This window comes from Columba livia, chromosome Z, assembly GCF_036013475.1.
Source record: "Columba livia isolate bColLiv1 breed racing homer chromosome Z, bColLiv1.pat.W.v2, whole genome shotgun sequence".
In the NCBI taxonomy this organism is placed as follows: Eukaryota; Metazoa; Chordata; class Aves; order Columbiformes; family Columbidae; genus Columba; species Columba livia.
The window spans coordinates 45,919,441-45,991,529 of NC_088642.1; the positions used below are offsets into that span (position 1 = coordinate 45,919,441).

Consider the following 72,089-nt stretch of genomic DNA (forward strand, 5'->3'; position numbering starts at 1 on the left):
GTGGGGCGGTGGGGGGAGGGGTCATGGGGATTGGTGGGAAGAAGTGGATTATTTGGCTTAATTTGAATACTGTGTGATGCTGAATGAAATAGTTCTGGTTTTGTTATTTCATACTGTTTCAAATCAGCATATTTAATTTAAAAGTGCCCCGAGTTGAAAAAAATGTTTAAATCAAAGTTCTGAAACTTCGTTTAAAAATGTCCAAGTGTCACAATTTGTTTTTCCCAGAATAACACATTTTATTCTGGAAAGTCCTGGTGACTGAGGAAGGGACAAATTAATTCCACAAGAAGAAAATGTTTCAGGCTTAGAAAGCACTCACTAAATGCAAACTGAATTTGTAAATGGTTTCAGTGTCACCAAAATAATATCGCCTGGCAACTTTGCTGCAAGTTTGCTGCATCAAGGATTTACTGTGAAATATGTCAGTGGTTCAGGCAAACAGTTGTAAACCATTTGCCTCATTCCCAACTTGCCTCTGCCCCCAGCACTGCTATGCTAATGTAATCTGAACTCATAGCATACAGATGCAGAACACACAGCTGTAGGACTCTAAAGATGTCTTCATTTCTTCTATCAGTTCACAGAGCCTCTCTTACAAAACAAAACACAAAAAAGAACAAAACAAAACAAAACAAACCAGAGTTTCTAGGTTTTAAGCCTACCAACTGATTTTAGGGGGGAGGGGGAAGAGAGAGACCTAAATTTGATTGTTGAGCATGCAAGCTTTGCAATGAATTAAAGATTGCATCACAGAGGTGATTTGTTCTTTAATCAAAAGCAGTATTACCACAAAGCAGCATAACCCATAGACCCATACTTTGGAAAATCAGGCAGGCTCCTAAACATGAGTGGGTAGCCCATGTTTCATTGTCTTTATTTCTCTTTCAGTTCGTGATTGCTGGGTTCATCTGGAAGCAGACTGAGCTACTTCCAGCCTGGTCTTGCAGATAGTGCAAGAGACAGAGCTGGAAACTGCCTTTTTATGCAGAGGTTAAGACTTCATCTCTCGGCTACTGAGCAGGTCCCACTGAATTTTCCTCCCACACATTCACTCTCTGATTTGGGACATGTGAACCGATTTTGGTGTGCTGTCTGTGAAAGCTCACTGTCCTCTGTGGTTAGGTTGCTGCTTACTACCAGGATTGCTCCCCAGAGAGTCACTAAAAAGAGTTTTGTTCCCCTGGGTGACAGACTAACTCCCCAACAGGTTTTTCGGCAGTAAGTCCCATTGATCTTAGTTGGAGCAGTTTCAGAGGTTGAAAACTACCCATACTCCCTTATATGACTTGATTTTTGTAGTTTACATCTTAGTTTCTAACTTGTGGCCACAGACATCTAAACAAACGTGCTCTTAGCCAGCTCTCTTTGTGGGGAATTATTACAAGCTTGTAGCAGGTCCTGTTCATCATAAGGCAGACACATTTCTTCCACAATTTCTCTGGCTCTCGATAAGCTTGAGATGAAACTCAGATGAAGCCACTCCTTTCTCCTGCACATTGCTGTTCATGCTGTGTCAAACCTGATTATTATCATTATCTCAGTTCTGTCACACTCTATAAATACATGTCTAAATAAACCAACCGGCATTGCAATTTTCATCAAGGGGGAAGTGCAAGCAAGGATTTTGTTAGGGCTATGCAGAGAATATTATGCAGAAATAGGGAGCAAAATAAGATGTAAGAGTTCAGGTCCTACTACAGATTAAAAGACATCTTCTGGGAGTAGTACCTCTTAGTAGCAACAGTTTTTAGTCTGGCTTGCAGCAAGAGGAGAGAGGTCTTACCACCCCAGAATAAGTAGGATTTCCAACTCTGTCAGGTTGAGATGGGATTCAGTGAAAGCTCTGAGATAAAAATTGGGCAAGTGGTACCTAACAGTGACTCTTAAATGCTAGAAGGCCGGACTTTCAGAGCCTTGCTCTCTCTTTGGGTTAATAACCCAATAGAAGCTGCCTACAAAAGAGCCTTGATGAAAAAACACAGAGAGGGAATGAGTGTGTATATGTAAAAGGAAACATGAGAGGGATATTTTAACTTATACATTCCAGCTCCTCACTCTGAACTGGATCCAATGCCTATAAAAGTCAGTGGAAAAACTCCTACTGACTTCATGAGAACTGGATCAGGTTCCATATGAGTTGCACCTACTTCGGCTCCCTGCCATTGGTGGAGGTAGCCCTAAAAGAGAGGTTCAGTGAAGGGAGTTCAATTTACATGACCTTCCAGTTCACTCTCCATTTACAGCTGCTCTTTTAGTCAAGAAAAAACATCCCAGCTTTGCAAAAGAGGAAGGTATGGTGTAGTCTGGACAGGTATGTTTTTATGTTATTTGTAAGGTAAGTCATTTGCGAACTTAAAGACTTTGACATTTTGAAAATTGTACCTAAAACATTTTCAGACACTTTTCACGAAGGTATCTGTGATTCTGAGGGCTTCTGTCCTCTTACTTTTGCTGTCCGTGCACCAGCTGCTCCAACTGGCTTCAAGGGGAAAGAGAGATCCAGATTTTCTGAAAGTCAGGAGCAAAGGATTTCTGCTCTGGCAGCCAAAACAACACAGGCAGCCAAAAAAAGAGATTGCATGAAGGAGATGGTCTAAACATGCCAGCTGCAAAGTATGGAGACTCTAACGCATTATGCCTGCTTTCAATTAGATAATGAATGACCTAATACAGAGGCGGGAATTAAAAACAAAAACCAAAATAAAACAAAAAAAAAAAAACCAAACAACCCTCACTATTAAAAACCCGTTGGTTGCCCCTGGCATGTTTTAATTTTGCTTCTGCTCCCTTGGTTATTCACTGAGAGACTTACTAATACTTCATGGAAAACTTTACCAGTTTTTCTGTGTTGAGGCATTTAGAGGAAATGTGTTGTATCATGTTGTTCTGGGATCTGTTTCCTCTTTCCCCACCTTCTCCCACTGCAGAGATTTACATGAAAGGCAGAAATTGGATTTCTGTCAGCTGTAAAGAGTCCTAGCACCATAGTGATTTTATTACCTGAATTCAGTGAGGATGAGACCTCATACCTGTCCTGAACTGTTACTTTTCCTTGCATGTCAGTGTTTGCAAAACATCCTTGACTAATATGCTTGCAACTGATGACCTTGTTTCCAGGTTGATGAGGCCTATTTCTTCACTGAGACCTTCTTCCATGATACTTTGAAAGAAATGTCTGGCATACGCTGTAATGTACTTTATCTCCAAGGAACCTTCATGTCTGTATTCACCTGATCCTCTGTCTCCCCAGAGGGCTGTAACCTGTCTTACATGATTTCAGAATGCTTGAACAGACAGGAGAGAAATCATACAATATGTGTCGAGTGGCAGCAAAAGTGGTTGGGGTCCAAGGTAGACCAAGTCTTGTGTGGTATTAGTGTAGTCCAGTTTGCTGTAGAGGGAGGTGTCCCTAAGGCATGCAGATGTGAATTCACTTATGGTACTTATCCAGTCTTTTATTTAGAGGCATTACTGTACCCCTTGTATCTACAGATTTGACTAGATTTAGGCTTCTCAAAGAGGGGTAAAAGGCCGAGTGCAGTGCTTTGTTGACTTGTGTCCATTTAGGTTCTGACTAGTGAATTTAGAGAGCCTAATCACACTTAACTGTTATGAATGCCTGTTTACACAGAAGTACTGTAGAGTACAAAATAAATAATGGGCCAGAGTCACTGCCATTTCCCATCTCAAATCCCAGTGTGAGAACAAGCTTTTCTTTTAAGGAAAAGCTATCCAATGTGCACTGTGATAACACAATACAAGCTATACACCATTGATTGTTAAGAGCTGCTGTTTTTTTCTTGCAATTGAGTCTGGAATTCAGTCTTTCTGTGAGTGTTCTATTCTCTCTGGTGACAAATACCCTTCTGTGCATGGTGTGAGCTCTGTGGAAGATGTTTGCTGGGGGAAGGATGGCCCTGTAGGAAAATTTTGAGAGTATTAACTTAGACAATGGCTCTCCTTCAGCTCTTTCATAGAACCATAGACAAATAATTTGATTTTCCTCTTTTGCTCAGATTCCTCACTCTCTGCTCACACAATGAAAGCCTGGCAGTACTGTCTCTGTTGCATGTAAGTGAAGCAGGTTCTTAACTGCTAGGTGTGCGGGACTTGTTCTTGTGTCTACATGATTTTCTTCAGATGTGATGTGGGGCAGTTATGTAGGAAGCTGTGTATGTCTATGTCCTTAGAAGTAGTACAATACATATCAAAAATCAAAACCATAGCTATTCTTAGTTTCAGATAGTTGCCACACGGCTCTGTCAAGAAGTGGTTATCCCCCTGTTTTAAAATGACTATGGAAAAGACAGTGGTGTAAATACTGGGAAAGTTCTATTCATACAAACGGAAGAACAAGAAATCATTTTCTGTTCTTATAACAAAGTCACAAGGAGGAGAAGTTACTTGTCTATGGCTTGTGTTTCTGCTTACAGGCTTGCAGTGTCCACCCTAACACCCCTTGGTGACTGGCTGGGACAATATATCTCCTGAGCTGATGTTGCCTCCAGGCCAGTGATAAGCACTACTAGAAGTGCTAGCTCCCAAAAAGCAGTCACCATGACAGCACCTGCCAGGTTGGCTTGGCCTTCCCCAGTGCAAGAGGAACTTGTTAAGTACTGCACACTGGAAGGGTTTATTACTCCTAATGTGCAAATCATAGACTTGTTGGACATTTTTCCTGGGGAGACTACCATCTTGATGGGGGTGACAGGTGAAAATGCATCAAATGTATCTCTAAACTTGAAATGCACACTGAGCCCTTGCTCATTTACATGCCTGTGGCATAGAGCTGCTTAGTTTATTTTTGGAGCAAAAGCCACAGCTCAGCCACAGAAATGTTTTCTCATTGCTGCCTACTTGGTTTTTTAAGCATTATACAAGTCAGGGTTTTCAGGCGTTGGAACAGGCTGCCCAGGTAAGTGGTGGATTTGCCATCCCTGGCGGTGTTTAAAAGGCATTTATATGAGGTTCTTAGGAACGGGGTTTAGTGCTAGAGTTAGGTTAGGTTATGGTTGGATTAGATTACCCTAAGGGTCTCTTCCAACTGAAATGATTCTATGATTCTATAAACAAACAGGAGGCTGAGAAATATAACATTGAAATATGCCTCCATGTCCTCAAGTCTGTGAGGAAGGCTTTTGTGCCTGTCTGAAACAGGTATGATGGAAGTCCTGGAGTAGTTCTGAGTGTCCTTACAGTTTTTCGTGTGTAAGAAGCAAAGGTTAGTCACTGGGAGGGGCTTAGTCTGGAGAAATGGGCTCTCTTCATCAAAATTTAGCAGTGAAATCACCAGAATGAATGTCTGAAGAGTGGTAAAGATGAGGACAGGGACACCTAGACCATTTCAGACTTCCTAGTCTAACATCTGGAAACATCAGGGCCCATGAGGGTGCAGAGTGTAGGGACTCACAAATAACACCAAACAATTTTGGCCTTTGCTGCTTCAATATCCAGCCTTTTCAGTCTGTGTGGCATTGAGCATTGTGGTCTTTTCAGCTCAATTATACCCATCCTCAGACAAATTGAGTTCTCTGCCTATTCTCTGATGGACTGTGTGGAGACACCCTTCAAATATAGCACATCCACTTCCAAGTCAAAATTTTAATGAAGCCAGTGGGTCTCCACAACCAAAGCTCAAGTTGTTAATGGTGGTTAGGATCTTTTCCACTTTGTGTTTTGAGGTCTGTGTTGTTTGGACAACTTTCATTGTCAGAAATGTGGAAGCTTTTGTCATATTTCAATTATAGTTAGGGTCTTATTCAATTTAATATACAATAAAGAGAAAAAATGAAAAGGTATGTGACTACATAGTGTCTCACACTCCCTGTTTACCCCATCTTTAGGCTTCAGGAGGGCATTTTATACATAATTGTGAATTCATAAACAAGATAAATAGGTGTCTATTGGGCAGGACATTGTTGGATGCTTAGTTGTAAAGATAAAATAATACAAGTAACATGAAGTTAGCACCTTGTTTCCTTTTGCCTTTTCTGAGCCCAGGCACTTCTGAAGCAAAGGCCCCAAAAGAAACACACAGCTCAAAACCAGAGCTGGATCAAGCACAGGCAGCTGCAAGACTGAGCCCCACCAGCTGTCGTAGCTCAAAGTCAGAAATGGCTTGGTACGTTATCTGCAACTAGGTAAAGCTTGTAATTTGTGTGTTGCTGTAGTCAGTGCAGTGGCATTTGGGGACAAACAGCTGCTCTATGCTACATATAGCTTGGTATTTTGTGGCTTTTACATAACTTGCTATTTGGTGGTGGAAAGGGAGCTGTAAAAGAGAGGGAAGGACTGGTACCCTGAACTTGGTGTCCATGGGCAAGCTCCTCTGCAGGATAAACCAGTATTTGATCTGCTGTCCTCTTATGCTGGATTTGTAAGGAGTTGTAAGGAGTTATGTGACTCTTCTGCTAGAGCAGAAGTAAGAACTCGCACCACTTTTCTGAGTTGGTAATGAGTATGCAGCTTCCTTTTTTTCCCAGTGGCTTTCTCCAGCAACAGCTGAATCTGACATAAATGGGAGAGATGTGAAACAAAGGAGAACTTTACAGTTAGAATAATGAAAAGTGTAAATGCTTGTCCTCTTCCTCTTGTCACTTTGCAGCAGTTTGCAACATATTTGAGAATGGATGAAGGTATTTTTAAAGACTGGCTACAAAAAAATGAAGAGAACCAAGTAAAAGTATACTCTGAACATGTAGCCTGGAGTAGGGAGGATTACTGGAGAACGAGGTAAATAGCTTGCAGAATCTATGAGCAATGTTTCTCTGTTAAAATATTCTGGCTTTCTGATGTTTATAGTTTCAAAGCTTCAGCTTCCAAAACTGTACGTTTCTAAAAGGGCAAATATTCTAACCAACCCTTGTGTTAAAGAATACACTTGATTTTCTACCCCTGCTGTGAGGGACAAGGGGAGAGTTTGTCAGCTTCAAATTCTAAATTGCTCTCTTTCCCTATTTTAGCCATATGCTTCTAGAAAAAAATCCATTGAGAATGGAGGCTTTGCCTGCGTGGATGGAAATGCCAGGGGGAAGTGATAAAATCACATTCTTCTGCAATGTCTCTAACTGCTTGATAAAATAAACTCTGCAACACTCTCCAGAAATACCACATGCAGCTTTGCCCTATTTTGGGTCCTGCAGATGGGTCTCTGCAAAAATTTTACTAGACTACAGTTTAATCTCTGGAAGAATAACTGGATACTTACAGATATTTGAAGTTTAAAGAAAAAAAAAAAAATTACAGGAAACTAGCATCTGTGTTGGACTTCTTATAATTCCCTAGTATTTCATTAACTTATCCCAAAGCTGAGTGCAGTAATTAGCATCAGAGTAAGCCGTATACTCAGAAAAGCGATCAGTCTTGATATATGTGCAGAGATGACAACAGGAGATAGCTGAACCATTGCTGTTGTGATGGGATCTCATGCCCTGGTGCCTTGCATTCTCACTCAAAGGTCACATCTTCTTCCCACAACATAAGCACTAAAGGAGGGGAAATGGAAGCTTATTTCGGTGGTTCAGGATCAAATCCTTGTTGTAGAAGGGTGGCAAGCCTGCCCTAGGTAGGTATGATTACACTATGAAGAGAGTGTTTATCCTGTTGTTTCTATGTAAATCTGTAGTGCAATGTTTCTCTCAGCCTGTTCAAGGCTTTCATTTTTGTCCTACTGCTAGGAAAAATGTAGGTTGAAGGTTATAGGTGGCATTTCATATCAATATAGTCCATGACTATCAGGCAGCGGTACCCATCTTTCAAATCCTAGTGTGTATGTGTTGGGGGAAGGGGTCATAACTCATTGCACAAGTGTCTCTCAGACAGTGTATGCTTCAGGTTTGTATGCATGTTGTTTATTTGTAAATAAGAGCAATTCTGCTAAATAATGATGAAGATTGGACTTGAGTGACCAAAAAAATGGACCACTAAGAAAGCAAGGGGTTTCAAAAGGCCTGGACAGGAAGTGAGGTCTCATGTTTTGGTGCAAATCATCAGGAAGTGGACACCTCATATCTTCTGATAGTTCCAACAAAAATGGTGAATTTATCAGTAAGGAGGTAGTGCCTTCCATGTCAATAAAGATTTTCTAAGCTTGTCAAAGGGAAAGTTTGAAAACAACTTATTCTATGGTCAGTTACACTGTCTAGAGTGAAAAGAAGGATTTTGTCTTCCTGAGCTTACAACTCGTCAGCCACAAAGGCTGTAGATGAACAAGGGACCCCTATCAGGCAGATATAAAATCCAGATTCTTCCTCCAGTTTTTTTACCTTTGCAGATCTAATACACTTTGATAGATAAAGAGTGGGAACATGACAATACTTCATATCCAATCTATCATGCTGATGGCTCTGCTGTATACATTGTGCTACTTTTATAACCCATCAAGCAGCAGATATGGAATAATGTTTACAAGATAGGACCAGCTTCCCAAGCACTTGGGTTCAGGTTTAAGTAGGGAGAAGGGGGAGGGAATGGTGATACTTTTACACACAAACTATCACTGCCCATCGTATAGCACATAAAGAATCCTTGCAAATGTACTAATCCTCCTTGAGAGACATGAACATAAAACCTAAAATGTGTTCCATATGTTCAAGTGTCCTGTTGTTGCTGTAGTTCCAGCTGAAAGCGTAAAACTTAGCAACCTTTATATTGATGCTAAACACATTGAGTCACTCCTAACACATATGTTTAACACTAATACAATTAAACTTGCTTCAACATAATCCCGGTAGGAAAAACACGGTTGCTGTCATGATAAACATCACAGCTATGTGTTTCTCAACAGTAAAACGGAAGAAAGACTTGTTATCTAAATAAATATGAAGACACTCTCCCTCTGCCATGCTCTGAGAATTTCCTTTCTATTATTTTTGCTAATGAGTGGGGTGCAGATTGAATGTTGTTGCTCTGTATGTTTAAGCTGTCACAGCTAATAGTGTACGTCTTCTACACTGAGTGACAGTAACAAACTAAAAACCCTGCTCAGACTCCTCAGATAAAAAAAGAAACATTCTGTGGTTGAACTATTCATTCAGATAACACTTGCATCCTGTCAGTTACCTCTGCACATATAGACTGATTCCCTGTGAGAGAAAGACCTTTTCTCCCCAAGGCTGCTAGAGTTCAGTCTTTTTTGTAATGGACTAAAACTGTGATATCTGAGGGATTAAGTGAAATTTGTTATGACAACTGGAAATTACTATCTTCTTCCAAGCACGTCACACCGTTTTTGCTAGGGAGTTAGTACCCTTAGCAAAGAAACAGTCAGACTTAAGACTTCCCAATTCACAAGTGAGGTTGAGGAAAGTGTTCTTGCACATTTTGGGCAAACCAAACCAGCACCACAGAGGAAGAGCTGAGAGTGTGCAGGTAGGGAAAGGCTGGCTGAGTGGCAGAAGTACCTTAACAACCTGCTTACTTCAGTGGTACCTTCTGGTTCATGTTTAATGCTCTTTCGAGGGTCTGGTGGATACATTTTTACAGGGGCTTGATCAGAGCATTTCAACCCATGTAAAAGCAAGATCTAACCACCTTCACAAAAAGCCTGAGACAAACCTACTTTTCAGGTATGTTCAACCTTTGTGTTGAGATAGAAAGTGATGAGCAAAGTGATACACAACTTTGGCTCCAGATGTTTCCAACAGACTAACAAAGTTCTTAAAGGCAGGGCAGGAGAGCAGGAGTGCAGGAGAAAGCAATCTGGAAGCCAGACATAATGTCTAATAGGAGGCAATATGGTTATTTTTTCACTAAATTCCATCGACTACTTCATGATATTCAGGTCATTCAGCAACATGAAGAAACAAGATGATAGTGTCCAAACAGACCAAAAGAACAGTGAGAAATGCACTGTTTCTCATTGAAATGTGAAAAATGCCCTGTGTGAACGACTTGGGTACTTGGGTAACCCTTGTCTAAGACCCTGCAAAGTCACAAAAATACGGTGTCCCACACAGATTGCTTTTGTGAGCCTGGTTGCATGCTGCCAGCCACTGCAGTTCCCCATCTATGATGTGGGGTACCATTACCCTTTAGATCAGGAAGTCTTGCCGCTGAGTATAAGTCAAGGAAAAGTAGGTCAAGGAAAAAAAAGTCAAGGAAAAGTAAGATTCCATTTGACATCCAAACCTATCAATCTGAAGTGGAGAAGATTTTATATTTTTGGTTATTATTTGGTGCATCATGCCTACAGCATGAATGGGTCCCCATACTTTACATCTCAACAACTCATTGTCAGGCATTGTTCACTGCCACTGTATTCAACCATAATTACTAAGAGTGTCACCTTGGGAAGCTTTGCACATGCGAAGCAAGGAAAAAAATAAAGAATCACTTAACATAATTTGTCACTGATGAGTCTTTCAGTCTGGCTTTCCACCTTCAGATCTTTTACTTTCTCTTTTTTTCAGAAGGCTTCACCTGGAGCATTTCAGGAATTTAAAATCCAAAGCAAAAATTTCTCTTTTAAAAGGATGGTTGTCTATAAACAAATTCACAATGATCTCTTCCTCTGACTGGGAGAATAAAAGAACAGGTTTTCAGTGTTTGCATTAGTAGGTGTGGGACTTTACTGAGAGGTCGAAAGGGTGCATCTCCTCTCTCTCTCCTTTCTGTTCCCCATTGATATATCTCTCAGATCTCATGCCTAATGTGCAAGGCTCTCCTGCTGGCCTCAGGTCTCAGAATTTTCAACCCTGTCAATTCATAAGTCTCACCACTGCCCCACTCCCGACACTGTCACCAAGTCTTTACAGTCATGGTTGTCTACCACAGTTTTGATCTGCTGAAGAGGTTTCCTGTGAGGCTGAGGAAGGAAGGAGTATACAACCACATCCTGAGGGTGTGTACCTCTTCCCAGGTACAAACACTGCCACAGACTCCTTACTGCCATGTGTCCCATAGGGAGAGGGGATTACACTTGTGTTAGAATCGTAGAATCATTTTCATTGGAAGAGACCCTCAAGATTATCAGGTCCAACCCTTAACCTAAGACTGACACTAAACCATGTCCTGAAGGACCTAATCTGTGCATCTTTTAAACACCATCTGGGATGATGACTCAACCACTTTCCTGGGCAGTCTGCTCCAATGTCTGACAACCCTTTTGGTGAATAAATTCTTCCTAGTGTCCAATCTAAACCTCCCCTGGTGCAACTCAAGGCCATTTCCTCTTGTCCTATGACTTGTTATGTGGGAGAAGAGACCAACACCCTCCATGCTGCAACCTCCTTTCAGGTAGTTGTAGACAGTGATAAGGTCTCCCCTCAGCCTCCACTTCTCCAAACTAAACAGCCCCAGTTCCCTCAGCCACTCCTCGTAAGACTTGTGCTCCAGACCCTTCACTAGCTTTGCTGTCCTTTTCTGAACTCACTCATGTTACCCCAACCTGGATGTCATGATCATGACCACAGCTTTGGAAGACTTGTAGTCAGAGTAATTAGACACCAAGTTAATTTCACTGGAGTTTTATGGGCTGCCTTGGAAGGCCAGGCCTTAGGCAGAGGTCTTCTTACAAGAGCACATTACATGAGCTGGCAAAATTTAAAACAAAACAAAACAAACAAACAAAACCAAAACAACAACACCACCACCAAAAATATCAATTCATATGCTTATTACATATGTTGTGTGGGATCTTTTTTTTTTTTTTTTCTGAGATACTATTGTCTCTTGGACTTTCTTATGATTGTGTCTTATTTCTCATGTAAGCCGATTCCTAGGTATTCACACTTCTGGAAATGCAGTTTAGGGATTTCTTTAATATGCACTTTGAAAATCTGGACATATATCCAAATGATGATGTAGCATCTCTCTGTGACAAAGGTCTTCTCAAGAATAGTGTTGTTACTTTTATACAGATCATTGTAAGTCTGCAGAAAACATAAATGATTGCTTAGGTCACAACAAAGACTTCAAGTCTTACTGATGATAACTTGCTAGCATCCACCTGGGGGTCAGCCACTTCTTCGGGACCTTGCACCCTGAGGAGCCTTGCTAGGAAGGGAGTTCCCCAGCAGCAAGTGCTAGGCCTCCCCTGTGACTGTCTGGTCCCTCCCTCTCCCCATTCACAAGCAGAGGAACCTCATACACTGGCATTGAAGAAAACTGGGATGTTGTTTGTGTTTCCAGGCCATCTCCTATAGCAACCTCATCTGCACCACAAGAAAATACACTAGAACTAGAGGCTGCATTTTGCACCTGTAACAACAGGTATGTCGCTAACATTTAGTGGGGTTTTTTGAAGTACCAGGACTCCATTCCTAGGGACAACAGAGATGGCAGAAGGAGCATAGGACACCTACACCACATTCACATTTCCTGAACAAAAATGTGCTTCACAAACACAAGGCAGGCATGTCAGCTTTCAGGGAAGATTCAGTTTTGGAGGGTTAGGTAGGATGTGAGAAATCTTGTCAAGGAAGATCACTTCCTTCTTTACACCTACACTAGCGTAGAAGACTGAGAGAAAGGCAGTGTGTATTTAAAACATCTTTGGATGCACATAGATTAGCTCCAGAGGTTCCATAAAATGTTCCGAATTAGTACTGAGATGACAGGAGACAGGAGAGTATCCCCTTGCTAGCTCCAGAACAAGCTACTTGTCTTTTCTTCACAGGGTCTGACTGTTTCCATCTGCATTATTGATCTTCTTTCTTATGTGATCAGAGACACATAAACTAAAAGAACCAAGAGGCAAGTAGTCTTACTACAGTTCCTTACACAAATCATAGAATTACAGAATGGCAATAAACTCATTGTCACCACTGATGTGGTTTTAGAGCCATGGGCTATAGAAAATGCAACATGACAACTCAGATATGTTTTGGTTCCTGTTCTGCAGCTCCTCTGTCAAAAAGGAAAACATCTGCAGCCAGTATGTAACCATCTGATCTGTTGACTGCTGAGGTGGTAACAGTCTTGGCCACACTGCATGAAATTGCATTGCATAAGTCTCATTGTGCCATTGCCTGAAATTTTCCTTCAGTGCCCCTCTCACCAAAAGATTACCCAAACAGAACTAATAGTGCAAGGTCTGTGTTATGGGAAACCCATGTGGGTTTGCTTTCTACCAAGTGGGATCCTGGAGAAGAGACATCTGTAGAGAGAGCTTTTAACCCAACTGAACAGTTCCAGCACTAGGTGATGCTGCTGGAGGAAGGAGCCTTATTTTCAGAACTGGGCCACAGCGTTAACAAGCTGCAAATACATCTTATCAGCTCTTCCCTGACTAAATTGTAGAGTAGACTGGGAACAGGTCCAGACACAGACAGATAAAAAGGTGTGTTACAGCTTTGTCTCCTTGCATCTATTTTCCAAATGTAGTAATTAGTTCCTTAATTTTGTCTTGGAGCGGGCTAAAACTCATTTTATTTTTCACCCGAATCTCACCTGCTGTGCAGACCAATTTCAGGGTGATAGGCAACTTGGCAGGAGCTCTGCTCTCCAGGCAGTAACCAGTGGTGCACTTCAGGGCTGCTGACACCCAAGCCATGGGTGGAAGTCTCCCAGGAGCATGTGTGAGACATAGCAGACTCAGAGGTTGGTATGGAGCAGGACACTGAGAGACAGCCTGGGGTATGGGGCTTGGATGTCCCTAGTTTCTCTCTGTTTACTGCAAAAAAGTTCTTGATGAACTGTGTCCTTAACTTGCCATTCAGATATGTGCCTTTACAAAAGGTTTGGTGGTAAAAATCAACGTACTTATTCTTTATAACTTTCTACAGCTCCACATAGTAATCCAGGAGCATGCTTCTTTCCGTGGTCTGTACGAAGAACCTTGGGCAGTTTGCTTAGACATAGGTGGATTGGCAGAACTACATGCATCCTGCCAGGTTATCACCTGACCAGCCTGTACTCTGTTCACCACAGTGTTTTTTGTGTTCCAGGTCATAGAATCACAGAATATCTCAAGTTGTAAGGCACCCATAAGGATCATCGGGTCCAACTGCTGCTAAAAGAACTATGTAAAAGTAAACCATATGTCTATGAGCATCATCCACATGCTTCTTGAACTCTGACAGGCTTGGTGCCATGACCACTTCCCTGGGGAGCTTGTTCCAGTGACTGACCACCTTCTTGGTGAAGAAAGGTAAAACAACTACAAAGGATGATTCAGTCTCCTGTGACCCTTGCAGGACACCGAGGTTCCATCAGACTTGAACTGAGGCTCTAAGTATGGATAGTGTAGTGTTTGCTCTGGGGCTCTGAGACCAACAGGTGCACAGTGAAGGTGTAATCAAGGTTTACAGACCTGTACATGGTTAAAAAAATAAACCACTATTTTGGTAACAGACTAGCCAGAGGAACAAAGTCAAGTCCTGTTCAGGAGAAAAAACGAGGGTGGTTTGTTATCTATGCACCGGAAACCACTGGTGCATCAATATTACATGAGAAAATTCCTTTAATACAGCTATTATCTGACACCTGTAATGTGACAGCCCTTTAGAGAGGGACAAGGATGGAAATACACAGGGCATAAACACAGAGACAATATTACATAATAACATTGCCATAGGAGTGGTGGTCTAACTCTGGAAGGGTGGCAAGGTCATGTTGTTAGTTAGCTGTTTAGTCAAATGGCTGATGATGCTGCCATGTGGATTGGTCAGGGGACTGCAGGTGCCTGTTCCTGTGACACAGACATCACTGCTCAGTGTGACTTCTCTGATCTTCCTGTCTCCATGTACTTGATCTCTGTATCAAATCTTGATACTTTCCATTTTGCTGTAAAGATGGTGGGATTACTGTGATGTTCAATCCCACAAATGCCCCTTGGTTTCTGTTTGGAGCAATGACATCTTTTAATAGACCAGTGGGTATGTGTTGATTGAATAATCTGTAGTTATTAATTCACAACCACAGAATGGCTGGGGTGATGGGTCTCAGTGTTTATCACTACCCCAGTGAATGTAGTGATAATCAACAGTTGCTTCTTCCAGTCTGATAAATGCAGTGGCCATTGACACATTCAGGTGTGGATTATTTTGGCTTGCTGGACATCTGCACTGCCTCAGGTAGAAAACAGAAATGTCCAGGTAGAAAACAGAACTGGAGCATTCCTTCCTTGACATCCAAGCTCCAAATGACAGTAGAATGGATCTTTCTCTTGTGGCACCTCAGAGCAATTTTCTTTCTTTCTTTTTTTTTTTTTAACTTTCTTTCCATTTCTGTTCCAAGATAGAAAGTGAAGAGGCATGTCAAAATAAATCGAGTACAGAAAGGCTGAGCAACCCCTCTACGCCTCCACCACAACCATGATGTGTGTGGTGTTGTCCAGATCAAGCCAGATGTGCCCCTGACTGGCTTTTCCTGGACAGCTCAACTTTGCTGGCTGGAAGAGAAGGCTCTTGATTGCTTTCTAAGCAGCATAAGAGAGTCACCTTCTGTACTATTAAACCAAACAGGGCAGCATACCACAGCAATGTGAACTGCTGACAGGGAGGGTGAGAATCTAGGTTACTCTGCTCAGTTTCTGGGCTATTGCAAGAGATGCTCTTGTCAGCAGTAAATCAAGTGTTTATTTGGATTTTTTCAGCTTCTTCCAAGCATATGTTGTTGTAAACGTGTCTGTGTTGTCTTGCAGAAAGCACATGCAATCTCTATGTATACCTATACATGTATAGCCACTTGTTCAACCTCTTGGCAAACCAAAGCTTTCTTAAATTCATCAAGCAGTACAACCACAAAAGTAAGACTGATGGACAGAATTCACTGTTTTTACCATGATATGTAGTTGAGGTGTGGAGCTTCCCACCACAGGATACCAGTAATGTCAGTAATGAAGAAGGACTTCAAAAGGCAGGCAGAAAAAGGTCATGGAGGACAGACACACTGATGTGCATCTAACATGATGTCACGTATGCAGAGAGAATCCACAAACCACAATGCAAGTTGAGGACATGGATTACAAAATATTTGCCTTGTTTCTTGTATGAATTTCCTGAATATGTGCAGCTGACCACTGCTGGAGATAAAATGTTGTAGATGGACCTCTGCTTTGATCAAATGTGGGAGTGTCTTACAACCTTAACCAATTTTGTGCGTACACAGCCTACCCCCTGCATCACCCACATTCCTTTGGTCAATATTAACCAGAACTCACTATGAACCCAGGCTGTCAGGACTCCTGCTACCTTTGTGTCCAGATGAAAAGAAATGCCAGTTTTTAGAGCCAAGCGAAGAGTTACATGCATTTTCTATTGAGTTCTTAACTAAGCAGTCAGCTCGTCAGTGAGTTTATAGTTTACAAGACAATTTATTTGCTTTTTCTTTCAGAACTTCTGTTTCTTCCATTACACCATTTGAAGGTGCTCCCAGAAGCATCTCAAACACAAACTAACAGAAACTGAGATGTCTGTCCCCAAGGACAGACTCAGAAAAAAGCTAATATGACTTGCAAAATGTACTGTGTACTGCATGTCAGGAGGTCTAATCTCTGATCCTGTTTCTGTACGTCAGACAAGTACTTTACACTCTCTTGTCTTTTCATAATTTTGACTGCAATCTCTATGTAAATGTTGTTTGTTTGTTTGTTTGTTTATGCTGATATTTGTCTGTATAGACAGTCAGTCTTCAATGGTTTCTGTTACTTGAAAATGCTACTGCTGCTTTATGAGTAAGTATAAGTACCAGTGTCCTTCAGGAACCACGCTCTGCAGAAAATGGGAAGTTTTCTCTCAAGCACAGCTCTTTTTCTGTAGTGATTTATTACTGATTACTGTGGCAGCTTCCTCTGCTGAATGAGTGTGAAATCCTTTTATAGTTTTGTTCTCTTAAAAATCATACTCCTGTTGATGTTGAATTGTCTCTGTAGTGATAGGTATTTCATATGTTTAGTTTATAGTGCAGGTGAGATCATGCAAAGCATTTAAATCACCTTTTGGTGATTCAAAGAAGGTAAGTAATTAGAGAATGACCTAGTCTTAAAATCAAATTGGAGGGATCAGACTAGTCCTGTTAATAAATTTGCTTTCATTAGGAAAAGCATCAAAGAACATTTGTTGTTCTTTGTCTTATGAAGATATACAACTCTCCAGCGATAGATCTAGGTTGCTTTGCATAAGAAACTATACAAGGCAAGAACGAAAGCATCAGTCATGTTCCAAACAGTTTAAACAACCTGGGATACCTCTCTGTTGAGGGTTTTCATTGTGGGGTGACAATAAAACCATAGCAGATGTATTGTTAACCTCCTCTCCCCGCCTTTCCCCATTTGTCCCCCCTCTCCTCCCCTTCCCACTAAGGACAGGCGATCGGGAGGAAAAGAAGGACAGAGAGAAGAGAGTTGGAAAAATTATGTTTTACTAATGCTACTAATAAGAATAGATAAAATAATACAAAATATACAAAATCAATCTTGAAAGTCTCAGCAACTGCAGAGCTGGCAACCAAAGTCCTGGATTGGACTCTGCAGCCAACCGGAGCTGGATTCAGTCTGTCACTAGGCCTCAGTTCACAGGGATGACTAGCAAGGTTCTCCTAATGTCGGCCATAAGCAAAAGGGAAAAAAAGGGACCAGATCCTCGTGATCTCCCACTTTTATGTGCAGTATTCACATGAATGGAATGTTATACACAGTTGGTCAGTTTCTTGGTCACCTGTTTCTCGTTGCCCCTCTTGCGAGATGTGAATCTGTTCTTATCAGTGAGTTAGCATTTCATTGCTAGGTTTACCAAAACATGTATCTGGTTCTCCAGGAAAATGCAGCTAATATGAAGGCTTTAGCTGACAGGCAAATTCACTAAAAGAGAAACTCATTTTTTAACAAAACCAGGACACTCTCTTTCATTCACCTTGCATGTGGCCTCCTTCATGAAAAGTTCCTCCTTGCTGTTTAGGAATGTTTTTATTCCTGCTTTGCAGCTCCTTCATTTTTGCCACTGAGATCTGCTATGGTGGAGGAGAAAAACAACCCTGTACCACCTTGCCTAGGTTGTTGCTGAATTATGATGAGGCCAAGAGCTACAGACCTTTCTTCTCATGTGTCATAAATGGAGATGGACACTCAGTTTTCAGCCTCAGGGACTTCTGGCAGATCAGGCAACCTTTTGAGTGACACTGACAGGTTTGCTTTCTCTGGGAAAAGATGAGGGCTTGCAAATGCAAACCGAAGAGAGGGATTAACCTTGCAAGAGAGAGTTACAGCAACAGCAGGGAAAATTAAGAAAGCCATTGAAAACATTACATTTAAGGCTATCCAGCTGAGATATTGCAGCAGAGCAAGACCAGAAGATCTCGACTCTCCTTAAATACGAAGCACGATGCTAATGGAATGGAATGCTCTTATTCATCAGTCTGGATGTCAGTCAAGCTCTGCCCCATCCATGCCTCCTTTCCTTGATGCCTCACTCCTGCGGGCAAAGTGCTCGGAGTGCCCTTGGCACTTGTTAAAAACATTAACTCTCTTGTGGGGGTGTTATCTCTTGTTCCCAAGCTAAGTCCAAATAATAACCTTGCTAGCTATGAAAAAGAAAGCTTTCTAACTGCATGAAGAAAATTAACTCATTTTCAGTCAAACCAGCACATGGTGGCAATGTAAAGCCGTGATGACTTTTAGCATCAGGTTAACGTTATTCTGATTTCTCAGTATAAGAAGAGGAAAAGTTCTTACAGGATCCCAAGTCTGGGTGTTTCCATCTTTTGCTTGTCTTGTCCCTTTAGCCAGACTATGTGTCAATACATTTTTCCAGTTTTCTAATGGTCTCTGGGCACCACAAAACTCATTGCTTATGATGCATCAAAATGATGCAAGCTAATTGAAGAGTACAGCACGTAACAGAAAGTGAGAACATGACAACCCTGAATTACCACTGCCACTGAGCTGTGTAGCAGGGTTGCTTTGTTGTGTCATTCTGGATGGAATTCAAATTTTCAGCAAAAAGTGATAGATATCCTTTCTTTTTTGACAAAATAGCAGCAGTTTCCACAAAAAGCATATAGACTTACAAACACAATAGACTTCTATTTGTTTGTTTGTTTGTTTGTTTAAAACAATTTCTTGTTAAATATGTTGCAGTGTAGTGTTCCACCCTGCACTTTTGCATAAGTAAAATCAAACCCAAGTCACTTAGTTACCTGGTCAGGCTTTTGGAGGGTCTGGAAATCTGTTTCTCCTGATAACATTTCCAAAAGTAATTGATTCTTCAAAGCTTCTGAAAATAAAAATTATTTTATTTAGGTGAAATGAATTTAAGATATCACTTTTTGGCACCCTAATATGTATGGGTTTCTAAATGGTTTTTAGAAAAAAATTTCCAGGATTAATGGAAACTCGCAAAATTGTATTGCTTGAATACAGAAATAAAAGAAAAAACAAACAAACAATAACAAAAAAAAGCAACAACAAACAACAAAACTGAAAAACAAAACAAACAACAACGACAAAAGCCACCAGAAAATAAAAAATCTGTAGCATAACTTTTTATCTCTCAGCTGAAATGTCAGAAGTCCAAATCAGAAGTCTTAAGCAATGAAAGATATTTCAAAGTAGTGACGCATCAGAATTCTCTCTGGAAATAGCCCGACAGCCAAGAATTCCCCTCCTTTGGGAAACACCCTCATTCCAAAGCCTCAGACATCTATTTTGAATACATATAATTTATTGGCCCATCGTCATAAAAACATTATTATTTATTTACTTAAGATTATAACAGTGACTAAGGTCCTAGTTAGGTTCAGAGCTTGATTCTACTTTACAGATATAAAATGGAGGACAATGCTTGTCTTAAGGAGTGTTTGGTGTAAACTAGCAATAGTCTTTGTGCTAGACCCAGCTATGGAAACAGACCAACAGTGAAGGTCTGGGTGGAAGACATTATGATTTTCCTGGAAGATCAAGAGAAACTAATCATTGTGTTTAATTCACCAATTTGTCAGATGCATACGTGCCTTTTTGAGTTTAAAAGTTTGATTAACACTTCAGTGAAGGTGCTGCTTTTTCAAATATCTAAAGTATCAAAGTTCTTAATATCAAGCTGAGATGCAGACACACACTGAGGCCTTTAGGAACTTTTTCTGGAGACTGGATGAATGAAATTTCATAATGTGTAATTCAGAAATAGTTATTTGAGGTTGTTAAGGAAAATTCATTTTGTGAATGGACAAAAATCATAGCTCAGATCTGCAATATTGATACCATATTCATGCAAGGAAAACTTCGTTTCCTCAGGGCCTACATTTATTGCTGGAAATGCCTTGAGTGTCTACACTACTTAGCAGCAAAGATTTCAGCAGTTTGCTTGGATGTTTTGTGGAAGAGGTATCTCCTATTTGTCTTTGCAACAATGCCTACGAATGTCATCTTTCAGCAATGTCTACAGACATCATTTAACCTCTCCAGCTGTTTGGGGAGAAAGCATGAACAGTCAGTTCCTAGATTTCCTTTCAATATCACTCCTGTTTTTCCACACCTGATAGTTGTCCATGAAACGGGCTGAAGAATAAGCTCGCTTACCTCTCTAATAGACACCATGCCAAACCTTTGGACAGGGAATTTGGGACCCTGAGCATTCCTTTTCCTCCCACATTGTCATGGTCGAAGTGGCTTTTTGGCTCCAGTAAAGCTTTCTGCCACTGCATTGTAGCCTTCCCAGTACAGCACATCCTTGTGAATCCAGCAGAGCAGGAGAGGAAGGGAGCACCCAGAGCTCATGCAAGTCACTCAGAAATTGCCTGTGATTTCATCTGCCCAAACTGGATCACATCCTTTTCAGCAGAGACAGAGCCAATGGGGTGGCAGAAGCTGTGACTGCTGTTGCTCCTGCTGGCAGATCTAATGATCCTGGGTCCCCAGGTGACCTAATCTGTAAAACAAGGAGGATTGTGGTTTGCCTGTGGCAAGAGTAGGTTCATTTTAGTCTTTCAGGTGATTAGACTTCTGTTACGCCAGCGCCAGTTACCATAGGCAGGTATATGTGCTTTGCAGCCGTGTCTGTAGCTTTTAGCTTACTGAAGGCACATTCCAGCACTGCTGGCACCGTGGCAGCGTGTAGTTTGGTATAGTCAGCAAAACTCACCTGCCAACCTGCCTGGACATGTCAGGGCCTCATGCGCATTGAGAGCAGTAGCTGCTGGTAATATCCAACCACCTCTATTACCCTTGGTGTGTCACTGTGTGGTGGATATACAGCAGAAGCAGAGAAGCTCACACTACTCTTTCCTGCAAAACCGCGAACTGGATGTCTCAGGCTGCAAAAGACTACCCTTTCCTCAGCCTGTCTCTTCTGTTTCAACAAAGGTATGCCATCAGGTTTCTGAGTACCTGTCTATTTAACTGTCTTGATTCTGCTGAGGGAACTTCTGCCAGGATTGCAACCTAACTGTTTTACTTCTGGCCTCTGGTTCCATTTCCTGGGACGAAAATATGGATCACTAATCACTATGATAGCAACTTCTGTAGATAAAATAGGCCTAAAATTAATTAGTCCTCTCAGAGTTACAAGGATTGAGACTTAACAAGATAAATGGCCCTCCATTTCCTGACACTTTTTCATGTCCTCTCTCAAAAGCCAAATTGCAATGGCTGGATGACATTTCTGTACTTGTTTACATTGCAATTTTTCTCCTCAAGGGCTGGGTTTTAGCTCCTTAGTATAAACAAACTTTGTTTAGAGTATTGAGTCTTAGCTTTTTCTGAAGGCTGTGTTTCATTACATGACAATAACAACTGTTCTTGTTAATACCCTTTCTAGCAACCAAGAATCAACTCTTGGGAGCAGCTCTGAAGTTTGATGCTTGCAAACCTCTCTAGTCTGATAAGCAATTTGTCTTCTCTGCAGAGTGAGGGGTGAGCATACAGTGTCTGCAGGAAGATTCACTTGGACCAAATCCCTCCAGGAGCGTGTTGTGTGTTAGGTGCTGGCAAGCTGTTGCTTCACTGAAGATCTAGGCATAGACCAATTACCTGTGTTGAGGGAGCTCGGTTCAGAGGTGGGACCTCTAAAGTTCTTGGTGTTGCAACGCAAAGACGAGTGGTACCTGCCCACTGAAATTTCCAGGCTCCAAAACCAATCTTTCTGCTACTGCTGTAAAGAGGAATTTCACAGACACAGAACCGAGAAAAAAACCTATTTCTTGCTACTTCTGCAATTCACAGAGAAAATGGTGTGCTTCATCCCAGTCTAAAAAAAAACTATGACAAGCAGCAACAACCCATTTTTATTTTACTGTGTACTAAATTTGCAAAATGAGAGCCCAATGTGCCTGGGGCATGACTTAGAGAACTGCAAGATCATTCGTATTTTTATGTTTCAGGCATTTAATCTTTACAGAAAGTGGAGGCCACAGTGTGTGAGTGGCAGCAGATGATAGGAAGGGGACATGGATCTGCACAGATGTTCACATTTGGCCTTACTTTCACATTTGGTCTTACTGGTCCTTTGATCCTGAGCTCCTAGAACGTTTGTGTAGCAGCTGGGGATCCTAAGAAAGCAGGTGATCCCAAAGGCACAGATAGACACTTCTGTCATTGTGAGAGGTGGAAATGATGACTCAAAAAGTGCTGTAAATTGAGTCTTGTCTTTGTACAGGTATATGAAGCTGTATGCATTTCACCAGGTCTCTGTTTTCCCTGTTGAGGTTTTGCTCAGCTCTGGCCTGCTGCTCCAGACAGGCACTAAGTCATTGTGCCGTTACAGTGGGATCCATCATTATGCTGCAACAAAAAAGTTTTTAATCTCCATTCCATTCATTTTTTGGTAGGATTGCCAAAATAAGTAGAATTGTTATACTCCATTTGATCTTTTTGAAACACGTATAGTTTGGAGCTCTGCTGGTGCTATGACATGACATTTCTGAGTGTTCCAGCTTTCATCTCTGAGCAGGTTTATTCATGTTTCTGCTTTTTGGGGGAATAGCCTTCATCCTCCATTCCAGGAGGGTGTTGTTCCTTAATAAGCTGCTGATAAGAGGCTTCAGACTGCGCTTTCAGATCCTTTTAAGAAGGAATCTTGACTTACCTTGACTTTAGCTTTGCACGTTCCTGTAAGTAGTAGCCACTAAAAGGATTCATAAGTCAAATAAATGTAACTTGCTTGGCTTGCTTACTTCAAAATTCATGACTAGCTAATGGAAAATATAGAAATAAAATGGCATTTTAAGTTGCTGTAAGGAGGAGGAGTTTTTAAATTATGGAATGCTATAAGTATTGAGGATTTTTGTTTAAGACTGAACAGAAATGCTTTCTACAGACCAAATTCCCATAGAATAAGATAAGTTCAGGTAGGGATTTTCAAACTGAGTTCTGTATCTGGGAAGTGGGTGGTGAAGAAGGGAGAACAGAAAGAAAGAAAGAGAAAGAGAAAAAAGAGAAAAAGAGAAAAAGAAGAGAAAAAGAGGAAAAGAAAGGGAGGATAGTTAAATAATTATTTCAGTGAGACCAGTGTGGTAATGAGCTCCAGATGGTTGAGATTCCACAGACAGTCACTGAACTGGAGAAGCAATGGTGGGTGTATGTGTTTGTTTAGTTCTCCCATCCTAAGCCTGACTACTGTGTTCTGTAAAAGCCAATGAAGAACAGGCCTCTTCTAAAATACCCCTTGGACTTTGCCTCTTCACTCCAGATTTTGATCCACGTTACTATAGGCCAATGTAACCCATGGAGGCAGTGGCAGTAATCCAGGTATATTATGGCATAATTGAAAACATAGCTTGGCCTTCACTCTGCAAATAATGTGTTCACAATGACACAACAAATGAGGGCATAAGCCTGTACTCACAGTTCACTGGGGCCAGATTCTGATCTTTGAATCTCAGTTAAATAGGTGCAAATCCAAAGCAGAGTGAGAATGTATGGAAAAATATAGCAGACTTAACCCTGTCTGACTAATGGATTTATTGAAGGTAGACAGACATATGAATAACAAAGAAGTTTGGCTATGTACCTGACTATTTTAGAATTGTCTAGTTTAGAATTAAACAGCTTCTGTAGCATCTCTGTGTCTGATGTGATGATAATCACTATAAGGTATGGTATCTTTGAATCTCTATTTTCAGTTCTGCTACTTCAGGAAGACGAAAAAGCCTGACAGCTGTTCATTGCTTATACTGCACGAGTGAGATGATTCTTAATGTCATATGTCTCTCTTGGAAGATACCATTTTGTCCACAGCAAAATACTTTGCAAAAATATCTCAGTTCTGAGAAGTGTGTTTTTCAGGTGTTGTGAGGAGAAGAAACTGTGGTGTCAGTATGTCCAGATCTTTTTAATTGTTATTACTTTTAATGATTAAATACTTAAATTCTGTTATTGCATTATGACTTGAGCATTAGAACAAATCACTTTGAGTGAGAGAAAAAGTCTCATTTTTGTGAAATTTCTTGTTCATGAGTGTTTTGTTGTTGCTTTGGCCTGCAACAAGTTTCCCTGTACATCACACTGACAGTGGCATTTCCTTTGAAGCACATTCAGTGATTAGTGCTGCCTTGTTTGTAAAACATTTTATATCAGTGGGTTTGTGGACACTGGTAGCTATGCTGCTCTCACGCAGCACCAAAACTCATTAAACATTCTGATCTCCACTTAGTCTCACACAGGGCTGCCTCTAAATCTCTACTACCTGGTTTCCAAGATGATGAATATCATACAAATTACCTGGCACTGGGCATCTATGATGCCAGGCAAAATTCTCATGCTACTCCATTCCTAACCTCAATTCCTATCAGGTATTTCCAGATCCTACCAAAAATCCACACAGTTCACAGAAAGACACGAAAACAAAGTGATGGAGATGACTGTGTGATTTGTCTAGCCACAAGGATAACAATTGATTAAGAATATGAGACCAATATTTTGGACAGTAATTTAGCCACACCATAGCAACAACATCTTCTGTGGGCTTCTACAGCTCTAGGTGTTGTTTGGTCCTGTGTTTTTAGCCTCATCTTCTTTCCACCTCTCTCATGACCTGCAAGAGTGAACGTGGTTCCTCTCTGACCAGCAGAAGGATTCAGCCTCTAGGAAATATCAGGCTGGAGAAGGAGAGGTACACTGATGATGTTTGGTTCTGATGATCGCAGCCTGGAAACCCTTCAAAGTAGTTATGAAGCCAGTTGTCCTTTGTTAGGCTGAATACTAAGGAAAGGTGGCATAAACGCCAATGTTGCCAGCTGAACTGTGCTGCACAATGATTCAACCCATTATTACTTCATGCATGTGATTCAACCAATTAATCCAGCTGAGAGGATGCACTAGGGGAAGCAGTATTGCACCGTCAGGTGGAAAGAATAATTTACTTTTTTCTCGTATTGAAATCATACAGTTCTCTATCACTTTCCCCTTGGCCTCATTCAGGCTTTATGAGAGACAATTTGGCCAGAAGTCTGTGAGTTTATGCTGTTTTCAGCATTGCTATCTACGTCTGCTTGTTGGTGTGTACATTAAGCACAAATTTATTCCATGCTAGAGGAAGCTGTAATGAAAATTATTTTTCCTTTTTCCTGGCCATAAGTTTACAAAAAAATACTTTGGCTGTTAAATTCTTCCCCTTTCACTGGCTTACTGTGAAAATAATTACAAATAAAATGTATTTAGAAGATGCACCCATAGTACTATCTAAAAGGATAAGTCACATCCTCACGGAGTATGTATTGTCATGGTTTCTACCATCATGGAAACATCATCAATCTACATGTAGATATGTTTTTCCTTCTCATTGTGCCACTGTATAAATCACTCCACCTCTCCCTGTTTCTCCTACTTCTGTTGTTATTCACTTACAAAAGAGGGGTTTTGCTGAAAAATGTTTCTTTCTTTGTGTACAGGTTCAGAGGACTTCGGCTTCAGTTAGGGTCTCTGGACAATGACTTCAATTGGATAGATATTTGTAATAGTAAATATGATTTGGGTAAGGAGATTCCTAATAGACAGGTCCCTCAGACACTGTAACTGCGTGGTCTGGTCCTTTCTGTTTCCCTAAACAGACAACTAGACAGATTTCTACTTCCCCACAGAAGTGCTACATGCAGGGGACACTGCAAGAGAAAGTTTCTGAGTTGCTCTTCAGTGCTGAAAGTGTCAATGAGCCCAACAGATGGCAAAAAATGAGGTTTTATCTTCTTGCTTTCCGAATGTTGTGGACATCTCTCTGGAGATGACACTTTCCTCACGCTGAAAAGGCAGAAGCAAATGCAAGCTTAGAAGAATGCTATTTTTCTCATTTTTGGTTAGTCTTTTGCTAAAGGTTTGGTGGAAGAAGACAGATTCATTGACCCCTGCCTATCTCATGATCAGCAGGTAGTTTCACTTCTGAGGTTGTTGAATGTTGAAAGGAAGTAATGGCCTTACTATTATGTACTGCAGATTTCCAAGGCTTATACCACTGCTATAGAGTATTTTACAAGAATGAACTGGAATCCCACAGTGCCACATTCCAGAAATGGGTTTTCTTTACGTAAGTCCTTTTCTCAGCAAGTTTAAGGTGCAGATCTTCAAGGTCCTAAGGACAACAAGATGTACCCCTAACTGACTTTGGCTAGGGCGGTCAGTGTGCTTACTTTGATTATGTCAGGAGGTTAGCTGCTACCACTGTGAAGCAGGGTTCAGAGTTTGGGGGCAGTAAGTGGCTTGAAAGACCAGATGATTCTCCAGAGGTCTGCCAAGGTCTGTTAGACTAGTCTTGAGGCAAGAGACACAAGCAATCCTCTTGGGAGGGCAGGAGACAAAACTCCTCCAAAACCCAAGAAATTGCTCTCATCTCCCTCATGTCTTCTAGCCTTTCCCCTTTCCTTTACCCCTGCAACACTTTCGTCACATCCCCAAACCTTCAGGTCCACTGAATGGTCAATACTAAATGCCAGTTTTCCCACTTAGCCTTCAGAGCCAACACCTGTTTTTATTGTTGCACTGTGCCAGATGTCTCAGTGCCAGGGCTGGATGAGTTGTTTGCTCACAGAGTACCATGCAATGATACAGTTTGGCTCCTGGAAACTAAATAGCCATGTAAGCATGGCACCATGCCCAGGGTAATTAGTGCTATGTCTCAGGGCTATTTGGACTGAGCTATTAATTGGTGAGAGGAAGGTGAACAACTTCTGCTACCCAGTACATCTATCTCCCTTCCCTTGTTCTGCTGCAGGTACCTGCTCCCTGTTGAGGCTGTTGGGAAAGCTCACCTGATGTCAGCATACAAGAAACCAGGTTCAGCCCCAGCTGCCTGTAACTGTATGCAGAGCAAACACTTGTGAAAAGCATAAAAACTAGAAAGTGTGACAGTAAGCAGTTGACATTCCTCCCCCACCTGCATGCAGGCAGCCTTCCTGCATGATGTTAGCACTGCTCCAAGCATTTTACAAACGGGGTTTGAGGGCAAGTTGGGGGGTGTTGCAGCAGAGGTACATTCACAGAAGTTGTGAGAGAATTTGGAGGGAAGTAGATATACTCTGTATGTGAAAAGGGGCAGGGAGAAGGAGAGGAATAGCTCAGAGTGGTCCCTAAGTGCTGGTAAATTCGCAGTATTTTCTTTTCTTGTGTGGAAAGCAGAAGACTTTATTCTGCCTTGGCTGTGTTCCTCAAGGCAAGGCCTGGTCTAGCTCCCCTTGAAGTCAATGGAGAGAATCTCATTGACGTCAGTGGGACTTGGGCTTGCGCCATAATTACTGGAAAGACCCGCAGTCTAAATGGAGAAATATCTGTAGCCATATATAGCTCCATTCCAGGTTAAAAATAAAAATAAAAAGCGTATGTCCAAGTTTGACATGCCCAGAACCATAAATAGATGCCTCTTTTCCCCATCACAGATGCAGCACTGTTCAGATTGACTGTGGGTGTCTTATGCAGCCAAATGTCTTGGGTCTTTCCCCAAGGCATAGAAATAAACATGAGTACTTCATAAAAGCAAAATAGAAGGGAAAAAAAACAAAACAAAACAAAAACAAAATCAAACAACAACAACAAAACCCTTGGTAACAAATACTTTTGCTGCCCAGACAGCAAATTTACTGGAGCATTTCATGAACCCTGGGCTGCAGAAAACCACAAAACCAAATACATCCTCTGTCTGAGAGAGATAAAAGTTTATTCTGCATTGTGTTTTTTTGAGAGCAAACAGTTTAAGGAGTAGCTGCTTGAGGTCTGTACTCCCCCAAATGTATCATCTAAGAAGCAAGTGGCTGCAGGTCTGACTCCTAAATCTTGCTTTGGTTCTTCTGTGGTGCTAAGAACATCCAAAACCAGCACGTGAGGAACAGCAGTGTGTATTAGCACTTCTGCATGTTTGCTGCTGTCTTGACAAGTGCATGCTGCATGCCAACAGCCAGGCCCTCAGAGGGGGCATGTCACAAGCATCCCCATACCCAGCCACTATGCCTCTCCTCCTCACAGCTTCCAGACTTACACAGTCTCTTTCACCTGCTACCCATGGAAACCAAAAGAACACCCCAGATACTCTTGATACTTGAAGTCTGTGGACCCCAAATAAGGGACAAAAACCTTGCAGTATCCCATAGTTTGCACTGAGGCAGGCCACAGTATGACTTGAATTAATGGACATAAGCAGAAACCTGGGTTGTGCACACGGAGACTGCACCGTCCCACAGGGAAAGCCCTGCCCTGCAATCACATCCTGGAAGGATGTTGGCTGATGAAGCCAGCAAGTGGCTTCAAATGAATTTGCTGGGGTTGTCTGGTGTTATTATGAAAAAGCAGGAATTCATGGCAAGACTGTTCCTGCTGCTTGAAGCCAGGGTCTGTTTGTTTTGGTTTGTAGCTCCATTCACTGGGCCAAGTAGCTTGATCTGCTTATGCCTGTGGAGCTGTTTTGAATGTGTTACTAGTGTAACATCCTCTGGTTATTGTGAAACGTTTATGAAAACTGCTCTTATTAAACCATTGCTTTACAGGGAAACCGAAACACTCTTACTAATCATCTCATGTGCTACTGTCAGTCTGTCTGTGGAAGATGTCGCCTGTGATTTCTCCTCTAGTGTGAATTCACCAGGAGCCCCCTTGCAAGCTAAGAAGCTTTCACTCTTGACTTTAGTAGGTTTTGGATCAGTCCCCTGAGAACAATTCCAACATTTAAACCTGGCAGGAAGACAGCAGGGTTTTTCTTTCTGTGTCAGTTACTTGTGCATGCAGGCTGATATCCATCTTAGACCTCAAAGGAAAAAATAAGTACGCGGGGCCAAATTCTTCCTTGCTCCACAGCCTAGTATAGACCTTTTTTGTGTGGTGCAAAGTGGGTTTAAACTGAATGAGAATAGCTTATACTCTGATAATAGCGTTGCTGATAGAATTGCTACACCTGTAGGTCTGGGGACAGTCACGCTGAGGAAATGTGAATTATAAAAGAGCAACTTACTGCTGCCAGTACCTCTTACTGCTTGATGTCTGCTCCCTTCCCAGACTTGTTCGGCTGGACCACATAGGTCTGCCTCTCACAGGAAAGCTCCTGTTCAAAGCCATTTATCCTTTCAGTCTCCACTGCATTGTATGGCAAAGAATTCCACATTTCCTGCCTTACACGAGATACATGAAAGCACACTTAAAAAAAAATATTTTGGTCTTTATTTGAAAATTGCTGCCTTATATACTTTGTGGGCTGACTGAAATTACTGTGTTTCTCACAGCTCCCCCATTGTGTTATAGAGCAAATCTTTACCCTTTCAGCTTCATTGCATCATCCATTATTTTCTAGGTGTCTATCTCTTCTCCCCTAACTCATCCTGTTCCAAGCTGTCCTACTCTGTTTACACTGTAAATATATTTCAGGCTCTTAACTACTTTTTTTCAGCAGCCCTCTGAGTCAGTTTCCACTTTCACTAAATAAAAATTGCACTAATTTTTCCACTGAAGTACGTCAGACTGCTTAACAAACTCAGAAAAATCTGACATCTGATAAAGTAATATTGTATGTGCTTTTATTAGTGTGGCTATTAAAACTGGGTATGCACTGTTACTGACCAAACGGATGCTGGAATAGTGGTTTGGAAATCTTCTGTCTGAGAAAAACTGAGGAATTCCTCTATTCTTTCTTCTGGTCTTTATTTTAGGAAGCAATCAAACTGCTCCCAGCTGGGTGGATCTTTGTTTCCATCTTCCCTCTAGCATGAGGGTATTTTAGTTAGAACTGTGTCCTGATAAAAGTTTTAAACTCATAAACTGTAGCTAGCTTAGGAAAATCATCATCACAAAATATGGCCATGTGTACTTTTACCTGATGGGACCAGGTTAATTTGAGAAACATCCAAAGTACAGCTAGTTAGGGATGCTTTTAATACAGAATGATGTGAAAGAGACCTGACTGAAGTCAGTAGCTACAAATGAAGATTTCAGTAATATGTGTTATGAAAATCTATTAGTCACCTGGAACTTCATCTGCTTCTTTGCCATTGCAAGGAATAAACTTTGGTATTGCAAACTGATGGGCATAATTTGAAGCATTTTCTCTTTTCTCTGAGGAAACCAAAAGGGTTAAGCCCATAGCAGATTTTGTGAGGTATTTTGTAATTGAATATTGGATTTGTGTCAGAAGGGCTCAACTTCTGTTAAGCCCCCAAAGAGGCACCCACACTTCCTCATTTTGAAGAATTCTTTTTTTTTTTTTTTTATGTGCTCTATTTGATTTTGAAACCATGGCTGCAACCCAGCTGGAATGTGTGGCTATGGTTGCATTTGAAACCCCACCTCCCACCTCCCTGGATTCCCCCTGGAAGTTGTAGCATTGAATGTAAAAGCAGTAGATCCATCAAGAGCTGGGGGACTCTGCTGTCAGGGAGAGTGATCATGAAAACAAAATTCCTGAGAAGAATTAGAAAATTACATCTTCCCTTTAGACCCCTGTAGTACACTTCTTTTTTTTCCTCCTTCAGTACCCATACACCTCATTTAGCCAAACACCTTTGTTTACACAATAGCAGGATTTTTCCAATAGCTTTTGGTCTATTTCTCTTTCCTCATCTGACACCATAGTTCCAAGGAAGTTACTTGGAAAGGATATATTCAAGGCCGACACAAGAGTCATGGTGACTCAGTATATTGAAAGGTCACTGTTATTAAAGACGTTCTGTTTTCACTTAGTCAAATATTACAGCACCTTCTGAAAACATATCCTAGCTCAAAAATTATATGTATCAGAAAAAAAAAGTATCCAAATCTGAATCTAATGCATATGCTTTGATATCCAAATACATGTATCTAATATCCTGGTGGGACACATCCAGGGGTGCTAAGGGAGATGGCCAATGTAACTGTGACGCCACTTGCAACTATCTTCAAAAAGTCTTGGTGACTGAGGGATGTTCCTGAGGACTGGAAGAAAACAAATGTCACCCCTGTATTCAAGAGGGGCAAGAAGGAGGATCTGGGGAACTACAGGCTGGTCAGTCTTAAGTGATTGAGGTAACAATTTTGGAAGCCTTTCCCAAATGTGTTAAGGAAAAGAAGATAATTGAGCATAGTCACTATCAATTCATGGCTTTACAAAGGGGAAATGTTGCCTGAAGATTGCCTTCTAGGATGGCATGACTGGTTTGACGGTTGAGGGAAGAGCAGTGACTATTGTTTATCTTGACTTTGGCAAGACTGTCAGCACTGTTTCCCGCAGAATCCTTATTGACATGTGGATGAAGTGTGGGTTAAATAAGTGGACAGTGGAGTGGACTGAAAACTCCAGCCATGCCAGTAGGATGTCAGCAAACTGGTAGCTTGATCTTCTGTGTCTTATTGTTGTTCCTAAATTCCTGGGATTTTGACCCAGAGAGTGCTGTCAAGGAAAATAATTTAATAATAGAGCCCTTGAGAGTGGGACAAGGGGTAGCAGAGCCAGCTCTTCCGACCACAGTTGCTGGCTGAACCTCCCACTGGAAAGTACCTTCCTGAGGCTCCATATATGTCCAGCACTGATCCTCCTTCTCCCTGTTCATCCACTCAGACTTTGACTACGAATTCCTAAACTCCATATGGCTTCTATGTCCTTTCTCTGGTCTTTGGCCCCGGTGACAGATGATGACATTTCATCTGCTGACAGAGCAATCCTATAGCTGCACCCTGGTAAGGATGTGGTTTCTTTAGTCAGAGAGATAACAATTTCAGAAATAGGGGGAAATATGCCAGTGACAACCTGGCGGCTTCCCTAGGACTACCCATCAGCCTCTGCCAGCAAAGACAACTGAGGTTGAAACTGTAAGAGGAAAATTCAGGGGTGGAGGTAATCACTTGAGAAACCCCACAAATCTGTATTAGAGCCTGACGACCTTCAGGTGAAAACTGAGAAGTGTTGTGACAACAGTGCAAAAAAAGCTGAAAATAACTTGTCTTTATTAAGGAACCATGTATCTCCATTGTTATAAATCCACCACTTTTCACTTTCTCTTAATTGATTTTAAGCACTAGTTTCTCATCTGCTGCAAACAAGAAAAAATAAGTTAAAAACCATGGCATCCAAAGTCACAAACAACATTATTACAAAGAAGAAATTACATATTAACTATCTTATTTTCTGAGGTTTTTTAATCCTTTCTCTCTCAATTTGTTCTGTCTATATCTGTGCCACAGCTTCACTCTTCCTGTTTCAGAGGTGTTTAGATGCCAGAAATCCAGAATGAAAAAAAGGACACAGAGGCTTTGTGGTGGAACTGAACTGCAAAAAATCTTCTCAGTTTTATTATTAATGGATGTAACTGGTTTCCATTGTTCTTCCAATGAAAACCAGTACTTGCACTGAAAACAATTCCATCTAGACTTTGCTTGCAAAAGCCTAGAGACAAGGTAAAACCAGGGTTACACAAGAAGCAAAAGGCAATATATATGTTTTTGAAATGTAATGAAAAACCTGAGCACAGAACTCCTGAGAATATCTGTCTTATTTGCCTGTTCTTTTAGTAATTGGGCAAAAAATTTAAAATGAGTAAGAGAAAGAGAGCAATGAAAACCATTACATCAGAACAAACTTTACACTGCAGATACTAAATGATAAATCAATGCGGAGGGTGATAGCAATATATCACTGACTGCGCTGGACTTTAGTTACTCATGCAGGATGCACAAAAAGTGTTACTTTTTTTTAGCCTTCCAAGGATATTCTGTTTTCACTCATCCATCCATTCTCTTCATCTTCCTCACTCTTTTGTGTGAAACCAAAAAGGAGTAGCACATGTTCCATTGCATGACAAAGAGTACATAAAAGTTATCTTGTCTGTACAACAAGATGCTAATGCATAAACATGGCTAGACAGGAAGTTCTGGGGTGATAAAAGCAAAATGGTGCTTAGTTTTCATAAAATCCCAATTCCCTAATAGATCAGTGAGGTATGATTTCACATCATCTGTCCCCCTTACACCAGGGACGACAGTCAGCACCTCTGAATCTGAGATGGGCTGGACTCTAACACTGGATGGCATGGAGCCAAGTGCTGACAGTATCCATTGTGTGGGATGGTTAATTGCATCCTGACTTCTGGCTGTGGAGGAGCTGAACTGACCTCACTTATCCAGGATGATGTCCAGGGTAAGGAGGGGCAGCTTTTGCCTCTGCATGCTGATGTCTCCACCTTGGTGCAGGAGTGCAGCTGGGCAGGGCTTGTGAATGCTAAACCTGCAGAGGGAATGGGTCTGGTTTGAACTGAAGTGGCATACAGCTTTGACTTAAGGTTTCAAAGCAGTTTCTGATGGAGTCAAAGTGAGAGATAGAGGAGTTAAATGGACAAAAAGGGTGGTAGTGTGTATCCTACATGCTCTGGTCCCCAGTGTGTTCTACTCAAAGGAATTGTATTTTGATATCTACCTTGAGGGAACTGAACTTGATGTCCTTCTCCCTGCCTTACTCTCCGTTAGCTTGTCTTATAATCAAATGTCTTTCGCACCAAAGGTGGAGAGTGACAGGAAAACACCCTTGTACCTCCACAGGAGCATTAGGAAAGTCATCCCCATTCCTGTACTGGAGATACATGAGAGAAACTGTACATGCATAAATCTACAGGGATTCCTTTCCTTAGCATGGAAGCAGCATCTGCTTTGGCATCCTGGACACCAGTGACCAGATCATCCTCCTCATAGCACAAAGCTCTGCAGAGTTTCTGTTAATCCTTCCCAGTCCTCCTCTTTGAGACACTGGGTAATTCCATGCACAGTTTAAATTGGCACCACTGCCAAAGGATGGCATTCCAGCTGTTTGTGTGCTTGCATGGGAAGCCAAAACAGGGAGTTAATTCTGCTGAAAAATGAAATGTTTTTGTCATTGGTTTTGTTGGGTAAATCAATGGCCAGTGTGGGGCAACCTGGGGTGGAAGCAAGTGAGCGACAGCACAAGGAGGGCCTGCTGCTTGCAGGAACAGCGCTGGCTCCATCTTCAGTGAACCACAGCCTGCTGTTTTATTCTGATTGCTGTAGTGGCAGGCAGGTTTTTTTTCTTCTGTTGTGCATCACATCACTTGTACACCATTTTATTCTTGTTTTATATTCCATATGTAATAGGAATTTTTGGATGAAATAATTGCCATGTGTGTATCTTCCTGGAGGTGCTTTTCTCTTCAGCCAGTATAAATGAAATTTATTTCTAGGATAGGCCTCCTTTCCTCAAGTGTATTGTAGAGCTCTCAAAGAAATGCCAACTCCCATCTCCTTGGCACAAACTTCTGCTCTTTACTTCCAGAATAATGCAGCCCTGTTATCCCACAGAGCACTGAGCAAGAGTTACCATGCAAGATCTGCAAACATCAAGGCTTAGGACCTGCCTGTATCTAATATCTGTAAAATATAGCTATTTATCCCAGAGAGTAACAATATATCATTGTGACTGTTCTGCCTCTGATGAAAGAGGAAAGAAATGTATAGTAATGAACTCACACAATCATCTTTGGTTTGGCAAGTGTCGCTGTTTGAGATTTGATCAACTGTAATGTTTATTCAGCTCTCCCCTTTCAAATCAGGGAAGCAAAAAATGGAAGAAAATGGAAATTTTTTTTTTATTTTTTTTTAGTAAAGTGGAGATCACATCATGCAGATTTTAACATACTTCCCACTTGGGACTCAATCTCCATACTAGAACACACCTTTGCACACAAAAGTGTTGCTTTTGGTGTGGTAATTGATTTAGTTTCTTAAGTAAATATGACCTGGCATAACGTTTTGCAGATTTCAATTCTGATATGTTTTTTGGGTGGTACCAGCTTATTTGATCTCTTAAAAAATGCAACACACCTCACCTCTGACTTATCAATTAGAGAGAAAACAGTATAACAGCATTATATACTTATTTATTCTGTCAGTGTTGGGAGTGCAACACCACACTTGTGCCACGGCAGTTGTGGGAGATGGCTGTACCTTCTATCAAGAGGCTGATTTGGACATCAGCATACAGACCATTAAAGCAGATTCTTCGGAAAGAAACAAAATGTAAGACATTATTTTCTCGCCTCCACTGTAGATGTCACATTTTCCTTTCTCCCCACATTCCCCATTCAGCATAGAGCCGGGACATAGCGTGGGCTTATGGATATGGAAACAGGGAATAAGGAGGTGAACTCAGCTGCCAAAATGTAGATATCTAGTGCTATTTCAGCTGCTCAAGGGATGTAAGATACCCTGACATGTCTGGTAGGTTTGAGAGCCAACGGTGTCCTGGATGGACATCTGGAAGACAGAGTACCTTAGTACAATCAAATGTCAGGTTTCAGACCCTGATCTTCACATCTCTGAGTTTCACTCATTCTGTCACATTCATCTCCAGCCTGTGACACTGTAGGCAAATGATTTCCCACTTGTGCTTCTTGTTTGAACGTTGGGTGAACATGTTAAATTGGAAAATACAAATTTGTCATAAGAGAAGTGCTCCCCAAGGACAGATTTGTCACCTGAGCTGGTGGCATCTCATCTTCTCCAGCTAGGCAGAATGTCAGTTATTTCAGCTAATTTCCTTTCTACTACGTGGAAATGAAACATTTCAGTCTTAAATGGATAGAGCAGTGTTGAGAACTACAAAAAATGCAGTTACAGGTGTTTTATGTTGTAAGCTTTGTTGTTGTGTCAAGTTTTACAAAATTAAGTTACTGATTTGGGTAACTAAATGCTGCTTATGTAAAGGTCCCACTTACATGGGATTGTGCCTGTTTCCACAAGCCAAAAAGACAAAGATTATATATTTGGGAGTAGGCATGGGGGAAAGAGTGAACATAATCAATGCCCCAGCTAGTGCAAAACTAAGGAAAATTGAAGTAGATCTCCTTGGATTTTGCCCTGGACTTCCCACACTCTAGCATCAGCCCAAGCTGCCCTCCATTTGCTTCTCCACCCTCCCCTTCTGCAACAGCAGGGGAGCAGGGGAACAGACACCCCATTATCAGCTTAAACCCACAGCTACCCAAGGACCTCAGAAGAAGTAGTCTTTGACAGCATCTTGCCATAAACAGTCCATTGCAAAGTGCCCTCTTCAGAAGTCATAGCACCGTTGTCACCTCTTAGGACACTGAGGTAAGCTGTGGCCTCAGGGATACTGCATTTGGAATTTCTTGTCCGCGTTTCTTGTCCTATGTATCTGTCCTGTATCCCACACAGGGATTTTTAGGAAACTGCTTTGCATCTTCTACCAGTGCTCCCTTATGGGAGCACAACCCTCACACTGGTGAGCAGGGAAGGCACTCATTCTCCTGACATTAGCCTTTTGTGTTTCACCTCTTTATTTTCCAAAGCACAAGAACAGCAAAGCAGTTTCTGTGTTTCAACCCAGAGACAGCAGATAGTACAGCCAGGTCACTTGTTGCTTATAACGAACCAAATATCACCAGGTATAAAACTTCCCAGGGACTTTTGGCTCATGATACACTGATGTGAGCATGATGGGGTGTGAAGACATCACAAACCAAAAATGTGAAGTAGCAATTAGCAAACTCCTCACCCTTGTTTATCTATGTGCAGAACATTAATTTTCTGTGTAAGAGAGTGCTGCAATAATCCTTAAACATATTTGGTGTTGGTTTCTTTATTCTGAACAGGGAGGAACTGATGCCCAGCAGTGCTCATTCACAAGGAGTGTATGCCTTCTTCTTCAGCCTGCCTGCAAAACAGCTCAGGCCTGCAGTACTGCTGTGGCCAGGAGTGAGAAAAGCAAGAACATGGTACTCATGGTCTGAGGATCAGTGGAAACCTGAAGAAGCTACAATAGTAGCTAAATAAGGTGAGACATGGACAGTCTGGACCTATGGTATGAACACTCCCATGTTTGCTTCATAAACGTTTAGCACTGGGCTAAGTTATTTTGTTCTCTGGGCTGAAAACCCCAGTTTGTGTCCGAATGGGCTGATGATGAGCCAACTCAGGACAGTGTCCTCTTCATGTAAGCAGGATTTCTCAGACTAATTCTGCTCTTACATTTTGCACTGATTTGATTCCCCCTGCTCCATTCTTCACTTCAAGGGAATTATGCCTGAAATGAGACTGCATCCTTGCAGAAGGAGGGCCAGTTTGGGGGAATGAAGACATGCAGGATCTTGTTTAGTACTTACATCTAGCAGATCAAAAATGTTGCTTTAAAGTAAAACTCTTTTGCAAGAGATAAATGTTATTATGAATAATAATAATTTAGACAGCACAGTCACGATTTAATAACATAATTGTGCCCTTTGATGGAACCTTTTATCCAGTGATCTCAAAGAGTTAGTGGTAATGAAGTTGCTGTTGCCAAACTCCAGGGACAGATGTAGAAACTAAAGCACAGGAAGGTTCTTAGTTCATCTTGTCACATACAGTACAAGAGCCTCTAGCAGGCAGGTAGCCCATAGGTCTTTCCCTTCTGCACCCTCTGTCTCTGCCAACAGGCTGGAGATCAGCAGTCCTGTGCTTTGTAAGACAGGGAAAAGGCTTCACTCTGTACTCTTCATGGTGTATGGGCTTTCAGATGCGCATAGGATGTTGGATCATGCTCCTTTCTTATCAAGGAAGACAGAAAGTATTACTGTGCCATAGATATGCCTTGACTGGTACAGCCACAGACAAAGATATGCAAGAAAATAAAACATTAACCTGTGTTTCATCTACAGGTAACTGTTTTTTATTTATTGCACTCTCACTGCTGCTCATTAAAGGCACTCCTTGAAGCATCTGTTAAGGAAGGAAGGCACTCCTTTTTCCAGGGTAATCCTGCCCCTTCAGCTTACCCCTGGGGAGTACTGACTGTCTGCTTCATCATAAATTGGCTTAACCCTAAATTATAACTAGTCTGTATGATAAACAGCAATATGTTAATGTGGTCATTCTCTGAATGGAAGAGATTGGAAAGGGAGTTAATAGAAACTCCAAGCACATCTATTCCTGAACCGCTAAAGAGCTCTGTTTCTGGTCAGTCTGAGGTCACTGACAGGCCAGCCAAAATCAAGTTCCTGATGCAAAATCTCTTCATTCAGGGTACTGTCATCTCAGTTCCTTTTCCCCTATGGAGATACAGCCACCTTCCAAACAAAGAGTGAAAACCAGCAAAAGCAAGAGGAGAGGTTTGCCTGCTGTCGAGGGTTTAAATTGCGAGGTGACAACAAAAACCCTGGCAGATGTATCGTTAACCTCCTCTCCCCGCACCCACTTCCCCCTTTTGCCCCTCCCTCTTCCCCCTTCTCACTCAGGACAGGCGATCGGGAGGAAAAGAGGGACAGAGAGAAGAGAGTTGGAAAAATTAAAGATGTTTTACTAATGCTACTAATAGGAATAGAGAAAATAATACAAAATATACAAAATCAATCTTGAAAGTCTCAGCAACTGCAGAGCCAGCCCCACAAAGTCCTGGATTGGACTCTGAAGCCAACTGGAGCTGGATTCAGTCTCTCACTAGGCCTCAGTTTGCAGGGATGACTAGCAAGGTCCTCTCCTAATGTTGGCCATAAGGAAAAAAAGGAAAAAAGGGGACTAGATCCTCGTGATCTCCCACTTTTATATGAAGTATTCACGTGAATGGAATGTTATACACCGTTGGTCAGTTTCTTGGTCACCAGTTTCTCGTTGCCCCTCTAGCGAGATGTCCATTCATGCTTATCAATAAGTTAGTATTCCATTGCTAGGTTTACCAAAACATGTATCTGGTTCTCCAGGAAAATGCAGCTAATATGAAGGCTTTAGCTGACAGGCAAATTCACTAAAAGATAAACTTGTTTTTTTAACAAAACCAGGACACCTGCTGAAGGTACTCAGCTCTTCTGGTTTGTTTCCATCTCCTTCCTCTTTCTTCACGAGTTTCCTCCAGGCAAGACTAACCAGGAGGAATGTCATTCTCCTGCAGTGGCTGCTTTTCAAGTGACCTCATGAAGAGGCTAGCTTTGTGCCAAAATAAACTATATATTCTGATGATCAGTATCACTACAGAGATCTAGAGTGAACTGGTCTTTTTTGTTGTTGTTATTATTTTTTTCTCTTTGTCATTTCTCAACCTGTCTCCAAAGCCAGCAAAGCAGTTGCCTTCCTGAAAGTGTTTGGTTCACCATGACTCACAGACGAACTCAGTGCCCGAGTTGCACTCTCTGAGGCTGATGGCAGGGCTGTCTGAGAAGGCAGAGGACACTCCACTTGCTCAGACACTGATGCTCTGTGGTCAGTTTTTATAGCATTCCCAAAATATTAAGCTGAGGATGGCTTTCTCACTTGCTCTGACTGAGATTCATGCTGCTAGCATCCTCATCTCGAGTTTTCTCACAGCAACAGATATAGACATCACCTTAACATTTTACCAGGGTGTTACCCATAGTCTTTGTCCAGCAAGTATTGTCCACAACCTCTGGAAGAGGTTAACAGAAGTACCTTGCGGAATTTTTATTGCCTTTTATGGAGAGGATGGGGCAACATCATGAGAGAGTAATGGGAAAAATCTAGCGATGAGACCTGGCAATTATCAGGTATTCCATGTGGGTGTCCCTGAATATCAATGGGAGACATGCAGTGTGAACACAGTTGCTGAAAAGCTGTATTTTTCTTTCCTCCAAATTGCTGAGCCAGCAGAAGAACTAAGTGGGAGGAGGAGGAGATAGGCCAGGATGCTGAAGATTAACTCGCTCTCCCAGACAAATAAGTTGACTGTACTGGGACAGAAAAAAAAGACCCTTCCACCTTGTATCATGGGTCTGACAATGGCCAACGATGAATGCACAGAGAAGAGTATACATGGTAATACCCTGAATGCTCCCCATCTACTGCCTATTTGTAGCTCAGAAGCTTCATGATCCAGCTGGGTTCCTGTGTAGTTAATAACCCTGACCAGCTCCTTCTGCCAGGAACCTGTCCAAATGGCCGTGAGCACTCTGCAGTGGAAGAGGACTGGTGAAAGAATCTATAATGGCTCAGATAGAGGCAGGATCATTAAAGGCTAAAGTTTGCTGTTCCCAAGGACCTCTGGGAAGGGAACAAGTATTACCTCTGAGGAAGTGTTTCCTGACTGGTGAAGGGTGGCAGCACTATTAAAGAGAGGTAACCTGTCAAGTCTCATCCTTTGCAGCTGGGATGGAGGGCAAAGAGATAAATACGTAAACTACAGCAGAGCGTCAAGCAGTTCTTAGAAACACCCTTCCTTCCTTCCTTCCTTCCTTCCTTCCTTCCTTCCTTCCTTCCTTCCTTCCTTCCTTCCTTCCTTCCTTCCTTCCTTCCTTCCTTCCTTCCTTCCTTCCTTCCCTCTTTCCTTCCCTTCTTCTTTCCCTCCCTCCCTCCCTCCCTTCTTCCCTTTTCCCACTTGTCTCCATATAGTAAAAACTCAGGTGGAGAAAGAAAATAACAACAGTCTGAGACTTAGTGTTGTGGGCACTGACCAGAAATCAGAGGTCAGTTTGTTCATATCTGGCAGGCTGTAAAGATGTTTATTACCAGGCTTATCTGAACATCACAGCAACAAGTTGGAGCAGTCCATATGAGGAACTTCAGCAAGTCCAGTGCTTTACTACTCCTTTTTGTTCTGAAATTGCTTGCAGTATCCTAAATATTTATTTACTGTGTTTCTAATATTTATAGTTTTTTGGTATGCACTCATTGTTTTGGTATGAAACTATATGGTGTCTCCTCTTTGAATGTTGCCTACAAGTAATAAACATCTAGCTAGCAAGTTTCACATGCACTAGCCTGAATGTTTAATCTGCAAATTCTTCTACAAAAGTTCAGGACACATGAATTTTTGGCCTCTGGCAAAGGATTTCTGTTAAGTTCAGAAAGAAATGGAGTATTGCATATTATAGCCCCAGCATTACTTTACCATCTATCATATGCAGAATTTAGCAAGTTTTGAAGCAGACTGTGGATTTTTACTTGTACTGTATTCCTCACAGCCTCAAAGTGAAGCTTCCACACTGTTGGTATCCCATGTTTGACATGTCAGCTGTGTTCTTGGAGAATGATTCTCATAAAGCAACAAACAAGAAAATAAAAACAGGCAGTAATTTGGCATGTTCCTACATTTTCTGCAATGAATTTCTTCTCTGAAACTGCCTCCAGGGTGCATGCTGTTCCAGCTAGTGCCATCACACAACACTTGCAGAGCTTTGGTTTCACAACAGTCAGCAGGTGCAGTGAGATAGGGCACACTGCACTGCCAGCAAATCACAATCAAACGAAGGGTTAGTCCTGGACTTGGACTTAAAAATTAACAAAAAAAGACAAGCGCCTCCACCCCCAACAGCAGGAAGGAATTGCTATAGCTCATTTTGCTTCTTTTGAGCCAAATTTTGCTCACCACACCTAAGACACAGCCTTGTTATATTCCTGCGTACTATGCTACATGGGTAATCGCTTCATATAGCAGCTTTCTTCATGTCCCTGGCAGCTCTTTTATGTTACATGAAGGCGTCTTCAGGTGTTTGTAGCATCTTTTTACTGTAATAAGACCATAATAAAGAGGTGATGATACCTTTTTATTGGTGAAACCACCTTTTAGTGCTGAAAATAATGATAGAGGAAACTTAACCTGGTGGACACCACTTATTAAAAGAAGCTGGTGACAGGATTGGGCCCTATAAGATGATGAAAGGGAGCAAAACTAATTCCTTCTCATCTCAGGATGAGGTCTGAGGAGAAGGTTGCATGTATGAATACTTCTGAGAAAAAGAAATAAAGAAGCTGTTCCTGCCCGCAGCCACCTGCTAGAGATGTCCTCCAGAGTCCTTTACAGACCTGAGGTGAGCATGAGGACACCTAGGGCTGTTGTTTCCAGCTTTGGAGCAGTATTTATTACTTGTGGTTTCTGGATGATGATTCCTTAAAACCTCCCAAAGCTGCTAAGGAACACATTTTTCCTGGGAATAGTGATAGTAGTAGAAATGTCACAAGTCTCTTCAGAAAGCAAAAAACAGTGAGTTCCAGGGATGTTTCCTAGTGGTGTCATGAAGGACAAGTGCTTGTTTTTTCCCCCCAAGTGAAGCACAAAGACTGCCAAAGAAGTGGGGAAGCAGCAGAGGAACCCAAGTGCTGGGTGCTGGCTGCCCTGATCAGATGTGCAGGGTCCAAAGTGGGGGCTCAGAGGAAGGGAAGCACAGCTGGTGGTGGGATGACCATGTGGTCCAAGTTCTGTGAGGATGGAAAGGGAGCCAGAAGAGATCTGCTGCAGCAAAACCCATTATTTTTCTGCTGTACCCAGGTGTAACTTAATGACCTCTGTCTGCACGGTTTCCTCGGTTGGCCAGGGCTCTCAGATTCAGGTTTTCATGGAGAATGACTAAGTATAAAAGCAGTGAGGTTTCCCAAGAGAAACAGAGCTGGGACAAATAAATAAATAAAGGGAGGTTTATGCACATGTGAGGGAAATAGAGTTTCTTTCTAAAAGGGGGCCTTTAAAGCCTTGATGATTTAATACAGTTAATTGCATAACAGTGTCAAACAAGGTAGCAGACTTTCTCCTGGTTTCCACATGCCTGGGGGTGTTGTTTTTTGTTTTCATAGACAATCTCTTCCAGAACAGCTTGAATTCTCTCTGAGATAGGTGGCAGGGACACAGACACAGGGTGGTAGACCCTGTTGTTGCTCAACAGTGACTACAGATTCCCAACACACACATTTTAACAAGGGCAAGTGTAGAGTCCTGCATCTGGGCAGGAACAACCCCAGGTTCCAGTCTAGGTTGGGAAATTACATATTAGAGAGCAGTGTAGGGGAAAGGGACCTGGGGGTCCTGGTGGACAACAGGATGACCATGAGCCAGCACTGTGCCCTTGTGGCCAGGAAGGCCAATGGCATCCTGGGGTGTATTAGAAGGGGGGTGGTTAGTAGATTGAGAGAGGTTCTCCTTCCCCTCTACTCCGCCCTGATGAGACCGCATCTGGAATATTGTGTCCAGTTCTGGGCCCCTCAGTTCCAGAAGGACAGGGAACTGCTGAAGGGGATCCAGTGTAGGGCAGCAAAGATGATTAAGGGAGTAGAGCATCTCCCTTATGAGGAAAGGCTGAGGAAGCTGGGTCTCTTTAGTTTGGAGGAGACTGAGGGGTGACCTTATTAATGTTTATAAATATATAAAGGGTGAGTGCCATGAGGATGGAGCCAGGCTCTTCTCGGTGGCAAACAATGATAGGACAAGGGGTAATGGGATCAAGCTGGAACACAAGAGGTTCCACTTAAATTTGAGGAAAAACTTCTTCTCAGTGAGGGTGACAGAGCACTGGAACAGGCTGCCCAGGGAGGTTGTGGAGTCTCCTTCTCTGGAGACATTCAAAACCCGCCTGGACATGTTCCTGTGCGACCTCACCTAGGCATTCCTGTTCCAGCAGGGGAATTGGACTAGATGATCTTTTGAGGTCCCTTCCAATCCCAAACATACTGTGATACTGTGATACTGTGATTTTACTCTTTACAACTTCATGTTTGGTGTTCTCTGGGATTTAATGTACACATTGGGTGAAAAGCTATACCTCAGACTGTAAATAAGCTGTCTTACTGGGGCAAAGTCCTCCTTAACATCACTGGTTCTTAATGAGATGCAAAACTTTGTTTTCCTTCTATTTCTATTTAACATCACTGTAAACATTAAGTTGAATAGCTGGGAAACAGAAATGTGTGGACTGCTTTCTCTCTGTCTCTCCATTTGTAATACTTTCATTTTTCTTCATTTGCCTGACTGCTTTGAATTCCCTTAACTTTGACACTTGTCCTTAGAGAGAGATGATGTATAGTTTTGTTCAGTGGATCAGCTCACATGAGACCCCCAGGAACAAGCACTGATATCCTGTTGGACTGGATGAACCACAGTGCTATGTGTTGCCCTCTCTGACAAGTGACATCTTGCTGCAGTGGTGATCATACTAGAATTTGCATGTCCACGAGACAAACACCCCAGTACAACAGCTCTGTGGCTTTTCCCTTCATTGACAAAGGCCCATGCAGCATGAAAGGCACAGCTTGTTTTACAGCTTGGCCTACAGACATTAACCTTTATCTATAGATAAGTAATGTTCGGGACACCAAGAAAAGGCCTGTTGTAGTTTGCAGTGCTAAGAACCTTCAGTAACTCTAGTAGCAACACTATTACTGACCTGTTATCCCTCATACTTCCCACACCTGTTATTTCCTTTCCTCTTTACTCCTGTGGCTTAGACTTTTCCTATATAAGTAATTTTACAGCACTGAGGAAAATGAGACCCACTGTTTCATGCCAGCAGTCTGTGCAAAGGGAATGATAGCTACAGAAGATATGTGGGTCAAATGAAGCTCTTAAAACCTCTCTGGTAGAAGCAAATATCCTGTAGATTCTTGTAGTCCATAGTACAGAATGACTCTTCTCTGGGGTGCTTCCTAATCAGTTATTTCCTATTTCTGTCACTAATAGAGGCACTAGGGGAATGAAAGCAGCCAAATATATTGTAACAAATTGAAGCAGGGCTGCCTTGGCACTGGCAAGAGGAATTGCATAGAAAAAATCCTGTGTATGTGAATTTGCTCCTTGTTCAAGCCCTGCTCAGCAGAGAACTGGTATACGGGTATATTCCCATTCCTGCTCAGCTGGAGGTAACCTATTGCATGATGGATTACTAGTTGCTACACAGGAAGAAATCAACCCTGAAATGGATAAACTTAGCTTACCTATTTTGCACTTCTGAAACTAATAAGATGACAAATTTATTTTTCATGGAGATGTCAGGGAGGTAGGGAACCACTGGCTTCAAATGGCTGTGAATATCTGTCATGGCATAAGGAAAGATTTGGTAGTGTCTGAGTGTCAGGATGCAGATTCCAGTTCTCATTGCAATATGACCAGACAACCTGACAAGGTTTGATTCCTTCTGAATTAAGACAACTATTTTTTTGGTCCCTAATTCTCCATCTGTGTAAGTAGGGTAACCATGCTGCAATCTTTGGTCAGTCATGTATGTATGAATTCTGGGGTCAGATGTACCAAACATGAAAACCTGAACTCTCACAAATGAGCTCAGAAACTAATTTTTTCCTGCACCTAGCTAACTGAAGGCTCTAGATAGGCTCCATTTATTCCAATGAGTACAATTAAGGTGTTGTAATGTTTGCAGCTTTGTGCTCATGATGCAGCCTATATAAAACCAGGATAATGAGCTCAGCAGTAGATTTTCACTACTGGTAAAAGATTTTGAAGGAGTTGCAGAAAGGAAGGTGTTAAAATGACACACACTCTTATGCACTCTGAGGCTTACTCCTGTCCCTTTGACCTAATTATGACTTGAACCTTTAATGGACCACATTATTTTGACTGCAAATACATTATTTGTTCAGTATGCTTGCATATGAATTTGTGGAAAGTCATTTACTTCAGCAAGCACCACCAGAGGAGAAGCTTTAGTGTCCGGTGGGTCAATCTAACTGAAACCAAAGAGGCGTCTACGTGATTCTGAGATCTGTTTGGGTCTGTGCAAGCTGATAGATATTGCATGTTAGCTAATGCAAAGCTAGGAGCCCTAACATGTGCATTCCCACAGATCGGCTTATTCTTCAATAGTGGCAATCCAGCACAGTACCACTCATGCTGATTATATTATCCAAAATCTCAGTCTTACATTTGGTTTGTTCCAAAAAATGGGAGGGATTCTTTTATTGATTTTCAAACGTTTCAATTCAATGATTAATTTTTAAGCTGAGATCAATTTATCAATAAAAGCTGTGATTATTTATTTCATACTTCTGCTTTCATTTCATAATCAGTTACTTAATAGTGGTCCCAACTCCAATTTTGTTTTACTTTGCAGAAACGAAGTGGCTGTGCACCCACCACGCTTACATACAGGCTTTGTGTTTTCTTAAAAAGATGGCAGTCAGTACAGAGATCTCCCATTGACCTCACTCCTCCCGGATCAACAGTAAAGCTTATTCAAATAATTACTAAAATTCTATAATTAAGGTTATTATGTGGCTCCTTCATGTTTTTGCCCCTGCCTTCTCTGCATTCTTAGCACCACAGCCTGCAGGGAGGTTGACAGGGGTGCAGTTTGTGGTTGTTATTCACAGAGACTCCAGGATTTGGGATTTTAGTGGTAATTACAACTACTGCTCTTCCTGGCTCAGTCCCCATATGTGTGAAGTGGGATCTCAGAAGAGTTCCTAAACTTGCGGAGCTGTCATGGTCATTTATCTAAGAATGACAGCCTCAAGCCAAAAGCAATCATTAAAATATTAAGGATCAGAAATTTTCCATAAGCACCTGAGTCATCATAAGCTGAGATTTTATTTAACCCCACCAAACAAGGCACCAAGTGCCATGCAGTCTTCCAGTTGGTAGGACAATATGTCAAAAATTCTATGTGAGGAAAGGAAACACGGTGCTTCCAACTGCAAGTGGGGAAATAAAGGATGGAAGTCAAGTCAAGCTCACATAGCTCCAAAGAGCCAGGTGTCTTGTTAAGCTCTGTCCTTTAGAGGTAGTCCTCAAATGCCTACCAAAATTACAGGCTTTTGTGTCTTGCTTTTAATGACAATGTCTGCAAAGTGCTTAAGCACAGAAATAATTTCACACATTGTTAAGATCCAGCTGGAATGGAAGGTTTTGGGGTCTTCCGATATGGATATCAACTGTTTGGATCTTTTTCACCTTTCTTTCACCTTTTTGCAGAATGAACAGCATAATGCTTTTGTATGTTTCTCTCGGTAGAAATTTTGGTAGTAAACTATTAAATTGAAGTTATGGGTATTTTTTGGTGGTTATAAACTGCTCTTTATTCAGGTCATTGGTAGAACCGCCGTATGGCAATTTATGCCAGGTGAAGATCTGTGCTTCTTTCTGTGAGACCACATCAGCATACAATTTTCCTTAGTCATCTGATCCAGGACAGATGCAAGTGGAAACCTCTCTTAACAATAAAAGGAGATTCTAAACTCTTCTACTCCCATCAGCAAAATACTTAGTACAAGCTTAACTTAATGTTTGTGATCAGTGTAATAGCAGCTGCTTGAGTGCACTGTGCTGAATCAGTTCCTTCCGTCATTCAGCCCATCTTTCTCTTTGAAATGCAAACACTATCAGAGATTAAACTGCAGTAACACAGGTAGGCTTGTAAGATTTATTCAGCACAAATTATGCAAATGTTTTTGCAGTATTTGCCCTGATCTGGAGTTAATTTGGCTCTACCAGTTGTGAAGCAATGTTAGTTTCCCTCAATTCCCTGCATTGTTCATTTCCACTGGCAGCAGCTTCCTCTATGCTCCTGCAATGTCATGTCAGGCATGATACAGTTTAAGCAGGATGAGGATGCTGTTTATTACAGCAGGAAACTTGTTTCCACAAAGCTACTCTGCAGAACACTGACACGGGGACAATTGGATGAGTCAAGTGGAGATCTGACCACACCTTTCTCCACCAGGTCCCCACAAGTGTTTCAGTTAATTTGAGACTGTGATGAATGAACGTTAAATGTAAGCTCCATAGCCAGTGCATATTACTTCCAGCAGACTCATTCTTCAAGAAGGAATGATTCAGGCAAAGGTCTGCATGACCCAGAAAGGAATTTTATTATAATTTTCCAGAATTTCCCAATCCTTCTTGTCCCTCATGATTTCCTGAAGTTCTGACCTTTTTTTTTTTTACCCTTTGTTTTGTTCTTCATCATATGGCTCAGCAAAGCCCGTGTGAAAGCCAATTATTAAACTTTGCCATGATCAGTGAAAAGATGTGTTGTGCTAAATTAGCAAGGTGCAATACTATGTCATTTTTTTAACCATCATTAAATTTGATCATCAGCTATCCAATATTCCCAGCAAATTACACATCACATTGTACAGGAAGACGCAAACAACACCTCATTTCACTCCCACACATACAAAGCTCCATTAATTCAAATAAGTATCATCATATAATCAGCCCTGAAGGATGGCAGTGTGTGTACAGTCAATATTATGTCTTGCAAAGCACAATTATGGAAAACCAAAATAACACAGTTCTAGTTAATTTATTAAATCCCAGTTTATTTTCACAATGACCTGCTTCATTAAGCTTATTTCAGGTCTTTTTCTTGCTGTTTGGATTTGTATCTTGTTGCATGTGCTTAGTGAAACAATTAGAATAAATGGACTTATACTCAGGAAGAACAAATCTGGAATGCTTAATATTCCTAGCACACTGGCCAGCTAAAATACAGGTTAACTTTTTAAGACTCTAGGCAAGTGCAAGCTAGGAACTGCTCTAAATAAAATGTTCATTGGTCCCTATAGGGCTGCATAAGAAATATGCACAAGCAACCAATGTCTGTCACATTGACGTGTAGTGATTTAGATATGTGATGTTGTGGCTACAGTGCATGGGACTTCCAGTCTCTCAGATTTAAAAAAAAAACCCTGGAAAACAAAAGGGGGTGTTTTTGCATTTACTTTAGCAAAGACAAACCTGGTACAAGAACATTTTTGATGTAATATGAAGTTAAATGGGCTTGTGTCTTTTTTAGCTCTCATTTTTGAAAGAGAGAGGAGACCAGTGATTGTCAGAATGACATCCAGGAGTTTTTATTTTCTAGATGGAGAAATATGTGAATATTTTACTCTGACATCTCCAAATCAGTTGAATGTTCCCTGACTTACATTTCCCTCTTATGCTGGTATGTATACTGACACATTCAAGTCAATGCCTTGAGGAGTCCAGCATAGCAAAGCCTTTAATTTCAAAAATGAAGTGAAGACAATAGGGCTTGTAAAAAATGGGAGATTTTAGGGAAAAAAAAAAAAAAAAGTGACTCCTCAATACAGCTAGGTAGTGTGAACATTGTAACAAACAGCTTCAGACTTTTCCAAACTGGCAGAAGATTCTTCGTGACCCAAGTTGTATTTTTGACAAAATCATTCTAACAGAGGAAGATCATTGTTACTTGTGGCAGAAATACTAAACTAAAAGTTTGAAGGGCTTCCTCGTTATTCAGTATCTTAATCTGAGAAACTAAACCTTTTGACTCAGTACTGGCAAACAGGATATTCCATTTGAAATCACCATTTCAAATAGTCACCAGCATTTCTTGATTACTTTTTTTTTTTTTTTTTTTAAAGAAATGTTTGCCGTGTTGTGGAAGTAGCTGATTTTCAGAGCTTCCTCTGGGAGATTTCAGGTGTCTTCCCTTTTTCTTCTCTCATTCTTCTTTCTGATTCCTTTCAAAGGTTCCAGTCTAGTTTGAGAAGAGTTTGGCCCCTCTGTGGCACTGTTATGAGAAGCATGGGTGGCTGCATTTCATTTCAAGGTGAGTTTCCTCACTAACACCTGAACTGACTCAACCTGTGCTCTCAGCACTAAATGCTAAATTCACTGGTTCTGTTCTATTGTTTTGCAATAAAGGAAGGGCTGTGGCTATTTCTAGAAGGCAAGGAAATCCTTTTCAAGCAGTGGTTGTTGATACACGCCCAGTATCACTAGCACTTTTACCAATCAGACCACAATCCTGTGGCTTGTGCTGCACAACTTAAGAAGCCAGGGCACGCTCCCCTCTGCTGGTGTGCCTTCTTCCTTTGTGCAGCCGTGCTGCAGCCCTGACCTAAACAGCTTCACTTGATTCAGGTTTCTGCCAGTGCAGGTGGGACTGAATGTTTCTATCCTTCATGGAAAATCACTAGCTATGACACTGGCTGCTTTTCTGATGCTGGAGGATACATGGCTGTGCTGTCACACTCAGGTCCTGGCAGCTAGTCAAGGACATGTTTGCTTCTCTCTGATAAAGAAGGAATGTTGGGTGTTTTTTTTCTATCACACATAATAGTCTGTCTCCTTGGTTTAATTGAAAAGAGAGAAAATTTACATGGTTTTATGCCAACAGACAATGTCTGGGCGATGGCAGAAAAGCAGGCAAATGTACAGTTACACATCTGCATAGTCACCTGCCAACCTCCAAGAGTTTGTGCTTTGGATTTTCCAAAACAGAGATTGTGCCTGTGTCTTACAAGCACTGATCTCGTTGCTCTCCTAGGGATATATCCCCTTGACAAGCTGTTGGCAGGGAGCTGGCAACTTAAAGCGATATTAGTGAGGAGTCACCTTCCTCTGCAACTGCCTATCTTGGCAGCTTTGGTTTTTGCTCCTCCTGCTGTAGAGGGGTCGTACCTTAATTGTCATCATAGAAATATCTTTGATAACCTCCAGGTAATGTCCCTGAGTAGTCAAGGTGTGAGCACAAGTCTCACAGTAAGCGTTTATTCTATTTACTTATTACACGAAAGAGCACAACTAATTAAAGCGTTGTTCCAGATATGGTCCTCTGTAGCTGGTAAAGATAACCATGTAGATATTGCTAAATATAACAGATCTGTGCTGGTCCACCATCTTCAGTGAACCAAAACGTCCATGGACAAAATATAGAATCAAGTGAATGAATGCAGGGTACACAGATAAAAAGTCTGTTCAGCACAGCCTGTTGCAATCTCTGACCTTTCCTTTCCTTTCCTTTCCTTTCCTTTCCTTTCCTTTCCTTTCCTTTCCTTTCCTTTCCTTTCCTTTCCTTTCCTTTCCTTTCCTTTCCTTTCCTTTCCTTTCCTTTCCTTTCCTTTCCTTTCCTTTCCTTTCCTTTCCTTCCCTTCCCTTCCCTTCCCTTCCCTTCCCTTCCCTTCCCTTCCCTTCCCTTCCCTTCCCTTCCCTTCCCTTCCCTTCCCTTCCCTTCCCTTCCCTTCCCTTCCCTTCCCTTCCCTTCCCTTCCCTTCCCTTCCCTTCCCTTCCCTTCCCTTCCCTTCCCTTCCCTTCCCTTCCCTTCCCTTCCCTTCCCTTCCCTTCCCTTCCCCATTTATGGCTTGAAGTTTGTTTCTCTTAAAAGCTCTCTTTTTTTTTTTTTTATTTTTTTTTTTTTTTTTAATTTCAGGTTTCAGATGTTATTTTAGTTCAACTCTGCAGGAGACAATTTAGCATATGTATTCTCACTCTTGCTTTGTATGTCCCATTACGTAGAAGAGGCAGAAAAACAAAAATGGAGAGGGAATATTCTTCAGTGGTGTTTTTAGAACAAGAAACTAAATTGACAACTTTGAATTGTCCCTGACAAGAATTCCTCCATCTCCCGTTATTTGTACAGCAAGCTGACATCTTAGTGGCAGCTGTGACTAGTCAATAGGAATATCTTCCCCTCTCCATCCTCTCATTGCAACTCAGAATGTCATTTTTGTTTCAAGTTTTATGCAATGTTCTCCAATTGTGTTTCTTCCTTTGTTCTTTTATACCTACTGAGAAACTCTAAGAGCTCCTCTCCCTGTATTTCATTTTTTCTGATTTATTCACTTTCTCATTTTCATCTCTGCAGCTTTTCCAGAATCTAGCAAGTTTTGAGATCACATAATGGAAAAATTCTGAAACAAAGGAATAAACAAAAAACAGTCTGAAAACATTAGCTGTTTTCACTTCACTGTGAAGTGACATGTCCCTTATCAACACCTCAGCCAGGAAACATTGTACTGAAGGAATATGAAAGAGGGTAGGGATAGACAATCAGAGAAGGTCCACTTATCTGAGCATTCAGCCCCTCTGCCCCACTGCACTAAATGAAACCTTTGATACGTTTTTGGGTTTGATCCCCAACAAAATGGAACCAATGGTGAAACGGAAGGCTTATGAGTGTGGTGGTAGTCTATTTAATTGTGGAAATGTCCTTCCATGCTTGGTTTGATCGGGAGAGAGGCTGTGGAAGAGGAGGTGAACAAAAGATGGGAGGGGCCCAGTGACCTATGGAGATTAAGCAATAGCCAGAGGGCACTTGGAAAGGCAGATGAAGGGTTGTGGTGCTGAGGCTCAGAGGGAGGCACCATGAGGAGGCAGCTCATCCAAGTCAAGTCAAACATCACCTGGTCAAAGCTGTAGTCAATGCCACTGATCACAACCTTCAACCTCTTCTTCTGCAGGTGAAGGCAGGCAGGGGCTGGGCTGCAGTGCACATACAGATGGCCTCAGGGATGGGCCACATCTGCAGGGACACACAAGGCAGCCAGGTTTCTTAAAGTTGAACAGAACCAATAGAAAACTTAAACCTTTTTTTTCTTTCCTCTTCTCCTGAGCTTTGGTTTCATAGGGTTAGGCTGTATTTTTGTAACCTTCCAATCAATCTTTAACTTACCCATTTTTAATGTCTGAGATTTAAAATACTGATTTTCCAGCTAAAATTGTATTATTAATTTTCATAATACACTGAAATTCAGAAACAATTGACTCAGCAGATAAATTTGAGGTGTACCCACAAGCACCTTTCCAAGTCATCAGGACTTAAGTGGGTGCTTACACTGCAGGACTCATTTCACACAGCAGTGTCTCCAAGTCATTACGTCTTCATTGTAACACATATTATAAAATACAGGGGAAATAAAAGACTATCCCTATGCAAAAATGTGTTACCACTACTTATACAGTGTGTACAGGAGGCCTGAAGCCAGCACTGCTTGTAAAACAGACAGCTGCAAATGAGATAAAGCCTGTTAGACCTATTCACCATGGCATTTTATTCTGTTTTGTTCTTTGCACAAAATACCTTCCCTGCAGGTCACTGCACAACAGTTCATCTCACAGTGAATATTCCTGCACAGTGGTTATGGCCCATAATCCAGCTTGGATCTGTATCTCGCAGGAGGGAATGTTTTTCATTGCTTTCTGCACCGCTCTTCTGCTCTTGATTGGAACAAGCTGCTGTCCCTGGGGTAATCCTTGGGCCACTACCCATCACTGTGAGTGATGTCAACACATTTTTGAATGTGTGGCTATTAGCACTCTTTCCAAACACAAGTTTCAAAAAGAACTCCTCACACTGTAATTTGTTTGGTAGACATTCCCTCTCCCTAGCCTCCCTTGCTATTGGACAGACTGACTGAATTTTTTTATCATTTAAACAAATAAACTATGTAAATTGTTGCTTGCTGACCCTAATTAAGGCTTACAGCTGCCTGGAAGACCAGACAGTGCACTCCGTTCTCCTTAGTCAACAGCAACAAGTAGATGAAAATTTGAATGAAAGTCTAATTTTCCACTTCAAGTAAAAAGTGGGTCTGGGTGGAGGGAGGCAGGAGAAACATATATGCTACACCTCCTTGTGCTAGCACAAGTCCGAGGCACTGCTGGAGTTCAGGGGCTGCAAATTTCACCTTGGGAATTAATGAATTCATTGAATGAAGAAAGGATAGTTTCGCCCACGCTGTGAGACAGTGGAGGAGACCAGAGACCAGTGTGTTGTGTGTGTTTAAAGTGACCCTTTGAGCGTCTTGTTGATATGCTGAACTTTTACTGGGGGATAAGGCAGCAACCTCCTTCATTTTGGAAAGTGGCCATAAAGACAGAGTGATGCCCTGTGGGTGCACACCCCATGGCGTTACCCCTCTGCACACTGAGGTCCTCCGCTGAGACAGCTGAAATGAGTGGAGAGAACACTGTACTCTGGTGAGCACCATGCAGCTACATTTCACGGGCTCTGACTGTGGTGGAGGAGCAGCTCCTGGAATCTCTGAAGAGTCAGGGGGCAGGGGAGACTGAGAAAGGTGATGGGAGAAATAATAAGCTAGGACTGCCCACCACTGAATCTTCTTGGGGACTGCATGACACCCCTGCTATCTGCAGAAATCCTGCAAGGGAGAACTCTTGCATTATTTGGCATGATTGGCCTGCTGAGGGTGGGGAGGCTTAATCAAAAGAAAGCAACATGCTTTGGAGTTGAAGATGCTGTGTAAGTATAAAGTCAACTCTCACACTCTTTACTACATTCTCTTGTTCCATTTATGTGAACTAGGGAATAAATTCTCCCCTGTACTGTGACTTACAGCTCCAAGAAGAGCTGCAAGAGCCAGTTCAGACCAGTCCTGTCTCCAAGGTTGGCACATACCCCAGATTTTCACCTACTCAGTCCCATACATATTAATGCATAGACATCTTTATTTGTGTATATGTACTCAATTACATACTTAAACAAAATTCTGAAAACTTTGGCAGTAAACTCCATTATTCTGCAGTAGTTGAATGACATTCTGTCATTCTTTAGAAAATTCCATTCATGATAGCAGTCATATATGCATTTTTATAGCTCTTTATGAACAAGATTTTAAGAATCACTTATCTGGACATCTGCTTGATTGTACCTTGATTGTACCTTGATATAAGGTACATTTGGAAATGTGATCACAAGGTACCGAACAATTCTCTAGTCAAGAGTGCATACTGTGGAATAAATGAGTTAGGGTATGCAGGCTGCAGCTTCAAGACAATAGGGCTAAGGCCAAGACATGAAACTACTTCAGATAAAAACAGCAGCCAAAGTTCGTAGCAGAGACTATAACAGCCCAAGTTCTGGCATCTGTGCCTTTCACACTGTTCCAGTTTTGCCTGTCTGAGCTAGCCAGGTAAAAACTTGCCTCAGCTGAGTCTGTGCACACACCAATCTTGACTTCTGGTGACAGTAGAGAGGAAGCCTCTGAAATTATTTGGAATGTTTTGGATGAATTCTTTGCAAATGAGGAAAATAAGTCTTCAGCTGAAGGGTGGTTTGATCTCTGACTAACTTACTGCTCTGCATGTACAGCCAGACCACCACAAACATCACCATATCTGACTGCCCTCAGCCAGCAATGCAGGTCTCCCACAGGAGAGGTTGTGGTATGCAGTTGGAAGAAAAATGGATATCGTTAGGGAAAAGGACAAAAAAAAATGAAAGAACCCATAAATTAGGCACATGTTGCCTTTTGAAATGGTTTGCAAGCTAAGGAATTATAAACTGCAAACAATCCTGGATAGATTAATTTATGCTTGTTAGCTTTCTCAGATGTGTAACTGACAGAGAACAACTGTCCAGGCCACTCCTATGGAGGTTTCAGCAAATTCCAGAGTCTGAGTGCAAAATGAGAAACCATGTATCATCTGTCAACAAAAACTCTGCTGCTTTGAGTAGTCTGACCATGTATCAAACAGTGGTGTTCGCTGAGAATTTTTTTGCACAACATAATGGGGAGTTGGGTAAAGTCAGGTTAAAAATGCTCACATTAGTTTTAATCAAGCTGATATAGGTAAAATAACTCCCTGTATAAGTTTTGGTGTTAACCAACAACCAGTTCCATATGGGAGCCCATGGGGAGATTAATAGTCATGTTGTCAACAGATTGTCACTGTCATGTTTAGTGATGGTGGCTGAAAGAAAACTCAGCTAGGTCTGCCTGCCTATGGTCACAGTGTTGTGTTGTTGTGCAGTCATATTCTTGCTGCCATAGCACTCCTCCAAGCATAAATGGAGTGGTATCCACCTGGCAAACCAGTGTGTAAGCCCTCGTGTTCTTCTGTGAGGAAATGATGATGTGGATGGTGGGAGTGGCCATTCTTTTCACAACTAACAATCATTTAACTGTCTGTCCATCTGTCTGTCTATCTACTATTTCACATAAAAGGGTGGGAGAATGTGGTGTAAGATAAAGTATGGTAGAGGGTTCTCATATTTTTATACACTCTTGCAGCTTTCTAACTTGAGATGTAATTTCCTGCAAAACTAGTCAGAGTCATTCAGATGATACTTTTCATGCCATCATTATAGTAGATTTGTCCAAAGGCGCTATTATTTTGTCTCCATCTGTAAATATATCATGAGGTATTAGGAATGGGTTAAAGTTAGCCTCGAATGCGATTGGCAAAAGTAATATTGTAAGATATTATGCCTCATTTTATGGAACTTTTTCAAGAAACTGTCTAAGAAAGTAAGAATTGTATATAGGCTTCAGCTGAGATAGCACCTGGCTTTTCAGAGGAAAATTAATGTTTAAAATGCATTTTTGTTCCTGTGTATTTTGGTTAACACTTATTGTAAGTTATCATTGTTCATTAATTTCACAACTTGTACCATGGTGCTTAGCAAGTTGTCTTCTTAGAGCTTCCAATTCTAGAGACAGCAAAGATACGAAAATAAAACTTTTGCTATGTGTTGTGCATAGAGAATTCTGCTTTAAAAGAGAGTGGGAGATGTATGGTTTTGCAATTGCCCTTATCTCTGTTAGAGGAAGATTACATACATATGTCACTGTGCCTGCTATTTTTGCAGTTTTCAAGGTTGCTTTCCTTCTTCTACTGTATTAAAGTACATTTTTGCAATGTAGGACTCTCAACATTGTTTTCACTTTGCTCAGAGCTGCATAAAAATTATTCTTTAACATTTCATATAACTCAAAGTGACATCTGAACTTTTGAAAAGAGACATAAAGTTTTGTACTGATAAAGCAAAGACTCATTTCTAAAGAAATTCCTAAGGACATTTTGTTATCTGGAAGTTTCTTTCTGATATTTGATATTCTGCTGGGTTAAGAACTGGCTGGAGGGCCGGGCCCGGAGAGTGCTGGTGAATGGGGCTGCATCTAGCTGGCAGCCAGTCACTAGTGGTGTCCCCCAGGGGTCGGTGTTGGGTCCAGTCCTGTTTAACATCTTTATTAATGATTTAGATGAGGGGATTGAGACCGTCATCAGCAAATTTGCTGATGACACCAAGTTGGGAGGGAGTGTCGACCTGCTGGAAGGCAAGAGGGCTCTGCAGAGGGATCTGGATAGACTGGAAAAATTGGCTGATTCCAATGGGATGAAGTTCAATAAGGCCAAATGCCGGGTGCTGCACTTTGGTCACAACAACCCCCTGCAGCTACAGGCTGGGCGCAGAGTGGCTGGAGAGCAGTCAGACAGAAAGGGACCTGGGGGTACTAATTGACAGGAAGCTCAACATGAGCCAACAGTGTGCCCAGGTGGCCAAGAAGGCCAACGGTATCCTGTCCTGTATCAAAAATAGCGTGGTCAGCAGGACAAGGGAAGTGATCCTTCCCCTGTACTCTGCATTGGTGAGGCCACACGTATTGTGTTCAGTTCTGGGCCCCTCAGTTCAGGAAAGACATTGAAGTGCTGGAGCGGATCCAGAGAAGAGCAACACGACTGATGAAGGGACTTGAGCACAAGACCTATGGGGAGAGGCTGAGGGAGCTGGGGTTGTTTAGTCTAGAGAAGAGGAGGCTTAGAGGTGACCTCATCACTCTCTATAACTACCTGAAGGGAAGTCAGCCAGGTGGGGATTGGTCTCTTATCCTAGGCAGTCAGCAATAGGACAAGGGGGCACGGGCTTAAACTCTGCCAGGGGAAATTTAGGCTGGATATTAGAAAGAAATTCTTTATGGAGAGAGTGATCAGGCGTTGGAATGGCCTGCCCAGGGAGGTGGTGGACTCACCGTCCCTGGAGGTTTTTAAATGGAGATTGGACAAGGCACTTAGTGCTGTGATCTAGTAAATGGACTGAAGTTGGACCAAGGGTTGGACTTGATGTACTCTGAGGTCTTTTCCAGCCCAGTCGATTCTGTGATTCCTTTTAGTCCCTTGCCATCAATTTAATTGTTAGTATGGGGTATTTTTAAATTTCCCTTTGTTTCTGTAAATCTTAGCTATATTAAATCTAGAAGATTAGGGGATTTTTATAGCATTCACAGAACTATTTCTACAAGAAGAACTTACAAAGGAAGGTTTTGCACAGATTTCCCTGTAACTTTTGTCATGTTTGGAAAGGAGTTTAAGTTAGAATGCTCCATTAATTTCACTGTTAAGAGTGTTTTGGAGAAAAGGGAGGAGAAACAATAGTGTTCTCCAAGTTATTGTAGGTACAATACTATGGTTTTGTTTTGTGTGGTTTTAAGTAAAGACTCATAGCTTTAGGGGATTGGTATAACCTTCGGTTTCAAATGATGTTAGAGGAATAGACTAAAAAAGTACGTGGATTAGTGCAGGCAATGAAGACAATCTTGAAATAGATTGAGGGTCAGTAAATTTTACATCAAGTTTTTCCAGGACAACTTGTATCCTTCCAGAAAAATATTTACTGAAAGGCTCAGTGTTGAAGCATTACAAGGGATACATACCTCTGATTTGAGGCATATATTTTACCCTCACTGATTTTATGTGCAAAAATTATTACGAGTCCATTAACTTTTGGAGGTCCTTCCAGTTCTAGAGTTTCATCAACTTTTACTAAAAAAGGGTGACTTTGTAAACAATTCATTATTTCTCTTGGATAGTGCTCAAATACTTCATATAGTCATTTAAAAATAGGGCTGGAAAGGACTTCTATGTGTAAAGTAGTTCAACCCCTATGCCAAAGTGAAATAATCTATAACTGTGTCATTTCAGAAAAATCATTGTTTAATATGTTTTTTAAGATCTCAGGGGATAGAGATTGTGTACATTACCTAGGAGATGCATTTTACTTGTTTTCTGAAAGAAAATCCTCCTGTATGCCTTCTCGTAACTCCTTTTAATTTCTGTCTTCAGGCTGAATAATGCCAGCTTTTGAGTCTTTCCCTGTAGGTTCAATTTTATGGTTGTTTTTCATTCCCATTGCCCTCTCCTGCATTTTTAACAATTGGTATAACTATTGTTGAAACACATACCAGTTAGGTATGTGCTGGGTAAAACAGAGGGCATGTTACTTCCCATGCTTTGTGGGACAAAGTTGCATTCAGAACTTTCTGTGTCTTTTTTCCTCAAAGATGTGACATTACTGGTTTGTGTTCAGCTTTGAAACCACTGAGCCATGGTGTGTAGCTGAAGAACTGCTGCTGTGCCATTTGCTCTCCATCTTGCATCTCAGATTACCCCTGAATGAGTAAAGAATATTGAACTCCTTTTCATTAAGCTTAGATCATTCTCAGAACCTCTTCTGTGCTTTTTCTCAGGGTTGTTTAAATTCCTCCCTGCTTCGTCACCTACAATTTTTATAAAATACTTCATATTCTTCCACCCTAGCTGTTTCTGAAGACATTGGACAAGACTGAGAATAAAGTGCATGCCTAAAGAATGTTTTCTCATCCTTCCTCTCATTCTGGCAATGAACTGTGCCTTATGGCTTTCTAAAGTGTTTTATCCAAGTACTTTTAAGCCCATTTCGCAGTTCATGTTCCTGTGCTGTGGAATGTCAAAAATGTGACATGAAACTGTGTGAGAAGCCTTCTTCGGATACAAGATACTTCATAACTATTATTTCTACTCAATACATTGAAGCTATTATTTTATCATAAAAAGAAATATGTTTACCTACAATGATTTCTGCTTGACAAATCAATTTTTTTAAATTTACTTATTTCTTTGGTTTCTCCAGTTAACTATTTGTCACAGATTTTTTTTTGAGACTGAAGTTAAATCTTGTAAGTCCTGCATCCACATAAATTCTCATGTCCCTCCTGGCAGTATTTTGAGATGACATTTATATGTGAACTTGCAGTCCTTTTACCCTTGTTTTGTTGGAAAAGAAATTAAGTAATGCAGATGAGGATGCAGAACCTGGAAGTATGGACCAAGCACTTCAGATATATATATTTTAACAGCCTGAAATTGCTTCAAATATTCGTGCTAAGAGACTGAATAGTACCAGCGGTTGTACCTAGGTGGTGAAAAAATTTTATATGTATAGTTTAACTGTGTGAGGAGTTCCCTCCAAATTTTGTCTGGACCAGCTCCCAAAACATTTCCAGACATGCTTACAAAAGCCCAAGCCAATTGGCAGTTTCCAGGTGGCTGCCCTGTTTTGGAAGATATGAAAGTTTAATATTATACTTGTGGTCAAATGACACAAGATAATCCAGAAAATAAGCTCTCACACTTTCTAGTTTTCTTGTACAGAAACAGACTTCTGGTGTCTTGGAATGAAATTTATTAGCCCAGTCTGTCTGAGGCCTTTCCACAACAAAAATCTTAACTCTTGCTGATGTGGTGTTAGGCAGCTGCTCATATCTGATCTTTCATGAAGCATTATGAAATAAAGGTGTTAATTAAACACTTCAGTCTCTCCCTGATCAGCAAAATTTGCGACCAGTTCCTTTTTATTGTGTAGAAGCAAAACTAGAAGAGTTTCCCTCCAGGTGCTTTCTCTGCATCAAAACCAAACCAAAATACCAAAAACTTCTGAAGACTTAGTAGGACTGCCGTGCCACAAGAGGATTTCTTTGGCTGTAAATATGCACATGTGCTAGGTAAGGAAGTAAGTAACTTGTAGATGAATAAACAGGATGTTCTTTTAGAACACAGTATGTGCTAAACAACATGAGAAGCTAGCTGCAAGCTTTACTTTTAGAAACATGAAGCCTAAGCATGTTTCCAGAGCGGTTTGTGATATTTTTTTTTCCTTACAGAGCACTGATTTGATGCAATTCAGATTTCAAGTGCTCTGAAATTCCATTGCTTTATGATCTGGTTCAGTGCAACAATACTTGTACCTTGAAATCTTAACTTTCTCACCCTTGCCTTTTTACTTCACATTTTTTCCAACCTTTTTATAGCCCATTCAGTCCTTTTCAACATTTTTTGCCTTAATGACCCATTCTTACAAACTAACACCATATATTTGATTGTCATTCCATCACATTACATCTGGACTGATGCTATGCTGTTCCCTACTGACCAATTTAATAGCACACTGTTGCAATAAAACCAAAATACTAAATGCAAACCATTAAGAACATAAATATCCACTAAAAAAAAAGAATACAAAAAGTAAGAAATACAGACACAGTAAAGAATGGGGAATATCTTTCTCTGTCTCTCTGTCTTCACTGAAAACTCAAAATAGTTAAATATTTTTTAAAATTTGATACTGAGTTATTTTTAATAAATAAATATTATTGAAATTAAATAGACATGGTTAATGTAATGAAGTGAAACATTCACGGATAAATGTTTATTTGGGGGATGGGGAAGGCAGGGGGACCAGAATTATTTGTGTCCCAAACTGGAAAAATAAAATTAAAGCATCGCTGTAGCAGTCATTTTCCCTTGACTTGAGATGTGGTAACAGACTTTTCTGGTCTACCTGAAAAGAAAGAACAAAGATATGGAGTTGACTTAGTGGCCAAGCGCAGGAAGACAAAATTTATCCACATTACTATAGGCGCTGGTATAACAAATAGAGATTTTTGTAGGTAAAGGACATGGTAAATGCTATTGGAGTTTATGTCCGTGTTTGAGACATGACATGTCTGAGATGGACTAAATCACTTTATGTCCAAGTAAAGAGAACTGTCTCATTTTGAGTGAAACATGGTAGCTAAAAGCAAATTTCTATCCACATTCTAATGGGGATCCCTCACATACGTACCACAGATAAAGGTTTCATGAAAATCCCTGGCAAAATTGAATTCCCTAAACAAAGTGTTCAAGTCCAGTTGTTTGATATCTGTGCAGGTAATCAGCAGTTATCTGAGACCAAACAAAAGATGATAAAGAACATAAGTATACATTCCCTTATTTAAATCCACAGAGAAACACATAGCTTTGTACTTAGATGCTTGTGGTTTATGATCTTAAGCCCACTGAGCAGTTCTGCCCACGTTTAAATTCAGGCTCAAAAAAGCCCCATTTATATGCAAGGCATGCTTTACATCTTCAGAAGTAAGCTGAAGTTTCAGTACTTGGATATAGAGGTTTATTTTTATAAATTTTTCCTTTGCATGTTTATTTTTCTCCTGTTCAGGTCTTCTTAAAATACATTGAAGTTTGACCCAACAGTGCCTCAGCTGAAGGGAAGCCCATCCTAATGGTTAGGGAGGTGTTATGATTTCTTGCTCAGTATGCGGGTGTTTGGGTATTTGGGTGAGTCAGAGGAATATTGCCATCTGAGCTCTATGGCTTCCTTCCTTGGTGTTTCCTTTAGCAGAAACTAAACACTCTGTATGTGTTTTAGGGTTAATGGACTTCAGCTGTTTGTGCACTTTGAGGAAAAGCTCTAGTAAACGCGGAATCATGATATACTGGCTGTGAGACAATACAGAGATATTGGTATGTGAAATAATAAATATTCCTAACATTTACTGGCTGCAAATGTTGTATATAAATGACAACTTCTTAATCCTGTCTCTGTCATGGGAGCTACAATAAAAAGCAACACTAGATTTAATTGCTTGTGCATTCCTCTCCAGACTATCACTGGACTTTGCAGTTCTTATGTTTTTATTTGCATTTGCTTAGCCTGTCAATGGACATAGCCCTTCATACAATCAGTCCCTGAAGATGAGCATGTCCATTGGTCTCATGAAAGACCCAAATACAAATAAACATATTTTCATGCCCACTCTATTTATTTAATCTCAGAAAAGAGATGAGGTTCTTCATCCTGTAAGCCGCACCTGGCAGGCAGGTCCCCACTGCACGTCAGAACTGAAGGCGTCTCCATGAGTCATTCCACCAAATAGTGAAGCTGAGCTGTTTTGACAAAATACAAGGGCATCTGGGACTGATACTGAGAAAGACAAGAGCTCTGTGCTCTTAATGACTTTTCAGCTGTAACTCTGATAATTCACACAGGTATGATTTGGTGTGTCAGAAAAGCATTTTTATGGCAAGGATGTGTAACCATTAACAATCTCTCTGCCGTGCTGATCCACATAGGACAATCATCTTCTCCTGTGACAACCACTTGAAGGGGACTAAGACAGCTAAAGCCTGTAATCAGTTCCCTTCTCTTCTCTTCCTCTTCCTTCTCTTCCCCTGATTTTGCATAAAAATTATAGGAGACATCACTGAGGGGAAGGCAGGCAAGAGGTCCTCTCTGCAGAGTCTCCCTCTTAGTGCTGCGTTGACTCATTTAGTTTCTAGAGTGTATCTCTAGAACCCATGCTAAACAAAACAACATTTCCTGTTCTTCATGGATCAGATGTACTCTTGGTTTTATTCAGATTACCTTTTGAATACAATCTCATTCCATAAGGTCAGAACCTGTTCCCGGTCTCTTCTGGTGTAGGCACTACTGGAGCACACGTCTCAAATCCTTCTTGTGTGGGTGAGGCAAAGACTCACAGGTGTCACCTCAGTCCACAGAAGACAGATGGTACCTCTTCATTTCAGCACATTTATAACAGGTTCCAGAGGCTTTCTGTGGGAATGCAAAAGCACTTCTGGCAGCTAGTCTAATTCCAGCTGTGGCTATTGCAGTTTTCTCTAAGAAGAACACAAAGCCTTGAATTTGTCCTTGAAAGGAAGATTGACCCAGGGTTCAGAGCCTGAGACCAGGACTTGGAAAAATCATGTTATATTTATGGCTGTATTGTAACCTTGCTTTGAGAATCTTGGTAAATTCTGGAAGGTATTTTTACACCAAAATAACTATTGCATAGTGTAGGGAGATCAGCTGAAATAAGTTAGTCCAGGAATTGGTAATCAGTTCCCTTTGGTAATGTTGAGTTGAGGAAAAACTGGATATCATTCACCATTAATAAGGTAAGCCTGTGCGTAGGTGGGCTTGTGCACAATCATGTGTGCAAATACAGCATGGACTAAAAACTGGTGAGGCAGTTGGACTGGGGCAGGGGACTGGGAAAAAAACAAAACAAACAAACAAACAAACAACAAAAAAAACCACAAGGAAAGTAATGAAACATATAAACACATTCAGCCACAAATGAAGGAAAATATCATTCACTCTGTTCAGAGGGAGTATGATGCTTTACCCTGGCTACTGAAGTTCAGGTAAAGCTGTGGAAAAATCAGAAACAACCCAGGGAGAGCAGTGAGGTAGTTAGAAGTCACTTTAATGAAAATAGCTGGTGAGGAAAACTTAAGAGAATCAAAGGCACTTAACCTAAGGAAGAAAAGCCCTGTGAGGAAAAACGAAGGCAGTGCTACTACATACCTTAAAGTGTGCAAAAATCAAAGGAACAAACATAATACATCAATTAAGTAGTAATGCCTCTACTGATTTTTAAATCAGGATAAAACCAGTTAAAATATTTGACCTACATCACATTATGACTCAATGGAGCTATGGATGTAGGATGTGCACACATACCTATATAAGTATATATATACACACATGCATATTTAAATATTATTTTATGTGTGTATGTGGATATTTACTATATATCTGTGTAAAAAATCACAGACACAACAAAAATTGGGAAAAATCTTCCAAAATTCTGATGCCATACTGTCTTTTTTTTTTTTGACTCAAACCATTTTTTTTTCTGTTTCTTTAGATTTGCATGGTCATTCTCCCTTTGAAATCACTAAAAATTAGCTAGGTGAAGTTTGTCTGCCTATATCTATGGGTTCAAATCTAGCACTGAGAAAATACTGCTTTGTGATGCAGTGTGCTTAAGTACCTGGCGTATTCCCATTGCTATTGATGAGGCTTGGTGATTGATTTATAGGAGTGTAAAGTTATGGATGAATGTTGGATTAAAGTAATTGTTTCGCAAGCTGTTCAGCCGGACAGCTGCAAGAAAGTATGCTACTTCCTTCTTTTGCTGTTTGCAAGCCAGCCATACTTTTTGCTTATCTGTAACATCAGTTCACCTTAGAATGAAATTGTGTTGATGTCTGTTTCTTGGGAAACACTGGGTTGAGTGCATCCTTGGACTCTGTTGGCTTCTGTGGTCTGGCACAGACCATAGCACAGTTGTCAAATCCTCTGACAGAAAGAGGAGGTGATGTTTGAAACTATTTTATCTGAAGGATTGTGTGCACAATCAGCTCTTCCTCAAACGTAAGTGATCTCAACCTTCTTTGAGATATTCATGGCGTGCTTAATCTTCAAACCTGTAAAAGGCTCATTCTCTTGCTTTAAGTCAGATTGCTGTTTACATAAACATGCTGAAACTACATCTTTAAATAAAATGAAATAGAGCTCAGTGTCCAAAGTTTTATCCAAGCATTCAACTAATTTTTTGTTCCATCAAAAAGATACACCAGGACTGGAGTTACTTTATCAGGAGCAAAACAAAGGGCTTCTTTCACTTCCACCTAAATTAAGGGCAACCTTTGTTTCATAAGAAATGACAGGAGGAAAACAGGGTATTTCTGCACAAACTGGGTGGTGCCTGACTTCTAATTTTCTGGCTTTAATTCCACCTGCATGACAAGTTGCCAATAATCTTTCAACATTTGCCATGTTTATTAGCATCATACACGGGTAACTTCCATGCTGAGATGTCTGCATGCAGTCTGAATTTAACTCATCTATTTTCTTCCTCGAGAGATGTACCAGCACTCATTAATGATGACCTCAAACCTTCGGATGAAATGAAAATGTATTTGGACAGTGTAATGTTTTCAGTTATTGGGATGAGATGGCCATCTGCCATTCTACAGACAAAATGAGGTGCTAGGACCTTATGACAAAGAAGAATCATAAGAGAAATTGCTGAAAGAAGATGGTTGCATGAACAGTGAATACAATCCTAAACAAATTAACTATAATGCAAATGTATCCATTAAGAATACAGGATAAGGATGAACATTTGCTAAATCTTAGTATATGATTCTATTTTACTCAGGGTGCGTTAGAGAGAGAACAAGTAACATTATAAATATATAAAGTTTATAATATCTCTGTTAGTCCTAATTATTTTGCATTGTGCCTTGCATAAACTAGTATTTGATGGATGAAACTTTCTGAATGTTTCGTGTTTTTAAAATGGCTTAAAATGTATGTAATCTATACTAAGAAAAACCTTCACATATTGCAAAGCTTTCATTTCTGCAAGGCTGAGTCAAAATGGTCTGGAAGGCACTGCCTGAATAGTGCTGGAAGGCGTCATGCCCTCTGAGATTCTGTGTTCAGACCTTAGTGGTGTTTTACTGCTCGGTTCCTGGAATGGGCACAAGGAACTACAAAGAGATGTCACAAAAGCAGGAAAGGGAAGTGTGTGCCACCAGATTATGTCCACAACTGAATTGTGGATAAAGGGAAAATACTGTGTGCTACTAAGTGTGGTGTCTTTTGTTCAATTGATGAAGTGGACCAGTGGATTGGAAGATCTGCAGTCTGTTTCTAGTTCTGCTTCTGACTTGGAATTTAGCTTTTGGTAGGTTATTTTAATTTGCCCTGGTACAATTTTTCTCAGTGCATCAACCATTTTACTCCCCAAAAACAAACAAACAAAGGTGTAATATCTTTTAGGCTTTTCTTAAGAGGCTGATGTATCAGTTTGTTTAGGCAGGGTGTAGACCACTGACCCAGAAAACACTACAATGGTAAAAATCTTCCTATCTTTATGAGAACAATAGTATAAAAGCTCTACACTAACTGCACTATCCAAATGGAGCTGTAATAGTCCTTCTGGTTCAAATTAGAATGAAGAAACAGACCATCCATGTAGCATCATATTTTACTTTTTCAGTGTGATTTGAGGATGTATTTTCCAAATAGATTTATTTGGAAAAAAAAATATTTTCTTCCTAAGGAAATGAGTGTTTACAAGCACCCTTAAGGCCATTATTTTATGGACATTTTTCTTGCTTGAATCACACTGTTAGAAGGGGAGAGATAGAGGATAGAATTTGTTTCTTCCAATTTTGTAAATATTCAAACAGAAATAAGCTTGGTTCACATTTTATATCCCACTTTTAATTTTTCTCCAAATAATTCAAGACTACTCTTGTTAAATATCTGCTTTATCTGATATATTGCAAATGGTGTCAGAGTCATTACATGTACTTATTGAGAATCAAGACACAGTCTTGAGGGTCTTGAATATTTCAAAATTTTACATATCTGAAAATAAATTCCTTTTTTAAACAATAAAAATGGAGTCACTAAAGATATACTATGATTTAATTTTATGAAATATATTAGAATAAAAAGTAAAAGTCTTCATGCTTGTATATCTACACATATATATACTTATGCATGAATACATGAATGCACATACATACACATGAAACCTACATCAATATGTAGCTTAATGTTTGTTTTTCACAGTGGTGTCCAACTAAGTATCTTTTAAACCACTGGCCATTTTAAATTTAAGGATGCTTATGTGTTTAATTTTCCACTATTTTCATTTTGTTGTAATGGTGAAGAAAAGAATTATTTCATTTTCCAGTTGCAGTTTCTTTATTGGTTTCATCATCCACCTAGGCTTTTGCTTCAAAATTTTACAGATAAACTGAACTTAGCGGGTTCCTTGTGACTACAAGTCTCCTCACCCACAGCAGTGTTTAAATAACCAAATATTTGTAATCTGTTTTGAAAGTACGTCTCCATTCATTATTCACCTGTGACAAACTATGTCTACATGTGAAAAAAGGCATAGCACAAACTGAAGAGTTTCAGTAACTGGCTTCATAACTGCTATGCAGACCATGTTCTGTAGCATCTTGAAGTGCATTTTGAGAATCTTGGTGCACAATAAAAAAATTATGTCAAAACAGAACAGTGTCACGTGTTGCAAGTTTGTACTGGTTGACTTGAAGGAACAGGCAGAGGTAAATGCAGAGCAGAGCAGGCATATGAAAAAACATACAGAAAAACAGGAGAGAGAACAGTTTTCCAGCTGGGTGGTAGTCAGTGTCCTACAAGCTTGGAGTATCTGGGGTATCCAACTGTAGTGGTCTCCCAAGTCTGGAGAAGTCTGCTCCTGTGGTTTCTTGACAAATTCCTTTGTGGAACATGTAACACACATTTCCAAGGAGGCCATACAATTGATTGCTTAGAGCTTTGTACAGAGTGCCTGTGTTCAAAAATTTCCACCTACCCTGATTTGCATGACCACTCCAAAAAGTAGCTCCATGAAGAAAGGTTTGTATTAGTCATTATTCAGTCATTTTCCGTATGGTCAGCTTTCAAATAAAGTTACACAGGGTTTGTAGATCCTCTGGTTTCCAAGCCAACAATGCAACAAGTCTTTCTGAGATTCAGAAGGATTGCTTTAGTCATAAAAATGGGCAAAAATATCACTGAGAACCAATAAGTATGTATTAAATGGCAACCACAGCACCCACCAAATTTTGGCTAAGGTGAGGGATTGTTTCATAAGTCACTTAGTACTGTTTCTCTGGATTTCTGTAGTGATTTGTATACAGCTAGTCACCTGGAAGCTCAGTCAGGATAATATCATTTTTGGAGGCTAGCAAGGGTGGATGCTGCAGTTTGAGATCAGTCTAACTGGTATTTTTCCCTCTCTTTTGAAAAAAAAACAATTACATGAGAATTCTGAGCTAACAACTACTGAGCACTACAAAGCGGCAAAGCTGTTTGTGAGTGAGCATATGTTAGCTGCCTTCACCAGCTCTTGCAGTCTTACATTGAAAAGCAATTTCAATTACACAGCTCTGTGGAAAATGAGGCATTAAAACCAAGCACTAAGTGCGATAAACAGAATGACCCCACTTTGCTTCCTTTCCACCTGAAGGACACTGAGCACCCACGTCCTCAGATGGTCTAAATCTGGGACTTCAAAACTACTCTGTCGATGCTATTTGGGAGAGAAGGAACTAAAGTCTTGAAGTCAGCAGAGCTTTTGGGGTCAAAACTTCTGAAGTCGTTGGAGTCAGTGTCTTGGGATGATGAGCAGTGCCGATTTTTGTGAATTAAATGTTCTCCTGCTACTTTTCATAGAGGATAATTCAAGGTGGAGAAGGGGTTACGGTGTCTTGTTGAAGCTTTAGTGGGGCTGAGTTCAGTTTTAATTCCAGAAGCATCAATATGAGAAAAAGCAATGATAAAATCAGTGTGTGCTAGAACTCTTACTGTTACTGTCAGCAAACCTAGATATTAAATAGAGGTAAGCTAGACAGAGGTTTAGAGGTTTTAAGTATGTGGCATTAAAACTATGAAGTAGAATTAGAACTGTTTTTCAAATATATGTTCTCATGCTCACAAACTTACTCAGTTTAGCCACTGATTCTTGTTGTGATCAGAAAATAGGAAGAAGCAAGATCAACACGTATTTCTCAGATCTTGTCCAAATCATCCCATTTGTTTTCAGTCTAGCAAAATTTTGAACTCCCTTGGGACAAAGAATGTGATAATAATTGGTAAAATATTGGTATATCTTTATATAAGAACTAAAGAATTAATATCCAAAAAAAAAGAAAGGAAAAAAGAAAAATGGAGGGAAGCTTTGTACTAAATATTCCATTTTTCCTTAAATTTTCTTTCTGTCTTTTCCTACAAGTGCCAGTAATAAGTATGGCAAGGAAATATGTATTTAAAAGAAAACAGATGTTGCTGATTAATGCTGTTAGATAACAACAACAAAAAAAGTTAAAACCAAAACAACTCCTTCAAAAATCATCAGGTGACAAGAAATTCTGGTGAAGAGAATTTAGCTATTGAAGATCCAGCTGGCTTCTTTGGGCTGACAGACCTTCATGGTCAGCGTGTACAAGAGTAGCACCAGCGTACCTACTGTCTTTAATCCTGCAGTTCACCTCCACAATGTATTTTGGAAAATCTGAGCAGGTGCAGGAAAGGATTTCAGGAATAATTTGAGGCTGGGAAAAATCTGCCTTACAATGAGGAAGCTTAAGAAGTTAAATCTACTTACTTCATCCATAAATGTTAAGAGCTGATGTAATTATAGCATGCAAGCACCTACATGGGGAAGAGATTTCTGATACTAAACAGTCTTAAACCAGCGAATGGCAGTATACAAGCCAAAACTTAGATTTTTTTTTATTTTTTTTTTTAACAGAGAAGCTAATTAACTATTGAAATAATTTACCTAAGGGGCCTGGGGAATTCTCCAATCTTTAAATCAAGATTAGTATCTTTGAAAATAAGATACAGTATAGCTCACAGAGAAGGTCTAGCCTCATGCAGAAATGGCTGGGTGAGGCTTTTGGCGAGGCAAGATGATCTTGGAGATCTCTTCTGACCTTCCTAAAAATATGAATGGTTACATGCAGTAAGCACATATCCTGCTGTTTAATACTAATTTCTGAGAAGCTGATGATTATTCTTTTCTCATTATGGGGTACTAATACAAACCTTGGAGCATTTTAAAAACATCAGTCCTTGGATCACATTCTTCATAAATGCTGTGCTTAGTCTGAAGAAAAATTAATCTAGTTTATCTAGTCTTAGTCAGCCTATGATGAGACTGAGAAGTCCCTTCTCTGAGTTACCTGTGAACATTACACAAAGAGAAAAAGGACATATTTCTCATTTTTATTGCTGTGGATATTGGGAAGAATTAAGGAGAAGTGGCTACGGTATACTTCTGAAAGAAGCAGCAACGGTAATATCCATTTTGTGTGTCTCCAGGTGTTCCCTCCCAAACTTCATTTTCCTTATGGAATAATTCTTCAGAGAATGACAGTCTCACTGATTAGTAGCCGAGAGGTGTCTTGAAGTCCAAAGCAGTAAAAAGTGCGGGGTGCAGAGGAACTGCTATGGAGTAGCACCTCAGCTTGAGTGCCTTTTTATGAGAAACTGTGCAAATGGGAAGGGAAATCTTGTCACATCAAAAAAAAGAAGTAAGGAAACAGCAAGCTTTTTCACAGAACAGATTTATTTGCAAAGCTGACAGGTTTTGGAATTTGCTGGATTTAAAGAAGGCTGCAGGGCTGGAAGCTCATTTGGTCCTGTGAACAGATGTGACAGAAGCAGAAGGTAGGTATGAGGGTTTTCTCCTGTTTTCTCTAACGGATGCCATGTGTTTCCATTATCTTCTTTGACCTCTATATTTGATAGTCAACCTGTCAGCATTTGCTGCCCAGCCCACAAGGAGCTCAGACTTCTTGTGACCCAGCAAGAGAGAGAGGATTATGCCTGATCCTTTGTGGCTCACTTTACACGTCCAGCTAGGAAAACAGATACTGTGTTTATTTGAAAACCAGGCTCTAGGCAACGGTCTTAACCAGTCCTGACAGAACACAGTGGTTTTGTTTCTAGTGGATTTGTATATGTGTGTTTTGTATACCTATGGGTCTCAAAAGCTGTTTCAGTGATGTTCACATTACCACATAGCTCCCAGCAGTGCTGGTCTGCTGGCCTTGGAAGGTGCTCAAGAACAGCAGGCTCTCATCATGAAACCCTCATCTCAACCTCAGAAACAAGCCCTGAAGAATATGGGATGGGAACCTGATCCAGGTTGTAATGGTGCTGGCACTGATCAATGGCATCTGCTTTTAGGACAGGAATAACTGGATCATGAAGAATCAGGTCAAAAAAAAGGGAAGTAGCTTAATTCTTGGCTATCAAATTGGACTGAATTATGATTGGTCTTTTTTGAGGCTTACTACCACAGCCAGTTGGAATTTTGGGAAGCAGATGAGCAGAAACACATGCATACATCTAACTCTCCTGGGAGTGCCAAGCTGTGCACTTGTTTCTCAGCTGAGGGCTGTGGAGAGGCTCTGCTTCTCCTCCTCCACAACACAAAGCAACAGGGTAGGAGCAGGTCAACGTATAACCGTATTCCCCCATTGAGCTTTTACTGTTCACCCTGCTGAGTTCGATGAAAGGCACACTGTCTCATGCTGTTTCACAGCAGCTATTGCCTCTGCAGTAATTAGATTCATGCTATTTGCTAAATAAGTATCAGGCCCTGGTGACTCATGATTGCTGGGATCTTCCTTGACCTCCCCTCCCCTCTGCTTTGTCTCGCCCCTGCCCCCACCCCAGCCCACAAAGCTGAAAAAAGAAGCCAGCAAGTGGAGCATGAACCCAGCCTCAGCAGTCAGTTCTGAGCAAAGGGAGCTCCTTCCTCTGCCACAGTTCTGCAGCTTATTATCTCTGAGCAGGAGATCTAGAGATCCTATCCCCGTGCTGTAGCAACAGGACACTGAGCCAGCAGGGTCTGCTCTGCTGTTTCTTACTAGCTCAGCACAATGGTGCTTCTTCAGGTGCCAGTGGAGCAACATGCATCCTTGGTACAAACAACAAGACTTCTTTCATGATGAAGTGCTGCTTTATTGGAGGGAGGCAGGATCTCTTCCCTGGTGCCTTTATTTTTAATGGTGCCAGAAAGCCATCGCATTCCTACTTCACTGCACTGAACAGCAACCACTATATGCACTACAAGCAAAATTTATCTAATGTTTAAACATGCTCTGGCATGG

General features: G+C 40.9%; 1 long non-coding RNA gene across 2 annotated transcripts; it reads left to right on the forward strand.

The window, feature by feature from the left end:
• Positions 1-1,973: 1,973 nt before the first annotated feature.
• On the forward strand, positions 1,974-59,357 carry LOC135577270 (uncharacterized). Of its 2 annotated transcripts, XR_010468900.1 has the most exons (6): positions 1,974-2,294; positions 13,890-14,092; positions 35,203-35,329; positions 36,925-37,106; positions 49,472-49,551; positions 51,154-59,357. It is a non-coding gene; the product is annotated as an uncharacterized LOC135577270 (long non-coding RNA). The 2 variants fall into 2 exon arrangements; XR_010468901.1 differs by lacking the exon at positions 35,203-35,329 and having other exon boundaries at positions 1,975-2,294.
• The last annotated feature ends 12,732 nt before the right edge of the window (positions 59,358-72,089 follow it).